The sequence below is a fragment of the Staurois parvus genome, unplaced genomic scaffold (genome assembly GCF_062004578.1).
Source record: "Staurois parvus isolate SC_StPar_1 unplaced genomic scaffold, SC_StPar_1.0 ptg000046l, whole genome shotgun sequence".
In the NCBI taxonomy this organism is placed as follows: domain Eukaryota; kingdom Metazoa; phylum Chordata; class Amphibia; order Anura; family Ranidae; genus Staurois; species Staurois parvus.
The window spans coordinates 38,893-110,981 of record NW_028317842.1 but is presented as its reverse complement, the minus strand read 5'-3'; the positions used below and the strand labels follow the sequence as shown (position 1 = coordinate 110,981).

The window sequence follows — 72,089 nt, the reverse complement described above, 5'->3', positions numbered from 1 at the left end:
TCCAGATCAGGAGGAGTCCGGGGTCCTCTGTACTTACTGTATTCACACTCCTGTTCCTGCTGTGAAATCCTGTCTGCATTGTGAAGTGTCTGTGTGCACATCACCTGAGTCCACAGCAAGTCACAAGAACATGTCTTATGTGACCCCACCACTTCCTGGGAGAACAGGAAATGCTCCCTCCATAAGGAACTACTGAATTATTGCTGCACTGAGGACTCCTGTATCTGTGTCCTGCAGGCTGGATGGAGAACATCGGGGCCTCCCAGGTGGGGATTCTAGAAGAGGCCTCTGAGATACACAAACTGAAGAATGTTCTGCAGAAACTGATGAGGGGGGGGGGGGGGAGAGGAGCTCATTTTTAAAATGTGGTGTTTAGAGCCGCTGTATTGCAAAATGTACCTGTCCATAATATAGTTGTTAAACCTGCATATCTGTGTTACTTTTTTTACCTACCTACACAAACTGGTGACCTGGTCTTGATATGTAAATGGAAGACTTGCAGACTCCTGGTCCTTTTTTCTGGTTTCGGGGCCATAATCAATGTTGGGTGAAAATGAATGACTGCCCTGCACAAGGGACCATGTAACCTCTGCGCCCTCAACTGGAGGCAAAACGGCTGCACTGGAAGATGCAAGGCACAAGTTCTTATACTAAAGGTAATAAAATATAAATTAAATTTAATAAGATTATGTAAAGGATAGTGAGATCCTTTTTTAATAACTTGGAATATGATCCACCTGTCATAGGAGAAAAGCAAATAGAATGAAGAGTGTATATCGAATATATGGAAACTTAAGGGGGAAAAAATGTATTTAATTTTTTGTGTTAAAATCCATCAAAATCGGGTTGTAATGTAAAAATCTTCATCCTAAATAAAGAACTAAAATGCTATCTGACAAAAGGTTGCTGCTGCAACAGTTTGATGGCAATATGTGCTCATAGGGCCAAATATATGCAATCTTGAACATAAATGTTCTACACACATGGTTACATACTAAGGATCCAGATCAATTTTTAAGGATGGTAAAAGTGTGAACGAGTTGGGATGTCAGACAATTAAGGAAAATCAGCAGCTATAAGAGAAACTGTGCCTTCAAAATAGGAAGCATAAAATAATTGAGGGTACTGCTCCTAAGACTACCGCTGATATGGAACATGTACAACAAATAGGAATGGATGGTGTCTAAGGAGTAGGAGATCAGCAGTAGATCAGATTTTGTGAACTTCTGTATCTGAGTCCCACAGGAGCCAGACTTCCCAGGGTATGCTTCTCCCCTACATAACCTCTTGTCCCAGGGTCTAAATGGTCACTTACGGCTTCTATACCAAAGACCCTGAGGTCCAACCGACTACTGTTATGGACCTCCTTTTTTTTTTTTTTTGAAGTGGTGAGAGATGGAGTATTTTTTTTTTTTTTTTTTTTTTTTTTTTGTTTAGAAATCACACTTATGTTCACTGATCCGGCTAGATGTCTAATTGACTTGCAGCAATCATGTCCCAGAGACTGTCATTGGGTCAGACTCTGCAAATGAGAATATTTGGGTAGGAGGTTGCTCTAGCACTGTGGTTTGCTGTTAGATGATGGTTTTTCTGGTTTGGATTGTGGAGATTAATTGTTGGTTTTATCTTCCACATTGGTGATGCCCTTTCCTACCTGGTTTGAAATAGTGCTCTCAAACCGATCAGTTTTTTAATTGGCCCGAGCAAACTCCAGACTGACAGAAATTCACAAGCTCATATAGCATGCCTCAGTGCTGTTCAAGTATTTGAGGTTTTTTTTTTTTTTTTTCTTGCTGTAAACTCCCCTTCATTTTTAGCCTGTGTCCATGCACACAATTTGGACCATGTTGGGGGTAAGGAGTTGGTAATGGCGCTGGCCTTTTTTATGTGGATAAGTATTATGGTAATTTAGAAAATGGAGGGGGTTGTTGATGCATTTGTGTATATGGATGGAGCAGGGTAGTAAGTAAACCAACAAGTGAATTAAGGTTCATGACCCCAGTTCTCGTTGCCACCTTCCGAGACTCTGGGACTTCACCAGCCCCTCTAGGCTTTGAAGAAATAAGTGCCTCACTATTGTCACTTTTCAGCTTAAGTCTAATGTAATGTTTACTAGTTTATCATCTCTGCCTGAGACCTGCCCCTGTACGCCTTTTTTTTGATACCATTCTGTTGCACTTGACGGGTTGCTACTGAATGAGTGAGTGATTTCTCCCACTTCTAGGACATGTCAGGAGCATTGTGTTGGCCTTTGGTGTAATGGTTGGGTGGTTGGTGGCTATCATGTAACATGGCTGAAAGTTCAGCTTCTGCATCCTCCTTCCACTGGTTCCCAGGAGCTTTTGGGTTTTGAAATTAGATGCTTTAGAACACCTGCATTCTTTTGAACATTGTTCACACTTTCAGGTTGACTATTGCAGGCCATGGATGAGTCCAAAAAATGAAAAACTGTCTAAGACTGACAGCAATTTTTTGTTTTTGCGTTACTAAACAACCACCATGTTGGATTAGGCACTTTTTGATTGCAACATGAAAATCCCATGTCACAGCTGGCACACGAATGATTAAATGATCAGCACAAATTGTTCATTTTTAGACTCCTCTTTGGCCTACTTTATTTGTATGTATGATGAGAATAATAAAAATCAAAGTTTTTCACATGCGCATATCATCATGCTAGAGTGCTTGCTACCTGCCACTTTGAAATTTCCTCAGTTGCCTACTACTGCATATATGTAACTTTCAGACTTCTCCAATTTTTTTGTTTTCACTAAAAAAAAAAATGTATTTCCTTTCTCAGGTTTCTAGCAACTGTTCAATCCTTGGCTAGTCTACAATTTGCATTCATGGTTGGAAAGTCTACAATAAGATCTCTTGTCAGACGCTTGCTCTTATCAACTGCAGTATGATGCACAATATGGTTGGTGCAAAGCCAAATGAGTACTCTTCCATAGCCAATTTTTTTTTTTTTTTTTTTTTTTTTAATTGCGGGGCAATGCTGGCAATTTTTTTTACATTTAGCGGTCAGCGGGGAATCCCATTGACCACTAAAACATGAATGATTTAAACTACTAAAAGACAGCATGACTTCATAATATAACTGATTTTTAGTAACGGAGCAGTATCTTACCACTTTGAATTGTCCTTGTTTTTGAATGCTATCCAACTTTCATTGGGTGCAAATGTTTCCCTTATCAATATACAAAACTACAAGAACAATCACATAAAAGACCATTTAACTCTTTATATTCAAGCACCAGCAAAATGGTCTTCCACAGCCTATATATCCATCCTCCGGTTCCTGTAGGAGGGAGGTACCACACAGATCACTCATAAAAGTGGCTGACATCCCACTAGAAAATTGAGCTCATTGGCAATGTGGGTCTGGAGTTGGAAGATCCAGAACACCTCCCTCCTGCATGGCAACTGGAAGACATCAATACCTCCTTGTAGGTGCATGCACCTTGACCAGCACTGCTGACCCATTTCCTCCATGCTGGATATTAAAATTCCGAGCCACTTTTGGTTGATAAACTTTTTTTTCAATGCTACTGTGTATAAATGTTAAACTGATTCCAGAAATGCCTTGTCATCCTACCCACATACTGGGCTTGGCATAAGTGATACTCCTTGAAGACCAGAAGTACCACACTTTTTTTTTTTTTTTTTTAGTTGCCCTTTTTTAAAATGCCTCCAGTGGATTGTATACCAACCAGATTGAAAAAAGCTTGGCGATAAAGATCTGCTCAAAGTTGGCTCCCTTTTTTTAGGTACCATATTAACACTATCTCTTTAGGATCTCTGCACACATTTATTGGTTGGCTAGAATGGGCAGATATCTATTCACAATTTTCACTTTCTCAAATTCAGTACTACAGGGTGTAGAAATGGATTATTCCCACTCAATTTATATAAATGTTCTTTCCTTTCAATAAATCAGCCCTATTCTTTGGGCAATTGACAAGGCTTTCCAGCATCCATTTAGAATAACCCCAATCAAGAAATTTTTTTAGAGGTATCAATGCTTCACTGTTGGTCACTAATACAAATACTCCTAATCCACTGGAATTCCCTTGATAGTGAATAGAAATTGAGGGGTGATGGGATTGTGAATCCTGCTGCTACATCCCTTAACTGGTACTACAAGACAATCTGTTTTTTTTTATTCTGTTTGCATATAAAATCCATTAAAAACAGATGGTTCTGATCTTGTTTACACGGCTTCAATATATTAGCTCATGTTTATACTATTACATGCAGTTGTCAATTTGCTCATTTTTAATCAAATCAATAAGTTTTCACCCCCGACCCGTGAGAGACTAACTCCATTACCAATGGCTTATAACTATATTTGGACATTTTTAAACCTTGTGAAATATTTGTAAACATTTTTTTTTATACTAGTCAGTCAGTGTTGTGGTTGACCATTTGAGGCATATAAAGTTTGTGGTTTTTTTTTTTTTTTTTTTTTTTTTTTTTTTTTTTTTATTATTGCAAAATAGTTATTTTAATATAAGAATAGCCATCTGATGGAGGGGGCCAGTGAAAATGGTGATCTGAGGAGGTGGGGCTACTGCAAAAATGGCTAGACCTGTCTCTGCTGTGATGGCGAAATTGGGTAAGCCTACCCTAGAGCCGGTGAACACACCTCACTGCCATCACATGCAATACCTCCATGATGGGCAAAATGGAGGAAATCAAGGGAGACATAGGGATGGATGCTACAATTTTGGCCATATTCGATATTTAAGTATATACATATCCACAGGAAGTCATGCAAAAAGTCTACAGGAACCACACAGCGCTGGGAGACCAACATGAATATAGTATAATGTTTTTTCTTTTTTAAATGTTATACAGTGCACTTTTTTTATTTACAAGCATTTTTAGTTTTACTTGACTTTTACAATAAGTCTTATTCTGCAGCAAAAAAAAATTGCACGTCTTGAGAGCAGAATCAGAATTTATGAAGAATGTGGCAGGAATTAAATGATTATGTTTGCCTTCATAATGATTGCAGCTTAAGGCTGGACCAAGACCTCTGGTTAGCAGATTGCATAGCAGCCGACCCTTAGAGACCTAAGATGCCATTGTTTGATCCGGTGCCAACTTTAACTGAAACATCTGTTTTGGGTAGACTGACCCTTTCATTAAAAATTGAAGTTTGAAACCCTACAAAACTGCAGCTTTCTGATCTCAGCCTCAGCAATTTGTTGCAAGCGGCTATAGAAAAACAACTTGGCCTTGTCTCAGCTTAAATATATTTGTATGAAGGTTAGCTGAATGTTGTATAGAAGTGGTCAGTATTTATTGCACACTGGAATGAGAATAGACCACTCATCTTATTGGTGTATTATCTGAGATAAAGCATTCTGGCATTTTTAAAAAATAGAAAATAAATGATAAAGATGACAATGGTGTACGCCAGAAGCTATTTCATTTGTCATATTGGTCATTTACCATATTTATAAAGTGAAAAATTTCAGCATTTTTATAATGTCCTCTTAAAAAGTTGAACCACACTTTTTTCAGCTTTTTGTGCTGTGTACAACGTAGCCTGTACACATGTATGGAGTTGATAAACTAAAACATCCTATTTCAGCTGTAAATGGAGAGCAATGAATAGAAACACTATGAAGTTAGAAACTGTTCGTTCAGATTTTCCTTTTTTGTTTAATGCTCACCTATGTCACTGCATTTGGAGTTGACTAGGAAGTTTGCCTTGGCACAGAGGTACGGCTGGAAGGGTTTGCCTTGGCACAGAGGTACGGCTGGAAGGGTTTGTCTTGGCACAGAGGTACGGCTGGAAGTGTAAAGTGGGTTTCAACAGAAAATCGAGTAATGAACTAGTAACAAATGAGTGTACAGTATATTTCATGCATTCTCTGTGTTGGCTAGATATCCGGTAATTTTTGGTCCACACCAAAACTGCTTTCTTCAACCACATTTACATCACACGATTCCACAGCATTTTCAGCAGCATGAGCTAATAACATAGAGAACACGGCAAGCTTTCATTTTTCTGCATAAGGTTACTACAGCACCAGCTAGGTGTCACACCATACTTAAAAATGAATATTAAAAAAATTCTTAATTTTTCTGGTCTCTAACATTCGTAGTCCATTGATAATACTTGTAGTAAAAAAAAACACAAATGTAATGATGAAAAGTGTAAACAAAAGTTTCTCCATGGTATGCTATGAAATGTGTTGGAACTTCTCTCACAATGCATTGTTACACTTCAGGACCCTAAAACTCCTCATTTGAACTATACCTTTTTTTTTTATTTTGACCATTGTCAAATTTGCCACTATAAATATGGTGGCAAATACATTTTTGTAAAAAAACAAAAGAGAAATACAACTGAAAGTTGAGGACAAAGTGAAACATGCCATTTAAAGTGCTAAGCTGTGAATTGTCCCGAGCGAAACAAAACATTTTCTGAGTACAATGCCTATATAAAAGTATAAGCAAATTGCAAAAACACATCCCAGTGCCATGATCTTTACTGTCAATGAAAGGCTTTTCTAAATATTGCAGCTTTGCTTCTTCTAAATATGCCCTATGTAGAATGAAGACTAAAAACATTGTACAATACAAAAAGCAGAATATCAGCCCTAGATTTTGGTTTACAGTGACATCGAATATTAGAAGCTATTTTCTTACTATTTTTATAGTACCCCAGTAAAGGAAACCTTAAGCAGAACTAGTTTCGTGGTTTTTTTTTTTTTGTTTTTTTTTTTTCAGAATATGAGAAAATAAACTTATCTGGCTGCCCTGGAATTGGACTCTTCCTTGCAGCTCTGGTCATTTCTCCTAAGTTGCATTGGTTGATGGGAGACATGCAGTACAACTTCCTTTGTGTTTTTTTTTTTTTTTTTTTTTTTGTCCTTTTTTAACCAGGTGGTGATTCACTGCCTTAAAATGCAACCATGTCATAATCAGTTTGTTTGTTTGGCATTGATGGTAAGATAAGTGTCTCCATAGCTGATCTGCATTGATATTATTAAATTAGTAAACTTTGCTTGCAAATGAGAATTGACAATTTTTTTTTCCAACACTTGGATTCCCTGACAGTTTTTTTTTCTCTTTTTTTTCTTTTTGCGCTCTCATCGCTTCTTGTATTTTTTCTTTTTTCCTATTCAGGTTTAGTTACACTGTTATATGATAGCAGCGATGCTGTAGAAGGGGTGCCTTCTTTTCTGTCCATATTCCACCATTTTTCCATTTTAGTTGAAGGTTTTCTACAAACAAAACCTTGTTTTGTTAAATGGCATCTGTAGGCCTGCTTTATAACCACAGCTGATACGTCCTCCTGTTTGCCCTGAGCGTGGTGGTGATGGGCTCATAAGACACTTTTGAAAGCTACAAAGCGCTCTTCCATTTGCTGCCGCAACATATCTAGCTCCGCGCTCTCTCCAAGCACACGTTTAGTAAAGGCCAAGAGGATATCTAAACAATGGATTCTGTCACCACTCACCATAGGCAAATCCATGGCAATACGTTCAATAGTGTTTGGCTTAGGAACTCTCAATGGATGCTCCAAGGCATCGGCAAAATCTGAGAGTTTACTGAACTGGATAAATTGGGTGGCATCGGGATCAAATGTCTCCCATATTTCATAAAATGTTTCAGTCATCCTCACTTAGAGGATCTGCGCTCTCTTCTGTGGTAACACTAAAATGTTCTAGGATTATAACAATATACATGTTCTCCACTATGGGAGAGGAGATGATGATATAGCTGACAGAGATTCCTACAGAGGGGTTTCCACAATCGCCTTGCATTGGACTTCCTGGGTTCTCCTTCTTAGGATCAGTCTGGGGGGCGGTTTAAGACTGGTAATAACAAGCCATCCCAGCCAGCAGAGGTAGTGATCTGAAATAAATCATGCTATTGCCAAAAGTCTCAAAGTTGAACATGTCATCTATCCCGGCTTCTTTCTTTACGTAAGCAAAGTTGTGCCAGTTTATGAACTGGAGGCGAGGAGAGAATTTTTTTCTCATCACAGGACACACCCTTCTGCCATTCACTTTTATGGAGATGGACAGTTTATGAAGGTGAGATCTGAAGATCTCACTGACCATCTCTGTAAAATATCTCCATCCCAGATCCTCCAACCCAGAGCTGGAGAATATGGGTGAGAAGCTGCTGTGATGTGAGGAAGATGGCTTCTTCCTTCCTAATATCAGCACCAGCGGGGTTAAAGGATGAGTTCACCTTTTTGGAACACGTTCCACCTGTTTTTAGGGTGGAATATGTTACATGTTCCTATAGCTGCAGCCACGCCTGCCACCCCTCCCTTTTGCAGATTGTCCAGGGAAACTTCTCCCCGTATTATCTGTCCAATTTGAAAACAGTGCGGCCGTGCGGTGCTCCGCCCACATTGCTGCGTCATTCATGGACTTCCGTGAATAAAATGAACTACGAGGTTCTGACAGCCCTAGTGGCTGTGCGCTCGTAGTTTTTCAATGAACTACCACGGCTATGGAGCACCATGGTAGTTCATTGAAGATTGTCGGAATATCTGCTTTGCCATACACCACCCCATTCAATCCTGTACATCCCATATGGCAAGCAGATATTCTGACAAGTCTGCAGGAGACCTGCCAGGCTCCTTTTGGACAAGAACTATAAATGCATGTTAACACAACCTGTGCCAAAATGTGCATTAAAGCACTCAAATGTGTTTAAAAAAACGTCAAAATGCACATTAAGAAACCCATGCCAAAATGAGTCTTAAAATACAGCAGGTTAAAAAGCGGGAAAATGCACGTAAATGCCAAAATGCACAATAAAAAAGGAGCCAAAATACAAATGTATCCGTGTTCCTTCAGGCCGTGTTTTTTGCACGGGCGTGAGAGCCCATTAATTTGAATGGACTCCCGTGCCCGGGAAACGCAGGGTCCCTGCACTTGAAAATGCAGCCCGCACCGGAACCTCTGTCCCCAGTCAACAGTGAAGGTGTACATATGTCTGTGAATCTTCAGTGTCATTCTGAGATGACTCCCAACACTGTAGCCAGGTGATTGCAGCAGAGACTATAAATGATTTTGCAGCAGCTCTTCATATGTAGGATTCACCCCAAGCCTGGCCACATGCCCTTCAACCCACTGAGCAAGATTTGTTGGTGTGTCCCATCTCATGCCACAGATGCCTCTGGACTTGGGTCTTGGAATGGAGAGTTCTGGCCTTCACTAAATTTTTGGTCTTCGTATCCAAGAAAGTTTGGATTGTTTCCTTACCTAGGACATGAGGCTTGTAAAATTCCCGGAGTACATCCAACATGCCTGTCTCCAAACAAAAGGTGACTTTAAAGAATGTGATTTTTCCATCTCCAGCTCTGATATTGGAGTTTCTCATGATCTGGAAGACACAAGGCAGCACTTGATGACGCTATATTACATGTCAGTTTTCTGGAGGTATTTCCACTTTCCACAGCAGGTGAGCATATTTTACAATGTCCATAGCAGAGCACCTCCTTGAACATTTTGAGGTCCTATGTCTCAGAACCTGACTGGCTTCAATAGTGAATTTCCTCCACTTTCCAGATGCAAAGGTGAGATCTTTTTTCATTTACCACCAAGCAAATCGCTAGATTTTTGATCAAGTCAACAGTGTACTAAGATTTACTAAGACGTTCTTACCAACTAGGATATAGATTACCGTACTCCTAGTTAGGTTTCCTGAAAGCATTTCTGCTTTCCATGACCACTGAACGTATTTTACAATGTCCATGGCAGAGCAACTCTTGGGGGCATAGAGGACCAACATGTCCTACAACATTTGCCTGCCTGAGAGAACTTCCTTCCACTTTGTGCTAAGTTAAGATTCTTTTTGATTTGCCACCAAGCAAAGTCCCCATATACTGGAACACCATTCTGATTGTTTCCCAAGGCAGGCACCCAGGGCTAGCAGTGTACATTATGACACCAAAGGCTCACACATCAATGCTTGGGGGCAGCAGCAATTGTTCCTCATTTTCCTAAGCTGCCCAGTTCAGGAGCTGTGTATGGAGTGAACTCAAACATAGATGGTGCTTGTGGACCCTGTAGCCTTGGGAGTTCAAAATCTGCCACTTTTGATGACATTGTATTCAAAGTCCATTAGCAGAATATTGTCCAGCTTGGATGTCCTGATGGATCATTTCTATGCTCTGCATGAAGTCCATTAGCAGAATATTGTCCAGCTTGGATGTCCTGATGGATCATTTCTATGCTCTGCATGAAGTCCAATGCACTTGCTACCTGTGTGAGGCAACATTTTACCATATCTTCATTTTTAAACCTGTAGAAACCTGTGTATTTGTATTTATCTGATTTTGGAAATGTAATAAACTTGTAAGAGGGTTGCAATTTAGTTAGGTGCTGCCCCGTACCAAAGGGATAGTTAACCTTAATTTATGGGTTTTCTTCTTGGTGGGTTTCTTGGGGTCCAACGCACTAATCCTGGCGATAAAAAAGGGTCAGTGATTTGGGAAAGATTAGGGATCTCTTGTTCTCCGGCTGCCCGACACCTTGCTGCCCTTGCATTCACCAGCTGTGTACACTGACAATAACCATTGACTTTATCATTGATGGACTACACCTTTTTTTTGCAGGTATGCTAAGGCAGTACACAAGCCTGAGTTAGGACCTAGGGACAAGGTTCTCCATGCATGTGTACTTGTTTTGCACTAAAGAGTTAAACTTTGTTCCATGTCTGGTCTGAAGCTATTTAAAGGAATGCAGTTTTGGGTCACTAGATTCATTAGGATATGAAGGCATTACACTGTCATGGTGTGTAGTCACTTGAAGGGTTACCAAGTGTAACAGACGTGTACAATCACTCAGTCTTTTTGTTGGCATGTACCCGTTGGGGGTGGAATGGCCTCTAGCAGCAAGGAAGATGCTGTTGGCACTCCTTTTTTTTCACATGCGTTCTCTCGCATAACAGGAATAGATCGGCACCACAGAGGTTCCCATCCTGTACAGAAGCTCAAGGCATTTAGTTAAATGCACTGAAGAGCCCTGTTAATCTACCTGGAGAGATGGGGGGGGGGGGCGCCATGCTTAGCCTTTGTCCTCATCCACCTGTCCAGCATTTTCCATTAATTGCAAGTCAACAGTGAAGGTGTACATATATATGGGGACCTGAGGTAACTGGATGAGTTATTGTTCAAGTGTACACGGTGTAGATTCATCTGAGTGGAGGCTCCCCTTAAGGTTGAGTATTCCCCATAGCACCCTCAGTCTTGTCCCAGGGCATGGATGTAAATGGCACTAAATTTAAATGTAAAATCATCATTCAGGTAGTGTACCACTAATGTATCTATAGGTGATATTGGTAAAAGGGCAAATATCCATATCTATCTAGAGAATCTCCTTCCCCTTACACACCTCTTCCTCCTTCAGATTTGGCTTGATGTTGCATGTCATCCTGACTAATTTGCAATCCTACTACAGCTCATTTTTCGTAACTCTCAGAGTGGAGATTGGTGTTTAAACCTCAGGTCCTGCAGGACATTTGTAGTGGATGTAGCTTGCTCTGTAGATTGTCACTCGGTTTGCAGGGCAATTGTTTTGGTGACGTTGCGGTCGGATTGATGAATTGTATGAGAGTGGATGGTCCGGGGAAGTGTCACCTGGCTGTGTGGACTTTGGCTGCCTGTCCCCGTCCTATCACCCGGTGTGTCTTATACCTCCTTCATGAGCGCTGTTCAGCGGGTGAGAGTTGATAGTGGTTTCCAAGAAGAAGAAAAAATTACCCTGCAAGCCGAGGGACAATCTTCAGAGCAACCTACATCCATTACAAGGTGACCCTCAGGTGTGGCAGTGTCGTCAGGGAGTGAGATACTGTGACCAGATACATCAGATATTGGATGACCTGTGATTTCTATGATCCATGCGCATTTGATTTGCGTATCTGGTGAGTGCGCAATCATATTACTTTATATCACCTGACCCACGGTCTCCGTCATAGGACATCCTTAGATCATTTGGGATCTCATCACCACCTTTATGAACTTTTTTTTGTATTTCACATTTTCCAGCACTATTAGCCACGAATTAGTGGCCTATATATTTGCACATGTCATGTTTACTATGTCATTTGCTTATAAACTTTTTATGTGGTTTTTTTTTTTATAGATTTTAGGAGCGCTGCACCCCTCTGATATACTTGTCCTTTTTGAAAGGTCTTATATGGTGCCTTTTGGTGTACAGCTGCTGTTGGTGTTGCTTCTATTTAGCGCTCACTTATTTATCCTGTATTTACTGTTAACATTGTTAGCTAGAAGGACTTTTTTGTATTACATTTCTGATTTGTAGTTTCACTTGAATACTCCAAAGTATAAGGCTTGGCTCCACCACAGTGAGAGGAGCTAACGAGAGTTCTATCATTGGCTTACCTCTTAACTTAGATGAAATGTAAGGGAAAGACATACAGCATAAAGTATGCAAGCATAGAAATCACCCTCACCATGCTTGCAATAGTTTAGAGGTTGGATGAAAGGTTTTGTCAATGTTCTTCATAGTGAAATGGTATCTTTTTTTTTTTTTTTTTTTTTTTTTTTTGTGCTCCTTTTCCTGATTTCTCATATGAGCTGCAGAAGCAGAGCCAACTTTACTGATGTCCAAAGAATGAAATTGTTTATATATTTGATGACCTACCCAGCCCTCAGAGTGATCAATGGCAGCAAAGTCCTTGTTCACTACACTATAGTGGGCAGAGATGGTCAGTGGCAGCATGTGCCTAGTGGAGTGGGTGGTGGTGACAGTAGGTTTGATAGTAGCTGTAACTTGGAACATTGTAGATTTAGTATCTGGCTATGGGATAGTCTTAGAGATCACCTGTAAATTATGATTGTGACATATTACAGAAGTACGATAAAGCCCACTGTTGCACAATTCAGTTTGTATTTCCCCTACAGTTTTCGATGCCCCCTTTAAATTTTAATCAACTGGACATATTGCAGAAGTACTGTAGATAAACAACCACTGTTCCATAATTCGCCATGTTTGCAGATTTAGTATCTGGCTATGGGCTACAGTCTGTGGTTACATGTACATTTTTTTGATCAATGAGACCTATTGCATAAGTATTGTAGATGAACACTGACTGTTCCACATTTCCCCAAGTATGTGGATTGCCCCTACAGATTTTGATGTCTCCTATAAACTTTGATCAATGTGACGTGACATATTGCAGAAGTACTGTAGATAAACAAGGACCACTGTTCCACAATTCATTTTTTTGTTTTTTTAGATTTTGTATCTGGCTATTGGCTAGTCTTTTGAGGTCTCCTGTAAGTTTTTTGACCAAATATTGCCGAAGCACCGTAGATTAACACCAACTGGTCCACAATTTAACAGTTTGTATATTTCCCCTACAGTTTGTCCTCTATACATTTTTGCTCAATGGGACATATTCTCAGCAATGTTGTATGGATTGCTGTAATCCAGCAGTTTTTTATATGCATGATTATCCTGGGAGCATATGTAATGATACAGATGAGCGCAGACGATAAATTATCCGTGTCCCTTAGGTTGAATCACCAAAATAAAGTAATACCTGCATCCATTAAATGTATACTGTATGTACTATTGGAAGTCTCCTTGGGGGTTGATGTGAGTTTTATAAGGGGAAAGGAAAAGATCTAGTTTGGTTACGTTTTTTAAAAGGAAATTAAATAAGCTAGAAAGGTAGCAATGTTCTCTATGCTAATGAGACATTCACTCCTTTTATCTGGTGTACTAACATTTTTAACTTTCATTTTTTTTTCTTCAAAAAATGTTTTGTATAACTAAAGCCAAAGTATTGCAACTGAGACATAGAAGTAGTGTCCATATGGAGGAGACCAGGTTTACTCTTGATGGGACGCAGGTCCTCTGCTGTCGTGCAGTTGGAAGGAGTTACCACTGCCATTTGGTCCTAGGATAAAGAGTGTCCACACAACACTTAGTAAGCAAGCTGCAGGCTTCTGAATACAAGTTTATATTTGATGGGAAGACAGCATTGGCCACAACAACCAAACGTGCTTTGTTTCCCAGCTTTATCAAACTTCCTTGCCTAACAAGACCCTGCCACCAAACCATTCATTTCAACAAAAATGTTTCCATAGAATAAATTGTATGAATTGTATAAATGTATATTCAATGCATTTTATTCATGTTATTTACCTGTAAAGCCCTGGGACTGCTGCTGGGCCCTGCTATCTTGGTTGTGATGTCTACAGTCCCAGCAGACTCGGCTGTTCGAGTGGCACTCTTATAGTATTCCCCTTCACTCCTAACTGCTACATAAAAAAAGGTTATGAAGAGAGGCAAGAAAAGGCAGAGGGGCTGGGCCAGCACAGACAGCAATTAGACACCCCAACAAAGAGGAGAAGGTTGACATGCTAGGAAGGGGAGGTCTGCAATAGAAGGTTTTTTTTTTCTTTTTTTCTCCTCCTGGAGTAGTCACATTTTCTGGCTGGTTTTAATGGCACATTGCCAGTGAATAAAGACATGCATTATGGAAATGAAATTGTGCAAGTAAGATTGTTTAATTTTCTGTGGTTTTTTTTGTCTTTTTTTTTAGGACACAATTTTTAAAGAGGGCGAGAAGGTATTTTTAAAGACAATGAGACTAAGCAAAGCCAAAGGATACTTTCCCATGCTGGTGGCTGCCACAGTAGTCCTCAGCAGGCCCAGATATAGACTACTCATAATTCTATTGGTTTTTAAAAAATAATACACCAGGTGTATTATCACCTGGTATATTTTTTAAAAATAGAAAATAAATGATAAAGATGACAATGTCGTACACCAGAAGCTATTTTGTTTGTCATATTTTCCATATTTACAGGTGTCAAAATTAACTATTTTACAGCATTTATAATATCCTCAAAGTTGAACCACACTTTTCAGCTTTTTGTGCTGTTTACAACGTAGCCTGTACACATGTATGGAATTGATATGTAATACATCCTATTTCAGCTGTAAATGGAGAGAAATAAATAGAAACACGCTATGAAGTTAGAAACTGTTCCTCCAGATGTTCCTTAGTTTAATGCTCACCTATGTCACTGCATTTGGAGTTGACTAGGAAGGGTTTCTCTTGGCACGTAGGTACGGCTGGAAGGGTTTGCCTTGGCACAGAGGTACGGCTGGAAGGGTTTCTCTTGGCACGTAGGTACGGCTGGAAGGGTTTGCCTTGGCATGTAGGTACGGCTGGAAGGGTTTGCCTTGGCACAGAGGTACGGCTGGAAGGGTTTGCCTTGGCACAGAGGTACGGCTGGAAGGGTTTGCCTTGGCACAGAGGTACGGCTGGAAGGGTTTGCCTTGGCACAGAGGTACGGCTGGAAGGGTTTGCCTTGGCACAGAGGTACGGCTGGAAGGGTTTGCCTTGGCTCAGAGGTACGGCTGGAAGGGTTTGCCTTGGCTCAGAGGTACGGCTGGAAGGGTTTGCCTTGGCTCAGAGGTACGGCTGGAAGGGTTTGCCTTGGCTCAGAGGTACGGCTGGAAGGGTTTGCCTTGGCTCAGAGGTACGGCTGGAAGGGTTTGCCTTGGCTCAGAGGTACGGCTGGAAGGGTTTGCCTTGGCACAGAGGTACGGCTGGAAGGGTTTGCCTTGGCACAGAGGTACGGCTGGAAGGGTTTGCCTTGGCACAGAGGTACGGCTGGAAGGGTTTGCCTTGGCACAGAGGTACGGCTGGAAGGGTTTGTCTTGGCACAGAGGTACGGCTGGAAGGGTTTGTCTTGGCACAGAGGTACGGCTGGAAGGGTTTGTCTTGGCACAGAGGTACGGCTGGAAGGGTTTGTCTTGGCACAGAGGTACGGCTGGAAGGGTTTGTCTTGGCACAGGGGTACGGCTGGAAGGGTTTGTCTTGGCACAGAGGTACGGCTGGAAGGGTTTGTCTTGGCACAGAGGTACGGCTGGAAGGGTTTGTCTTGGCACAGAGGTACGGCTGGAAGTGTAAAGTGGGTTTTAACAGAAAATCGAGTAATGAACTAGTAACAAATGAGTGTACAGTATATTTCATGCATTCTGTGTTTTGGCTAGATATCAGGTAATTTTAAGGTCCACACGAAAAACGGCTTTCTTCTTCAACCACATTTACATCACACGATTCCATAGCATTTTGAGCAGCATGAGCTAATAACATACAGAACACGGCAAGCTTTCATTTTTCTGCATAATGTTACTGCAGCAACAGCCAGGCGTCACACCATACTTAAAAATGAATATAAAAATACACTTAATTTTCTGGTCTCTAACATTCTTAGTCATTAATACTTGTAGTAAGGAAAAAACACTAAAATGTAATTAAGAAAATGTGAAATGTTCCTCCGTGGTATATGAAATGGAACTCCTCTCACAACGCATTGTTACGTTTCAGGACCCTAAAACTCGCCATTTGAACTATACCTTTTTTATTCTGACCATTGTCAAGTTTTGCCACTATAAATATGGTGGCAAAAACATTTTTTGTAAGAAACGGAGAAATGCAACTCAAAATTGAGGACAAAGTGAAACATGCCATTTTAAAGTGCTAAGCTGTGAATTGTCCCGAGCGAAACAAAACCATAATTTTTTTCTGAGAACAATGCCTATACAAAAGTATGAGCAGATTTCAAAACACATCCCAGTGCCATGATCTTTACTGTCAATGAAAGGCTTTTCTAAATATTGCAGCTTTGCTTCTGCTAAATATATGCCGTCTGTAGAATGAAGACTAAAAACATTGTACAATACAAAGCAGAATGTCGTCAGCCTTAGATTTTGGTTTACAGTGACATAGAATATTATTAGAAGCTATTTTTTTTTCAATACTTTTATAGTACCCCAGTAAAGGAAACCTTAAAAAGGACTAGTTTTTTTTTTTTTTTTTTTTTTTTTGTTTGTAATGTGCAAGAGTGATATTTTAAAGAATCCTTAAACACACAAATCTTTGTCTTGCTTTAATCCCTAACCATGATGTGTAAAAGTGTGAAGATTTGGTAAATATCGGTGAAGGGTATATATTAAGTTGCCTCCAGATAGTGTTCAGTATTCAGTGGAGTGCCTCAAACTTACGGCTATCCCACTGCAGTGGACAGAACTGATGTTTTTTGTGTTTGTCTTCATGCATGATTCCTGATCACAGCGTGCCATCATACAAGTCATTTCTATGCATTGAACGAGCGCAATTTTTTTTTTTCTTTTTGGAATTGGCCATTCAGCCAGAAAAATAACCCAATTTTCCCATCTCCCGAATCACATGACGCCCATGTAGAAAAATTATGCAGTTATATCAAATTGTGGCATGGGCTTAATGTTTTTTTTTTTTTTTTCTTAAATTTTTCCAGATTTGTGTTTTTTTTGCTGCTTGACTAAGGTAACATTGCAAATAGTTTTTGCTTGAATAATCACATCCCTAAGTGTTTGTGTTTTTTTTCTTCTTTTTTTTTTTTTAGAATAATATGAGAAAATTAAACTCCATCTGGCTGCCCTGGAATTGGACTCTTCCTTGCAGTTCTGGTCATTTCTCCTAAATTGCATTGGTTGATGGGAGACATGCGGTACAACTTGTTGTTTTTTTTTTTTGTTTTGTTTTTGTTTTTTGTCCTTTTTTAACCAGGTGGTGGTTCACTGCCTTTAAAATGCAACCATGTCATAATAAGCAGATTGTTTGGTATTGATCTTCAGATAAATGTCTCCATAGCTGATCTGCATTGATATTATTAATTAGTAAACAATCTTTGCTTGCAAATGAGAATTAAATTTTTTTTTTTTTTCAACACTTGGATTCCCTGACCGTTTTGTCTTTTTGCGCTCATCGCTTCTTGTATTTTTTTTTTCCTTTTTTCAGGTTTAGTTACTGTTATATGATGGCAGCGATGCTGTAAACGCGGTGCCTTTTCTGTCCATATATGTTCCATTTTTCCATTTTAGTTGAAGGTTTTCTACAAACAAAACCTTTTGGTGTTAAATGACGTCTGTAGGCCTGCTGTATAACCACAGCTGATACGTCCTGTTTGCCCTGAGCGTAGTGGTGATGGGCTCATAAGACACTTATGAAAGCTACAAAGAGCTCTTCCATTTGCTGCCACAAATCTAGCTCCCCGCTCTCTCCAAGCACACGTTTAGTAAAGGCCAAGAGGATATCTAAACAATGGATTCTGTCACCACTCACCATAGGCAAATCCATGGCAATACGTTCAATAGTGTTTGGCTTAGGAAATCTCAATGGATGCCCCAAGGCATCAGCAAAATCTGAGCGTTTACTGAACTGGATAAATTGGGTGGCATCGGGATCAAATTTCTCCCATATTTCATAGAATGTTTCCAAGTCATCCTCACTTAGAGGATCTGCGCTCTCTTCTGTGGTAACTCTAAAATGTTCTAGGATTATAGCAATATACATGTTCTCCACTATGGGAGAGGAGATGATTATAGCTGACAAAGAAGATTCCTATAGATGGGTTTCCACAATCGCCTTGCATTGGACTTCCTGGGTTCTCCTTCTTAGGATCACAGTCTGGGGGGCGGTTTAAGACGGGTAATAACAAGCCATCCCAGCCAGCAGAGGTAGTGATCTGAAATAAACCGTGCTATTGCCAAAAGTCTCAAAGTCTCTCAAAGTTGAACATGTCGTCTAGCCCAGCTTCTTTCTTTTATGTAAGCAAAGTTGTGCCAGTTTATGGAGCTGAGGAGCCGAGAACATTTTCTTCACTTCTCATCACAGGACACACCCTTCTGTCATTCACTTTTACAGAGATGGCCAATTTATGAAGGTGAGATCTGAAGAGCTCACTGACCATCTCCGTAAAATATCTCCGTCCCAGAACTGGAGAATATGGGTGAGCAGCTGCTGTGATGTGAGGTAGATGGCTTCTTCCTTCCTAATATCAGCACCAGCGGGGTTAAAGGATCAGTTTACCTTTTTGGAACATGTTCCATGTTCCTCCTGTTTTTTAGGGTGGAATATGTAAAATGTTCCTATAGCTGCAGCCACCCCTGCCACCCCTCCCTTTTGCAGATTGTACAGGGAAACGTCTCCCCGTATTATCTGTCCAATTTGAAAACAGTGCAGCCGTACGGTGCTCCGCCCACATTGCCGCGTCATTCATGGACTTCCGTGAATAAAATGAACTACGAGTTCGGACAGCCCTAGTGGCTGTGCGCTCGTAGTTTTTCAATGAACTACCACGGCTCTGGAGCACCATGGTAGTTCATTGAAGCTTGTCGGAATATCTGCTTTGCCATACACCACCCCATTCAATCCTGTACATCCCATATGGCAAGCAGATATTCTGACAAGTCTGCAGGAGACCTGCCAGGCACCTTTTGGACAAGAACTATAAATGCATGTTAACACAACCTGTGCCAAAATGTGCATTAAAGCACTCAAATGTGTGTTTAAAAAAAGTGTCAAAATGCACATTAAGAAACCCATGCCAAAATGCGTCTTAAAAATAATACAGCAGGTTAAAAAGCGGGAAAATGCACGTAAATGCCAAAATGCACAATACAAAAGGAGCCAAAATACAAATGTATCTGTGTTCCTTCAGGCCGTGTTTTTTGCATGGGCGTGAGCCCATTAATTTGAATGGACTCCCGTGCCCCGGGAAACGCAGGGTCCCTGCACTTCTTTTGAAAATGCAGCCCGCACCGGAACCTCTGTTCCCAGTCAACAGTGAAGGTGTACATATGTCTGTGAATCGTCAGTCTCATTCTGAGATGACTCCCAACACTGTAGCCAGGTGATTGCAGCAAAGACTATAAATGATTTTGCAGCAGCTCTTCATATGTAGGATTTACCCCAAGCCTGACCACATGCCCTCCAACCCACTGAGCAAGATATTTCTTGGTGTGTCCCATCTCATGCCACAGATGCCTCTGGACTTGGGTCCTGGAATAAAGAGTTCTGGCCTTCACTAAATTTTTGGTCTTCGTATCCAAGAAAGTTTGGATTGTTTCCTTACCTAGGACATGAGGCTTGTAAAATTCCCGGAGTACATCCAACATGCCTGTCTCCTAACAAAAGGTGACTTTAAAGAATATTATGTGATTTTTTTTTTTTTTTTTTTTTTTTTTTTTTCCCAGCTCTGATATTGGTGTTTCTCATGATCTGGAAGAAACAAGACAGCACTTGATGAAGCTATATTACAAGTCAGTTTTCTGGAGGCATTTCTGCTTTCCACAGCAGGTGAGCATATTTTACAATGTCCATAGCAGAGCACCTCCTTGAACATTTTGAGGTCCTATGTCTCAGAACCTGACTGGCTTCAATAGTGAATTTCCTCCACTTTCCAGATGCAAAGGTGAGATCTTTTTTCATTTACCACCAAGCAAATCGCTAGATTTTTGATCAAATCCACAGTGTACTAAGATTTACTAAGACATTCTTGCCTTCAACTAGGATATAGATTACCGTACTCCTAGTTTGCTTTCCTGAAAGCATTTCTGCTTTCCATGACCACTGAACGTATTTTACAATGTCCATGGCAGAGCAACTCTTGGGGGCATAGAGGGCCAACATGTCCTACAACATTTGCCTGCCTGAGAGAACTTCCTTCCACTTTTGTGCCAAGTTAAGATCCTTTTTGATTTGCCACCAAGCCAAGTCCCCATATACTGGAACACAATTCTGATTCTTTCCAAGGCAGGCTCCCAGTGCTAGCAGTGTACATTATGACACCAAAGGCTCACACATCAATGCTTGGGGGAAGCAGCAATTGTTCCTCATTTTCCTAAGCTGCACAGTTCAGGAGCTGTGTATGGAGTGAACTCAAACATAGATGGTGCTTGAGCACCCTGAAGCCTTGGGAGTTCAAAATCTGCCACTTTTTGATGACATTGCATTCAAAGTCCATTAGCAGAATATTGTCCAGCTTGGATGTCCTGAAGGGTAATTTCTATGCTCTGCATGAAGTCCAATGCACTTGCTACCTGTGTGACGCAGCATTTTACCATATCTTCATTTTAAAACCGTAGAAACCTGTGTATTTGCATTTATCTGATTTTTGGAAATGTAATAAACTTGCAAGAGGGTTGCAATTTAGCTAGGTGCTGCCCCGTACCGAAGGGATAGTTAACCTTTTAATTTCTGGGTTTTCTTCTTGGTGGTTTTCATGGGATCCAACCCACTAATCCTGGAGATAAAAAAGGGTCAGTGATTTGGGAAAGATTATGGATCTCCTTGTTCTCTGGCTGCATGACACCTTGCTGCCCTTGCATTCACCAGCTGTGGACACTGACAATAACCATTGACTTTATCATTGATGGACTACACCTTTTTTGCAGGTATGCTAAGGCAGTACACAAGCCTGAGTTAGGGCCTAGGGACAAGGTTCTCCATGCATGTGTACTTGTTTTGCACTAAGTAAAGAGTTAAACTTTGTTCCATGTCTGGTCTGAAGCTATTTAAAGGAGTGCAGTGCAAGTAACTGGCACAATTTGTATAACTGGTTGTTTACAGTTTTGGGTCACTAGATTCATTAGGATATGAAGGCATTACACTGTCATGGTGTGTAGTCACTTGAAGGGTTACCAAGTGTAACAGACGTGTACAGTCACTCAGTCTTTTTGTTGGCATGTACCCGTTTTGGGGGTGGAATGGCCTTTAGCAGCAAGGAAGATGCTGCTGGCACTTTTTTTTTTTTTTTTTTTTTTTTCACATGCGTTCTCTCGCATAGCAACAGGAATAGATCGGCACCACAGAGGTTCCCATCCTGTACAGAAGCTCAAGGCATTAAGTTAAATGCACTGTAGAGCCCCGTTAATCTACCTGGAGAGATAGGGGAGCATGCTTAGCCTTGTCGTCATCCACCTGTCCAGCATTTTCCACTAATTGCAAGTGAACAGTGAAGGTGTACATATGTATGGGGACCTGAGTTAACTGGATGAGTTATTGTTCAAGTGTACACGGTGTAGATTCATCTGAGTGGAGGCTCCCCTTAAGGTTGAGTATTGCCCATCGTATTCTCAGTCTTGTCCCAGGGCATGGATGTAAATGGCACTAAATTTTAAATGTAAAAACATCATTCAGGTAGCGTCCCACTAATGTATCTATAGGTGATATTGGTAAAAGGGCAAATATCCATATTTGTATAGAGAATCTCCTTCCCCTTACACTCCTCTTCCTTCAGATTGGCTTGATGTTGCATGTCATCCTGACTAATTTTGCAATCCTACTACAGCTAATTTTTTGTAAATTTCAGAGTGGAGATTGGTGTTAAACCTCAGGTCCTGCAGGACATTTGGGTTTGTTTTTTTAAAGGGGTACTGTTTGATTTCTGCTGAGCCTTTCAGAGTGTCTAGCAGCTGTACACAATGACTGTTCTATCTTGTCTATGCACCATTTATTTGATCTCGATACAATCAAAATATCGGTTCACCTTTTTAAACTGATTACTTTGTGTTCCAGGGCCAAGGGATTGACAGATGTTGGCGGTGCACTGGAACACTGACAAATGTTTATGGTCCACTAAGGACACCAAAATGTTTTTGGTCAGTGGTACACTGGGACAGATGGTGCTTGGTTCAATGGAGTAGGATAGCTGCACTGTGATTTTTCTGTGTAGGTGCACAGTAAAGGCATCAGCTACACCTAGCTGATAGACTGCAGCGACCCTCCCCCCCCCCCCCCCCCCCCCCCACTGAGCTTAGGAAGAGAGCAGATAGGCACATGCTTCTGTTTACTTTGACTGTCATTGGATTCAGCCATCACATGCTAGGGAGGGCCAATCAGTGAGCCCATGATCTGTGATATCAGAGACACAGCCATCACAGGATTGCATCGCCGGCCCTAGGTTCTGGCAGTATGTACGGGTACATCCAGTCATAATGCTGCTTGCCCAACTTGGCTATTTTATGTACAGTGGCCAGGTGGGAAACTGTTACATAATGGGTGGTGCTGGAAAAGAAGTTATAGTGGACAAGCAGTCTGGGGAGCACAAGCACACGGAGGTATCGGTATTATAAATTTTAAACAGAAAATATACACTTAACTTTTGGAACTAAAAAGCTGCATAGTAGCTCAGCCCCTAGGTTCTAATAAAGGAAGGGCCAGAGCTGCCTCCACTTTTTTTGAGGCTGAAGGCTTATAAAACATTTTTCAGCATGACCCTGCAGATAGTAACAGTTTGTGGTGGGCAGTGCTGTCCTGTATGCGGTGGCACACCGGTGAAGCAGGCTTAGGGTGGCGGATGCCAACAGACTCAACAAACAAACCTAGAATATATAAATTGTGCGCTGCCACTAATATAGAAAACAAGCAAATTTGAAGCTGCTGCAAACCACCAATTTGTGTTCTTCACAAACAGCCAAAAAAAGTAGTGCTGTGCTACTGTAAAAAAAGTACTAAATTGCCAAAATATAAAATATAGTGCTGAACAAAATCACAGAATCTCTTCCATTTTTAAAGCTTAAGTTCATACAGCTGTTTTCCTGCTGAGTAAGTGAACCCACTTTCCTGGGGCTGTAAGCATTTTATAAATGTGCACCACCACACTGATATTAAAGATGGATCCTCACCTCCATGGGTTGACCCATAAATTCTAACAAGCCAAACTGCATGTTTCACCTCCTAGATGGTGAGTCCTCTCTCAGGTCTCGCTCCTCCTCCTTGTAGCAATCACTCCATAGGGGTAAATTTCACATTACCACCATAATGATTCTCTTGGTTTGACTCACAACATGTAAGGCCACCATAGTGTAGTACGTTCAAATGAGAGATTCCATTTTATTAAAATAGCACTCACATTTTACATGTAGTATCGCATTGGTAACAATTTTGGCTTGTTCTGGTGTGCACACTCTGCAATCATCTGTCACGGAGTTGAAACTCCAAACACAAAGACTGGAAGTAGTGCTTATTTTGTCCAGGAGCTGCAGATAGGTGGGGTCCTCCCCTTGACCTGCCCCTGTGTAAGCCGCGTACCGGGGTGGGCTCCCCAGGATAGTGTAGTCACGAACGAGGAAAGCAACCCCAACACCAGCTTTTGTCACAACAGAATTTTACTTAGATGTGGCAAATAAACACAACCACAACTGCTGAGAACATACAAAAAATTTACATTCACCCAAAGGCTGAGACCCTTGTGCTGCACGGCACCTCTTGATGGATGGTAGAAGGTGTATTTATCTACTGGCGGGCACAACTAAGCTGCCACACCTTACCAGTTATTACCCTAAAAGAGCAGGAATCGGTGTATGGGGGTATGGTATAGGCTAGCCCGCGGTGCAGCACAACAGCTTACAATCTTACACAAATCTACAGTATTCCCCCTCCCATAACTGATCCTGTAGTTTGTGACTGAGTATTCCTTCTGAGCAAAATGCCAGTCTGGCTTGAGTTTGTGGAATTTTTATCAGCTCTCCAATGTGAAATGTCACTAAGTTATGGAGTCCTTGCAATGATCAGTAACAACACTTGTGGTCTGACACAGAGACCCTAACTAACTATAGGCCTGGCCTCAGTCTCTAGGTGCCAACACTGAAATGAGGTGCGTGCATGATCTTACCAACCCAGGTCTGCTTTGCATCCGCGGGTGATTCTGAACAGAACAAATGTCTCTAAAATAAGCATGTGGTATTGCAGTGTATGTTGCTTTGTTCCTTTGCTCTCATCAGCATTCCTGGCAGCAATCTTCCTTTCTCTGATCAGGGTCTTGGACACTATCAGCTTCACTTAGCTGCAGCTCTGGTTACTGAGGGATGCTCACACCTGGATGCCATCAGATTCTCTGCTCACACGGCTCCTGCATTCACCATCCTCCAAACAAGGCTGCTGTCTCTCTTCTTCCTGTTCTCTAAACTCTGTGAAAACCCCACCTCTTCATGAATATAGAATTTATCTATGCTGTCTGCGGCTGTTAGGAAAACAGTGGCATCTTGTGGCTAAACAGCAGAATGTCAGTCCTGAACATTTAATTTAGTCCACACAATAATTTACTGCACACAGTGTTCAAACAATGAGAGCGGTTTCCCCATCTCACACCTGCATAGCCCACAGAGCAAGACCTCTTTTTCAAAAAGTTGATTCATTTCACATATACCCTTTTTAATGGGATGAAAAACCCTGCCTTCCACTGCAATCTCATCCCACAGCTGGTCTTTCATCCTAACCAGCATGGGATGACTTGGCCTCACTTCTTCTGCATTCCTAACACTCCAGATAATGACACCTGGGTCAGGTTCTCTGCATGGGAGAAGGCCAGAAAGCGGGGCTGCTGCACTCTGCCTTACCTCAGTAAGCCACCTTCAGGGCAGGAGTCAGAAGTAGAATGTGCAGAAGATGCAAATGTAGGTACTCCTGCTTCTGCCTGTTCTCTGGAGGAAGCATGACACCTCCTTCAAACATCTGGAGCCCCCTTACACTACAACCAGATGACATGAACACTGTGCCACCCCAGTGTCTCCCTACCCTTGAGGTTTGTACAGTTCCCAGAGTACATCCAACACGCCAGTCTCCTAATTAGGTCATAAAAAGGGGTGTTGTATGGTTTCCACCTCCGCTACAATATTGAGGCATGCTAGGTTATCATGATCTAGAAGACATGAGGCAGCACTTATAGAAACTCTACAATGGACATCTTGCATTCTGTCACACATTACTGTAATCCTTGTTTTTTGGAAGCATGTCTGCTTTTCATGGCAGGTGAACATGCTCTACAATGTCCATAGCAGAGCACCTCTTGGGAGCATTGAGGACCAATATGTTCCAGAACATCTGCCTGACTTAAGAATATTCTCCACTGTCTTGGAAATTCGCTTTAATGAATTTCTCCTTACCGTGAGTACTCGCAGCTGGATGCGCAGAAATCCACCATAAAGCTGTGCGAATCTTGCTTACCACGACTTATACTTAAATATCACAACACTTAAACCTATAATAACCCAGAAAAGTGATATACCTTCACCCTTGAAGGCCAGTAAAACCATATATGTGTAACTTTTCTATGAACAAATACATCAAATCAAACCCAAAAATTATATAAAATTAAAAATCAAATATAAAATATATAAAATGTCAAAGTCCCACCATGTCCAAAAAACAAAAATAAATAAGAATAAAAATAAAAGTAAAAACAAAACAAAAGTCCCAAAAAAAAATATATAATCCTCACAAGTGTAAACTCAAAACACTTAAACTTTTTCTTCTTCTTGCATCACCACAAACCTTCTTAATACCCGCAGATCCTGAAATTCATGCACCTCAAAAAAGAAAGAACTCGACATAGTGTCATACCTTAAATAATGTAAACACACGTGCCACTATATGTGCCGCATGCAAAATCAATGTGTATACTCCAACCAAGTGTCAAAACACATAAGAGTGAAAACACATTCCCATAGAATGTCATGTGTGAGAAACCACTTCACAGATAAACTGCCAGTGTATCACACCACACCCTATGTATATGAAAAAGTGAAAACCAACACCCAAATCTCCACTCTCAACTCTAATAAGGATGGGTAATTACCCTATAGAAGAAACAGCAGGGCAGATTAACCACTCAGGGTTACAATCTCCTCTCATTAATTTTCTCCAACGATTAGGGTCACCTCCTCCACTTTCCTCCAGAAAACCAGTCACAATAAAAAAAAAAAAAAAAAGGTATTCTTCTTTATTAACTCACATAACATTCCGTGGTAACAGCTCCTCACATAATATTCCGTGGTAACAGCTCCTCCTCACAAGCAGTGTGTACATGGACAGGTTCAGGGAAACATAAACCACATGTTCCCACTTCCAAGATGGCCGCGATCGCACTTCCGGTCAACGTCGATGCGTATGACGTCACGTGTCACTGACGCGTTTCGTCACTTCCTTTGACTTTTTCTGAAAAAGTCAAAGGAAGTGACGAAACGCGTCAGTGACACGTGACGTCATACGCATCGACGTTGACCGGAAGTGCGATCGCGGCCATCTTGGAAGTGGGAACATGTGGTTTATGTTTCCCTGAACCTGTCCATGTACACACTGCTTGTGAGGAGGAGCTGTTACCACGGAATGTTATGTGAGTTATTAATAAAGAAGAATACCTTTTTTTTTTTTTTTTTTTTTTTATTGTGACTGGTTTTCTGGAGGAAAGTGGAGGAGGTGACCCTAATCGTTGGAGAAAATTAATGAGAGGAGATTGTAACCCTGAGTGGTTAATCTGCCCTGCTGTTTCTTCTATAGGGTAATTACCCATCCTTATTAGAGTTGAGAGTGGAGATTTGGGTGTTGGTTTTCACTTTTTCATATACATAGGGTGTGGTGTGATACACTGGCAGTTTATCTGTGATGTGGTTTCTCACACATGACATATTCTATGGGAATGTGTTTTCACTCTTATGTGTTTTGACACTTGGTTGGAGTATACACATTGATTTTGCATGCGGCACATATAGTGGCACGTGTGTTTACATTATTTAGGTATGACACTATGTCGAGTTCTTTTTCTTTTTTGAGGTGCATGAATATCAGGATCTGCGGGTATTAAGAAGGTTTGTGGTGATGCAAGAAGAAGAAAAAGTTTAAGTGTTTTGAGTTTACACTTGTGAGGATTATATTTTTTTTTGGGACTTTTTTTTTGTTTTGTTTTTACTTTTATTTTTATTATTTATTTTTATTTTTTGGACACGGTGGGACTTTTGGACATTATTTTATATATTTTATATTTGATTTTTAATTTTATATTTGATTTTTAATTTTATATAATTTTTGGGTTTGATTTGATGTATTTGTTCATAGAAAAGTTACACATATATTGCTTACCACGACTGTAGCTAAACTACACGATTCCTGCCCATCCAACTACTTTTAGCTTCTGTTGAAATGTGTGGGTGATGGAGCTCCGTTACCCTAGAATGATCAAACGACACTCTTAGGATGATGGTTGAATTCACATAAGGGCCGGTTTCAGACTCAGCCCCTGGTTTTATTAAAAATACACACATGCCCCCCACATGAATAAAGTCAATCCCCTCCCACCGAACAATGCAATGGGGAGTGCCTATACACAGGATGTACATTCCGATTGGAGCATAGCCTTTCCTATTATCTATCACTGGTCCTCCCCCATGAGCCTTCTGAGGTCAGCAGACTTCCTCCCCTTCCCCCCCATGAGCCATCTGAGGTCATATTTCCTGTCCTACTAGCTCCCATTGGCATGCAAATCCTTTGTACAAGTATTCCCTAAGCTAAACACCAGTCTGTACCTGGATGGGCCCGATACGATCTTTATTAAAACACATCCATCCAAGATACAGTTTCAAGTTGGTAATGGGTTGTAAGATATGCATAAGCCTACACGTGGAGTTCACACCGCTTGGCGCCTTGCGTTATGAAGCCCATGTGGTACTATGCTGCTGATATGTGGATACAGGCCCACGGTCTACTGCCAGCGACATTCGCATCGAATGCCGTGGTGGTATACACGCCGGTCTATAAGCGCAGATCTGCCATCTCATCCATTACCAAGCTGAGTACTGTAATACATACATTGTACATGCGCATGGCCCAATTGCAGCCTTCAGAGCTTTAATTAAGCCACACGAGAGACATATGAATAACACTCATATATGACACATTTAAAGTTCGACCAACAATACAAAATTTCCATGACATCCACCTACCTGGTGCAAAGGTGAGATCCTATTTTATCTGCCGCCAAGTCCATATACATTTGCTTGTGATCTTCTGCTCCTTTCCAAGGGAAGAACCCAGTACTAGCAGTGTACACCATGACACCAAAGGCCCAAACATCAATACTTTGGGGCAGCAAAAATTGTTCACCTCCATTTTAGGTTACACTGATCAGTTGTTGTGAATGGAATGAATCAAGACTTAGATGGTGCTTGAGTACCTTTGTGGCATTCTGAGTCCAAAATCTGCCAATTTGATCACATTGCATTCAAAGTCCTTTTTTGGTAGAATATTGTTGAGATGAATGCGCCGATTGACCATTCCTTTGCTATGCATGAAGTACAATGCACTTGCTATCTGTGGAACACAATTTAATCCAACCTGTGAAAAAAAACGAGGAAGATATACTAAAACTGAAGCACTTTGATTCTGGTGCAGCCGTGCATAGCAACCAATCAGCTTCTTACTTCAGCTTGTTCAAATAAGCTTTGATAATAAAAGCTGGAAGTTGATTGGTTATTATGCACAACTGCACTAGATTCTGCATGCACCAGTGTTTGGTATATCCCCCCAGTGACAAGACATTAATATGGTACTCGACATAGGAAAAAAAAAGCATGATTACTGCTGAATAAAGTAGGAAGATTGTTCAAGGATAAAAACATATAAAGTAAGCGAGCGCCTTCCAGTCTATCAATTCCCAGATTACAGCAGCTGTACACAAGGCACCATATAAGACCTCTAAAACAGATAAAAAAACATGCAGCGCTGTTAAAACCAAAAAATAAATACATATATAAACATGTAAGAGTGCACACAAATATATAAAGTGACACTGTGCATCTATGTATGTGCCACTAGAATATGTGGCCAACATAAACGTGAAAAAACACTGTCTAAAACATGTCCAGAGTGCAGGCGTGAACGAGATCTCAAATGATCTTCTGGTATCCGTGAGACAAAGTGTAGATTGCGCACTCACCAGATACGCAACCTTTTTTGCACATTTGTATGATATATTAAAGACATCGGACATCTCATCAAAAAGGTCTGGTCAGATCTAGTCAATGCCTCCTTCGCTATCCCACGGTTTGCACTTAGCCTTCCCAAATGGTAACCACTCTGCGGATGTACCTGGCTCCCACAGGAGCTCAGAAAGAAACAGAGGAGGCCAGTAGTGCAATATTGCCTTTTTAGAATGTTTGTTTTATTCCACACAATGGGTATGTATAAAGCAAGAAAGCAAATAAAATAGATTACTGACCGATTGCAAGCTGCCGCCGGGACCCCTTGTGGTGCCGGCGGTAAGGCGTCAAAACAGCTACAGCCCGACCCTGGCGTGTTTCGAGCAAGTGCTCTTAGTCATAGGGTGTCCTGGCCATTGTTCAAGGAGAACTCTCAGCATACAGAATGGGAGCTGCCATAGATGGCACAAGATATCTAACTTAACCCATCTTAATTATTGTACCCCGGCTTCCAACGGAGCAAGTCACACACCTAAAACAAGCTGCTTTCCCTATGTCCCACCAACTCAATGTACCCGGTGAACATTTTATAAAACCTCAAAGTAAAAACACGGGACAGTGAACATAACTCTAACTTAAATATTCATTGTTTGATGGCCGCTGAGGCTGATAGACATTCCAGCAAGAAGTTGTCCATTGGAGTCGTGTCTTTACTCAGCATTTTCACAGCCACTAACTGATCTCTGACACAAAGAGAAATGAGTATCATAAACTCCATGTTACAACTTGGTAAAAGCCTTCTGAAGTTTGATGAAAGCTTATGTAACTAATACTAAAGATTTATGATCGCTCAAAGTGGCAGTAAGGGGGGCATAAAGAACACGGCTCAAAGCAAGGCTATGTCTTCCTGTATACAACACTCAGGATAACATTCACAGCTACAATTATACTCTTCCTGTTTACAGAAGGCCCAAGGCCTCATGCACACTGCAACTCTTCTAAATCTGTGTTTCTAAGCGTGTTTACCTGCCCTGTGGTTTTTTGTTTTTTTTTTTTTCCCCCCCTGATCGATCTATAAATGTCTGAAAATGCCTATATGTGCACGGACACATCAGCTAACATGGAAGGGCATCTAAAGGCAGAAAATTAAGCCGGCTGCCCTGAAAAGTGGTGTTTCTGATGCCTAGTGTGCGTGAGGTTATCCTGCTGATTTGTATGCTGCTGAGCTATTCTGTTGATTCTCAGGTCCTGGATATCACGCTCCTGTCTCATCAGGCCTGTTATACCTAAATAGTTTCCATTTCTTGGTGACCCAATAATTTGATTCTCTGCAAAATGGTGAATCACAGAAACTGTTAATACATTTCTGCCAGCACTCCTGTTCTGAGTGATATTCAAGTAAGAATCTTTACTCCTATGGTGCATCAAATATCTCCTCAGGCATTTCTCATGTTTGTTTTTTCTTTCAGTTTTTTCATGTTCTGCTACAGCTTTAAGTCCTGTGCTTCCAGTCATTAATAAGAGGCCATTTCAAAATGTGCTGCACTTTCAAAAATATCAGAAGTGTTATTTCTATGTCCCCGGGTCATAGAATGCTAGAGACAAAATGTACAGAAGGCAGGACTTTTGAGAAACCACAAATATCAGGTGTTTTCAAACCTTTTTTTAAATAAAGGGCTAGTTTACTGTTCAGACATCAAAGGGGGCTGGACTGGCCATTGAGAGAAGAAAATGTCCCAGCATCAATTGGAATAAACATTTTGCTTATCTTTGGTGTCAGTGAAAGGAATTGGGCCCAATTTGTTTGTCATCGGGAGGAATTGGGCCCCATTTGTTTGTCATCGGGAGGAATTGGGCCCCATTTGTTTGTCATCGGGAGGAATTGTGCTCCATTTGTTTGTCATCGGGAGGAATTGGGCCCCATTTGTTTGTCATCGGGAGGAATTGTGCTCCATTTGTTTGTCATCGGGAGGAATTGGGCCCCATTTGTTTGTCATCGGGAGGAATTGGGCCCCATTTGTTTGTCATCGGGAGGAATTGGGCCCCATTTGTCATTGGGAGGAATTGGGCCCCATTGTGTGTCATTGGGAGGACCTGTCACTAGTGTCAGTGAATGAAATGGTGCCCAAAGGGCCAGATAAAAGCAAGCAAAAGGCCACATCCGGCTCCTGAGCCACCGTTTGCAAATTTGTTTTAATCCAACAGTTTGGAAATCCACAAACTACACATTTTCTATCACCCACTAAACTGGAGCACTAATATGTACAAAATATAGAAATATGAGGGAAAGACACCTCCCAATAGCAAAACTTTTATAAACCCCTATAGTGTGTTTGACCGATATTGTCTGCTCAATGTATTTCCCGAATTTTGAACATTCTGCTTCATCAGGGGCTTAGGTTTCCTTTTCTCTGTTAGATATTTGGACATTTTAATTTTTGATTTGCTTATTGTGAAACAATACATCTCCCTCACCTAAAACTACACATCCGAGGGTGTCAGGGACTCCCTGTAGGTGTAGGATGAGATACAGTAAATGCAGAGAAAGGAGAGGAAAATCACCACCTTGACATAATACATAGAGGACCTCCGAGTTTTCTGGACTTGTATAATCCTTCCTTTTTAACAAGTAACCTTTGATATTCTGAGGGGTAATAAAAAGGCCACCAAGTAAATGGCCCTGAAACTATTACAATATCATGTATAAATTGCATTTACCTTAATTATATTAGACATTGAAAACTTTTTTCTTTTTTTCCCCTTTTACTCCATGCTGGATTAAATTTGAGCAAAACTTCCTCCTCTGTGTGCGGTCAGAGGCCTTAGATCAGATCAGTCACACTCCTTACCATCATAGATTCAGCTGATTCCTCTTGTGGAATGTCATCAGGAAGTTTTTTTTTTTTTTTTTTTCTCTGCTGGAACTGGAGGAATGGGTGAAGGAGTAGATGTGAAAGTAGATTAAGGATTTGAGGAATCGGTACCAATGGTTATGACATGGAATCTGATTTCAGCCAAGATGTTAGTTTTGGAAGCTTGCTGACTTTCTCCTTCTCCACAGCTTTTTTTGTTTTTTTAAACCTTTAATTTCTGCTCCAGTTATTAACCTAAAAAAATCTACAAATAGCATAGCATTCGAAAATCTTGTGTGCACATCCAGAAATATATATATTTTCTAAGACATTTTTGGTAACACAAATAGAATCCTAATATTAAAATAATGAAAGGGTAGGTACAGACCTGTTAATGTCAGTCCTTGGTCATGGACCAGTAAAATTCCTGATCCAAAATCAGCTTTTATTGTCTCTTCTCTGTACAATCGGGATAATCAGTGACCTTCTGTTATCTTTTGAAGTTTTCAGGACTTTATTCTGTGCAGATCCCAGGTTACAACCTAGATAATCCAGGTAATCATTCTTGAGACAGCCGGATCCTGTAATTGGTGATGTTGGATATGAGAACCAGATCTGAAGACATTTGGACGATGACCAAACATTGGGGGGAACACTGACCTATTTTTTTTTTCATACAATTTATGCTTCAACCCCCCCCCCCCCCCCACCTTCCCTGACCTGAGATAATTAGCTCCAGCACTTCTAACATTTTAAAGCATTCATGTTCCAGGACTATAACCAACATTATTACCTCCTCCACGCTGGGCGCACACATCTCCACAAGAGACTCCATTGCTACTTTTGAGCTACAACAAAATGGCCACACTCTCGTCTGTTGGGAACATTTTTCCCCTCTCACACATCAGATTACTGCTCCTTTTTATTGGTTTTGGCTCCATACTAAAATGTATCGCTCCTCTCACTGTCTGGCCTCCTGAAGATTTTCCAGGTAGATAAGATGAGATTTATTGTCATTGTGAATAATGTCCAATTACAGAGAATTAACTCCCACACATTTTAAAATCAATACTTGACTCACATTCATAAATACTTGCATAATAACTAAACATCCTGTTTTTATAATGGCAATATCCAATTGTCCCCAACTATAGGCTAAATAGTTAAAATCCCATTCACTGCCTTTATTGTCTGTGGGGAAAAAAATGCCATCCATGTATCTCCTCGTGGCCTTGATATTCCTCTAACGCAGTGGTTCTTAACCTTGTTGGAGGTACTGAACCCCACCAGTTTCATATGCGCGTTCACCGAACCCTTTTTAATTGGAAAAATAAAATATGATTTTTAAAATTCAAAACATAGGTATATATTTATACATAGGTGCACAAAATGAACAAAACCATTAAAACATGATTTTCACACAAAAACATAATATTTACTGCACGAATCATATGAGTCGGGTGTGGGTCTTCACCTCCGCCGAACCCGCAAGACTGACTCACTGAACCCCTGGGGTTCGATCGAACCCAGGTTAAGAACCAGTTTTTTATAGTAATTCATCCCCCATAGAGTAATTCATCCCCCATAGAGTAATTCATCCCCCATAGAGTAATTCATCCCCCATAGAGTAATTCATCCCCCATAGAGTAATTCATCCCCCATAGAGTAGTAGTAAGTAAGTAGCAAGTAGTAAGCCAAGTCCCCCCTGTGTCAATTCACTTACCTTTGCTCCGCGTTTCTCTCGCCGTATTCCCGCGCCGTTCCGGTCTTCAGGGCGGACTGTGAGAGGAGTCTAGCTCCTCTCACGTTCGTCACGCTGCCCCGCCTACACACATCCTGACAGCCAATCACTGGCTATCAGGATGTGAGTGGCAGCGAGACTGGCCAATCATTGCATTTGAGCGCGCTGCCCTGGCTGGTTTTTTTTTTTGTTTTTTTTTTTTTGGATCACGCTGCAGAGTCCCTGCCGCCCGAGAGGAGGGAGGGGAGCGGGCACCTGGCACACAAGAGCCGCATTAAAGCGTGTAAAGAGCCGCGGCTTGCCGACCACTGGGCTAAGCGATGTTGCGTGACCACCTGCAGCCAATGATGGACAAGCAGGGCATGTCATCACGAATCATATGAGTCGGGTGTGGGTCTTCACCTCCGCCGAACCCGTGAGACTGACTCACAGAACCCCTGGAGTTCGATCAAACCCAGGTTAAGAACCACTGCCCTAACGTCTACCAGAAGGCAGCACTTGAACTGATAACCGGGATGGAATGAAGGACTCCTGATCCTCTCCACTTTGCCCAGGCAGTGGAAATCATACATTTTTTTCTAAAGATGCAAGTTACATAGTTTGGCTGAAACAAGACAAAGTCCATCCCAGTTACACAATTTGAAAAAAATTATATCCTACACCCACAGTTGATCCAGAGGAAGGCAAAAAACCCAGCAAAGCACAATCCAATTTGCTCCTGCATGGAAAAAATTTCCTTCCTGATCCCCCGAGAGCCAATCGGATATTCCCTGGATCAACTTTACCTATAAAAGGTTATATTGTGTGTCCAGGACTTTATTTTTTTTTTTTTTCATTTAAGCAATCCACTGAACTGGCCAGAACTAACTTTTTGAGGGAGTCTATTCCACATTTTCACAGCTCTCTCACTGTGAAGAAACCTTTCCGTGTTTTTGTAGATTAATGTCTGGAGGAAAATACATGAAAATAGCGCCCCCATATTCTGTGATGACCTTGGGGTGAATAACTCTACACCGAGATCACTATATGGACCACCGATGTATTATACATGGTGATCATATCCCCCCCTTATGTATTATACATGGAGATCATACCCCCCCCCTTATGTATTATACATGGAGATCATACCCCCCCCTTATGTATTATACATGGAGATCATACCCCCCCCTTATGTATTATACATGGAGATCATACCCCCCCCTTGTGTATTATACATGGAGATCATACCCCCCCCTTGTGTATTATACATGGAGATCATACCCCCCCCTTGTGTATTATACATGGAGATCATACCCCCCCATATGTATTATACATGGAGATCATACCCCCCCATATGTATTATACATGGAGATCATATCCCCCCCCCCCCCCCCCTTATGTATTATACATGGAGATCATATCTCCCCCCCCCCCCCCCTTATGTATTATACATGGAGATCATATCTCCCCCCCCCCCCCCTTATGTATTATAAGACAATACATTTCAGTACAGAAGGAATAGGAGGGCCCGACTCATGGAACTTATTTACAATCAGTCCTGTGTTCTCTCCTCTTCTCCAGAAACCTCTCCTTGTTCCTTTCCAATCAGTCCTGTCATCTCCAGAACCATGTTCTTCTATGACGTCATTATTGGTACCGGGATCTGTTAGGTCACAGTCATCATTAGCACATATGATGGGACTTTCCGTAGGAGATGCTGGCAAAGATAAAACTTGATGCAGCACAAGGCGATGAGCAGAACCACCTTCATTCTGATGGCAAGCTGTACGGTTTTAGGTCAGAAGTATGGTGATCATATCCCCCCCCCCCCCCCCTTTATGTATTATACATGGTGATCGCACCCCCCCCCTTTATGTATTATACATGGAGATCATATCCCCCCCTTATGTATTATACATGGAGATCATATCCCCCCCTTATATCCCCCCTTTTTGTATTATACATGATCGCACCCCCCCTTATGAATTATATATGGAGATCATATCCCCCCTTGTGTATTATACATGCTGATTGCACCCCCCTTATGGATTATGCATGATCGCATCCCCCCTTATGGATTATACATGGTGATCACACCCCCCCTTATGTATTATACATGGAGATCGTATCCCCCCTTATGTATTATACATGGAGATCATACCCCCCCTTATGTATTATACATAGAGATCATATCCCCCCTTATGTATTATACATGGAGATCGTATCCCCCCTTATGTATTATACATGGAGATCGTATCCCCCCTTATGTATTATACATGGAGATCGTATCCCCCCTTATGTATTACACATGGAGAGATCGTATCCCCCCTTATGTATTACACATGAAGAGATCGTATCCCCCCTTATGTGTTGTACATGGAGATCGTATCCCCCCCCTTATGTGTTGTACATGGAGATCGTATCCCCCCCCCCTTATGTGTTGTACATGGAGATTGCGTATCCCCCCCCCCTTATGTGTTGTACATGGAGATTGCATATCCCCCCCCCCTTATGTGTTGTACATGGAGATTGCATATCCCCCCCCCTTATGTGTTGTACATGGAGATTGCATATCCCCCCCCCCCCTTATGTGTTGTACATGGAGATTGCATATCCCCCCCCCCCTTATGTATTATACATGGAGATCGTATCCCCCCCCCTTATGTATTATACATGGAGATCGCATCCCCCTTAATCTCCTGTTCTCGAGATAATAAATGAAGTTTCGCTAATCATTCCTCATAGCTGATCTCCTCCATGCCTCTTATCAGTTTGGTTGCCCTTCTCTGTACTTTCTCCAGTTCCCCAATGTTCTTTTTGTGAATTGGTGCCCAAAACTTTACTGCATATTCCAGATGAGGTCTTACTAATTTGTACTGGGGGGGGAATGATACCTCACAGTCTGGAGTCTATACCTCTCCTAATACAAGAGGATTGTGCAAGCTTTAGAACTGCAGCTTGGCATTGCACTTGGAGGTAAAAAGATTCAGCCAAAGGCCAATGTGTTTTTAGAGTCCCTATTATTGATCAGGTAGAGTGCTAGTTTCCATCTGTAAGATTATTATGGAGTCATCATGTACCTGGTAGCAGAGCCTGATAGGAGGAAAGCCACTCGTACACGTCTGACTTGGGGCCTCTGGTAGTGTAAAGAGAAGGCTCAGGAGTACAGAGTGGCACAAGTGTTTGCAAGTCTTGCTAGCAGCAGAGCAGGTGTCCATGCTGGAGCCTTCTGTAAGGAAGGAAGCTAGGCAGCAGACTGAATCAGACTGGTGATGGCAACAGCAGTTGCTGGCAGCAGCCTGTATATAGACTGGAACAGGGGGGTGGTAATTTGGTATCAGCAACAGAGCACACAAAGTAGAAGAGATGGACAGGCCAGATCGGGTTTAGGGGAAAAGGCAGACGCGTGATCAAGATACAAGCAAGATCTGGAACTGATCAGTGAAGTAAAGGCCAATGGAGCAGACAGGAGCCGAGGTCAGTGGGTAGTCGGGACAAGCCGGGTTAGCAACTGGAATTGGGATACAGGATCACAGGACGTTTGAAGATAAAGTAGCACTGAACATGAGTACTGGCTCAATTTAAATAGCCCGTTTGGTGCCACAATCTGCCAGGGGTGCACATGAGCACGCTGCGGCACACAAGTATCAATCAGCACTTGTCTGATCTACTTCTACAAGAAGGAATGTGGATTATCCTGTGAAGATGCACGAGTCCACCCAGAGGAGCCGTCTTGTCCCTGCATGGCCATCCTGACAGGGACCTAAAATGCCTGTAAGCCTCATGCCCCAGATGCTGAAATGGACTGGAACAAAGGTTTTAAGTGTTTTCTATTGATAGAATGTATTAACTGTCATTGGATCATATTGTTTCTCTTCACTAAGAGTACTGAATGGGGATTCTACTCTACAGTTCCTTTTTTAGAGTGAGTCTACAGTTTGTGACCTCTTGAAAGTCTGTCTTGCAGATCACATTTCTCTGAACATACATAAATATTTGTAGAGGATATTGAAATGGTGGTTAGATTAATTCAGACTTTTTTTTTTTTTTTTTTTCGGTCATACTTTTCCAAATCCACCTTCTTTCCTAGTTCCTTCACAAGGAGTATGTACTGCTGTAGTGCTTGAGAAAATGAGACCATTCTATCCAGAGGATGTTCCACATCATGAGCCATGGAGGCCATAGTGTCCTGGAGAGAAGGAAAAAAAACAAACATTACATTGGGCAGAAAAATCTCTAAAGAGAAACTATAGACCTTTTTATCAAATATGAATTCCGTTACCCTCAGTTATATAGCTAGAAATCTGAAATGCTCACTAGATCTTCACATCTACATGTACATGACTCGGGAATAAGGTTTGGACACTATAGACTTTGAACACCACAGAAATGTATGGAGCTCCGTTATAATAATCTAAGGCCCCATGTACACGGGACACTTCTGAACGATGGAAACTGACTGCTGGAAAACGTAGGTTAAAAAAACTAGTTTTAGCTGCGTTTGCATACCGCGTTTATGAACGTTTGCGTTAAGAAGTGTTTTTTTTAAAGATAACCTCAGGAGACATTCCAAAATGCCCAGAATGCACTGAAACTGTAAAAAATAACTATTTTAGACATTTCGAGAGAGCAATATTTTAACATGGGCTGTCCTCTTCTTCTTCCTTTTTTTTTTTTTTTTTTTTTGTTTTAGATGTGTTCCAGTTTATTTCTGTGCAGAAATTATTGCAGCAATGTCTAACATTTTTTCTTTCCTGCGGAACCTCAAAGTTTGGTTTACCGGGTCCGTTTGAGTAGCGGGAAAACACTTTGCGTGCATATTTCATGATGAAAAAAGGCTCTGGACAGAATCTGGAAATGGAAGAGTTGAGAATTTTCCAAATGCTTATAAACACGGTTAGCTGCATTTACACTCATTTGGCGTTTGAAACGCTGATAAATCTACTCCTGAATGCAGGTTTGGTGCATTCAAAAAAACTACTGTAAACTCAACTGCCTGTAAATGACGATGTGTACACGGACACATAGGAAAACATTAGGGAGGGTTCAGGGGCTGCTGAAAAAATGCAGAAAAGCTCCTAAACGTTTACATTTATCAGCTGTAGTGTACATGGAACCCAAGTATGAAAAACCTGCAATCTATAAACAAGAAAATTATCAACAAATGGAAAAGCGAAGACACATAGCAATACACAAGTGCCGGGATATATCCAATAGTTACCAGTTCATTTGTGGTGGTGGGGGCTCTCAGTAGCTGGTGATGAAGACTCATTTTGATCAATAGTCTTTGGGTAAGAAATTTTAATTTTAAAGGATAAGTTCACCTTTTGGACAAAACTAAAGCCAATTCTTTTGCAGGTAAAATCTGCTTTTATTTTGTCTACAGGAAGCATTGCCCCGGCTATCAGTAGATCACTGATGCCATGCAAGTCTTCATGGAAAACTGTGAATGATGTGGATTTGTGGCTGGAGCCGCACATAGCTGCTCTGTTTTCAAATTTGACAGTACGGGGAGAAATTTCCTTGTACTAGGGGCCGAGGGGCTTGCGGTGGCTGGAACATGCTACATGTGCTATATTAAAAACGGGTTGAACATGAAACATGTTCCCAAAGGTGAACGTCTCCTTTTTAAGCATTGCCCAGTATTGATGGAAAGGCATATCTGCTGCCAGAACCATCTTGGTGATACTTCCATGAAAAGACTAAACATACCAGAAGGATGAACTACAAGAAATACTCTGCCAACCAGCTATGCCGACTTTCCAGTTTCATTATATAAAGTCAGGAGGATGAACACAGCTCAGCCGGCTAAGATGTGTAATTTTTAATCGGATCTATAATTTTAAAATATAGAAAATGGTTGCTTTACCTTTTTTGTATCAAATACAAGACGGCAGAGGCCATGGTGAAGGCCATCAGAAGAATATCCGTAACACTTCCATAAAACGGTCCCAGAATGAACCACAATAACCATGAATGATGTATTAATATCCAAATCTCAATAGTCACATCCTTTTTCAGGCACTTTTTTTTTTTTTTTTTTTTTAAATCAAATATTTTCAATGCATTTTTCCTGCTCAATGTCATCTTTATGTTCTCAGGAAGACCTCATAGCATCACTGACAGATTTTGTAATTCCTATTATTGTATTTGTTGTGGTATGTTGTGTGGTCCATATGGCTTTACCTCATTTAACACACAAACCCAATGTAATACTTTTTTCCCATAAGCCACCCAGAGGGCATTTGATCATTCTCAAACTTCTGAAAGAGCCCACTGTGGTGAAGGATGGAGGTGTGGTAACATGATTCTGGGAAACCTGGTTTTTGCTCTTTTATGTGCTGACTGGCGTCGCACACTAATTGAACATTGAGTGAGTGGTACTTCTTGTGCTTCCTGAAGCTCACTTCCTTGTGCCTAGGGGGCCAGATTGCAATATGGATGCAATCAATTGAACCAACAATATTTGGGAAGTGAGCACCCCAGTAGAAATCCACCTTTACTGTCCTCTACTCTACAGCATATTATGAAAAGTGGATATATTGTGGCACAAGGTGAATGGTATTAATGACCTGCTCATAATCCTTCTCATAAAACTGGAAGTCTGCTTCTGCCATTATGGCTCAATAAATATTTGCATGTGGTGCCATTAGCGAATGAGCACCTAATCTGCCATAAAAGCCCAACAGATAAAGTTGCCAGTCTGTTTAGTGAGCTATCAGTGACTGTCCTGTTTAGTGTACTGGATTGTGATCTTGTGCTTCTGATATCTCGGTTTACATTTCTTGCCCCTCTTGGTAAGACCAACATCTTCATGTTGCTTTATATCTGCAATAAGAGGCTGAGATAAAATCCAAAACTCTCACAGCAAATACTTGTTTTTGTTTCACAGTTTATAAAATTTAGCGGAGACCCCTCTCTATCTTCTTGAAAAGGCCACCTCCTTCAAAATTTTGCTTGTCCATCTCTCCTCTGTTTCCTAACAGTCCTCTGCTTCTACTTCCCAAGTTCACCCCACCACTTCTATCCAGTCCAACATTCCTTCACATCTGTCTTTCCAACTCCAACCTAAAGCTCCAGCCTCTAGGCAGCCCAACATCCTTTCCTATGCCCCACCTTCACATTCCTGAGCCCAGCCCCCTTAAGCAGCCCAACATCCCTTTCTACGCCCCACCTTCATGTTCCTTTTTTTACAGCTCCAACATCCCTTCCCATGCTACACCTTTCCATACCTGCTATAGGAAAAGACAATAGCTTCCTGCATGTCCATAAACCCTCACTTCAGCACTCCCACTGCCCATCACACCAATACCCTAACTGCCCATCCAATTCTTGGTTTCATGTTTTAATTTTGTAAACAAGTCCACATTTTTGAAAGAATGTGAATGTTGTGTTTTGTTGCAATCTATTCTTGTACTTTGTTTTTGACTTTTGCTTTTTTAGGGGCTTCAGCATTTAGAACAGACGTTTATAGGAGGCTGAGCATTAACTTCAATATTAGAGGACCATGACATTTGCCAAGCAATTTTGTAGGAAAAACAAAAGCTTATCACTACTAAAAGCAAAGGTTAATGCAATCCATTGCAGCTGAAGGCTTGGTTAACGCCTATGCTTTTTTGCTTTGATCACTTTCAATGATTTTTGCATTTTTACATGCTTTGTTTTTTACTGCAGTTTTTTTTTGGTTAAAGGTAAACATTTTTGGTTGGGCAGAAAAAAAAAAATGCAAAACACGGCACAGACTACATGTTTCAGTAACTTCTCCATTGAACAACCAAACAAATGCATCCTCCATATGTATTCTAATTGTGAAGCTTCTTATTTTGCTTTTAAGCCAACTTTCCTCATTTGAAAAAGGCTACGTCCAGCTTGGCCAGCATGTTGCATGTTCACCCTATAATACTGCTGAAGCATTTTGTAACATGATTCTTAACGTGTGCCCTTGGGAAGTTGTGACCACAATACATCCTCAAACTCCATTACATCCTCCCTCATCCGCCAATGTGGCCGTGACACCGACAGCTGCATGACCAAGGAGTTTCTGAATAGTGGTGGCCGGACACGGATTCTTTCCTGAGACAACTCTTAACCATTATCCCTTCACTTTAACCTGACAGTGTGGAGAAGTGTCTGTGACTGGCTGTTAGTCCTTCCAATAGCAGTTGTAGATTCTGTAACCCAAAATAAGGTGACCTGATGGGGATCCAGCTTCCCCAGTTCCCCATCAGTCTTCCCTGGCCCAGTCTGACATTTTCCAGACATATGGTGGAGTCAGCACCATATCACTTTTAACAAAGCCCTGTACACTTCTCTAGCCACTCTTACCTAGCCATGTATTTAGATTTTACAAAGCAGATGATCTCTCCAAACTACAAAAATGAGCTGTTCTAGTGTTCCTCCACCCTATCAATCCCACTAAATGTCAGTGATAATGGATCACATTTGTGGGATTCCCTAAAGGTGCCTGGACAGACTATGATCTTTCTTTCCTTAATATTCGCATCATGTTCCCTTAGTCTCTTGAACAATGGTCTAGTTCACCCCACATATTGGAATTTACATGAACACTCCAATAGGTCGGTTACATAAGAGGCAGTGCATGTTATTGCTCAATGTTATATTCCTTAATAGTCACTTGTGACTTAAAACTTTCTATTCTTATCCCTGTAGTTCTACAAATATTGCATTTCCTACATGGGAAGAAACCTTTCAGGTCGAACATTCTATTTTTGTTCTTCAAAGGAGAGATACTTTCTTCTTAGGAACTGTCCCTTGGGTATGTTTGCCAAACATAACGGATAGTGGCAACTTCCTAATGGGATAAAGCTACTCGGTCAGTTTTCTTAAAGTAAGATTTAGTGATTTTCCCGTTGTGGTTTATCAGCGTGAGATCCAAGAAATTGATCTCCTTGGTGCTATAAGTATAGGAGAGGTCAATATTCAATTTGTCATTCAAAGTGTTAAAAAAACTTTTAGCGCTTGTTCCATTCCGTGAAAGAGACATCATCTATATATCTCTTATAAAAAATTTTAGTTCTGGCCAATCTCTAGCAAAAATTAAAAATTCTTCCCAGTATGCCATAAATAAGTTAGCGAGGCTGGGGACAAATTTAGCCCCCATAGCCACGCCTTTTTATCTGTAAATATTTCTGGTCAAACCAGAAGTAATTCTTGCTCATGGCAAAATCCAATAGCTATACAATTTTAATCTGGGGTAGTGGTAAAGCGCTATGTGTGCTTAAATAAAATTATGCTGCTTCCATTCCGTCTTTGTGGGCAATGTTGCTATAAAGCAAAGCAACGTCTGCCATAACTAAAAAGGTGTTAAATTGTGAAAATATCTTTTTAATATCATTCAAAATATGTTTGGTGTCACGCAAGAAAGCTGGAGTTTGTACCACCAGTGGTTGAAAACAATGTATTATCCCACCTTAGAACAAAGGGAACCTATACCTCTTACTATACAGTAAGGCTTCCAGGTGGTTTCAATGGATCTTTGTGGATTTTGGGTAAAATGCAAAGAACCGGTAGTTTAAGAGCCGAGGGACATAAAAAAAATTCCCTCTCCTCCTTTTTAGTGATCACTCCATCTTTAAAATCATTTTTGATAATCTTTAAGGTTCGTTTTATATGTTAAAATGGGATCTTTGGTTAAAAGTGCATAGGTATTGGCATCATTAAGTATATTAAAGTAAAACTAATTTGTGTCCTGGAAGGGAGACAGACCATCTCTCAGGAGACTTGGGTGTCAACTAAGTCCATGAGTGAGTCATGCAGAGCGAGGAAACAAATTGTTTTTGAGGTGAGCATATACTACAGTGGGATATGTTTAGAAAAAATTAAGTTTAAGGCTTCCTAACACTGTTTTTCTATTTGGGGAAAAACATTTTTGGGGGTTATGTGGACAATTTAGACCACATATTGCTGCAGGTGTGTATTTTAGTGCAGATGTAAGGTGGCATCTCCACAACCCAGGATGAGGCAATTGGATGCAAGTATGGGAGGGGGTGAAAAAACAAGAAGTTAATGTATAATAAGAAATTCTATATACTCACCAGCGGGGATTCTGGCTCCACACCTGATGATGGTGTTGGTCCTCCCCCAAAATGTCCTAAACCAGCCTCCAGGACACCTGTATGACTAGAGATGTAAGAACAAAGCAAGTGAGCCTTGACATGGGTGAAGGAGGCTTGGTTGTTGGCCATAGCCGCCATATCTATGAAAAATTAAGTTTATATTGGTTCTTTAAGTGACCCCCTTCAGTGTAAGGACATTGAGTTCTCTAAAGTGATCAATATTATACTTGGAAATCATGCAGCTTCAACTACAATAAACCAAGGAGAGCACATCTAAAAGTGTAGATGAAACAAACATTTATTGTACACAATTAAAAACCACTTGCAGGAAAGCAGGTGAAATATGGCATCTAGTCCATTGGGGATAAACCACCTCAGTGTGTGAAGGTCCTGTCATCGCAATGTGTAGTAACCAGATCCTCCCGATCACTATTCCAGGCTGATCCGGCAAGATGGTGGTGCCCGGAAGTGAGGGCTGGAGCTCACATTGGTGTAATGACATGAGAGCGTCGTTATGCGTTTCACGAGCATGTGTACTGTAGGTCTCGTCACAGGCACGCTCCTTTGTCAAGCTGACGGAGGAGGAATATTTTCGGCTATTGACACAAGATGTGAAGTCAGCTGAAGGCTGCCATTCTTAAAGGCACAGGGACTATATGCAATATACTTCATAATAAAGGATTACAAGAGAGCAGTGCAAATAAACCATGATAAATTGTATAAATTGTGCAAATTGCATAAGTAAAAATGGGCTAAGCCATGGCAACAACCATCATAGAAGGTTCCCCCATCCTCTGGAACTCACTACCCCAATCCATCAGACTGTCACCTTCCCTCCTCACCTTCAGGCGCTCCCTGAAAACCCACCTCTTCAGGGAAGCCTACCCCACCCTCACCTAACTGCTGCTCGCCTTCATTCCTCCTACCACTCCATCCCCCACAGCCACTTCCTCCTGTACCACTACCCCCTCCCTCCTAGATTGTAAGCTCGAAAGAGTAGGGCCCTATAACCCCTCGTGTGCTGTTTGTAGTTGCTGTAATGTTTCATGTATTGTCCCCCCCTCTATTGTACAGCGCTGAGCAAACCCTTTGGCGCTATATAAAAACTCAATGTAATGTAATAAATGTAATAGAAGGTGTAAATTGTACAACCCAAAAATAAATGCATATGCTGTTAGATAAGTTACGAGACTCTGAGCATATATAAAATCAGGACACTTCCTAAGCCTTAATAGAGGTGAGACAACTAATATAATATAAAAACATAAGATTAAACTGTATCCTGCTAATCCTAATATACTCACTGGTATGTCGTGGAAGTCACCCCAATTGGACCATCCACCCCCATATTTTCCCAGAAATTTCCAAATTCAATTTTCATGTAAATGGAAAAAAAATTTATGTATAGTAGGTAAAAATATATTAAACTACATGATGGTGGAAATTTCCAATTCTTCATTCAAACCTCTTGGTGAGAGAGTATGCAGGGAGTAAATCCAAAAGGTTTCTCTGACACACAACCTATGGAATTGCTCAGCCTCTGGCAATGTTTTGGGGATGTGATCTAACACCCAGACTTGAAGTCCAATGGTTGATTGGTGATGCTATTCTGCAAAGTGTACAGGAGCACTGGTTGTCTTGTCTTTCCCCTCCTCTATTAGCCGTCCATAGCGTATGGTTCGGCCCACATAAAATTAAGCGCATGGGCAAGATAGGCAGTATACTAGATAAAATCAGAAGCAATTATAGAAATTGTCAAATTTGGAGGTCTTACCATTTTTTTTTTTTTTTTTTTTTTTAAGGACTGGAGCCCTCTGGTAGGTGACTTTGTTTATTAGGGAGTGGGGTCTTAAGGTGTAGATCTTCTAGTAGGATATTCCAATGCTTAGTACCCTTTCCATCTTAACATGCTGATTGTGAAATGTGGTAATGAAACAAGTAGAATGGTCGCTGTTCTTGGTATTTTTTCTTTTCAGGTTTACGGTTTAAATATCAATTGTAGGCTTTTTTTTCCTATTGATTCAGTTGGCTAACCCTCATCTGAAACCGTGTGGTTTTTTTTTTTTTTTGTTAGGGTTATGCTTTGTTCAATGTAATCAATGACAACCAACAGAACTGTCCCTTTTTAGGGATGTTAATCCATTTGAGGAAATGGAAGCTGTCATAGTGTGTATATAGGAATGCCCACTGTGGGCTTTGAAGTTTCTGGCCTGTATTACCCCACTATTGTGACTAACTTCAAGATCGATCTAGAAAGGCCAAACTATTGGGGTCAGAAACATATGTGAAGCAAAGGTCATGAGGGTTGCTGTTGCAATGTTCCACAAATAGGTTTATTAATGTAGCTGCACCATCCCAGATGACAAGAATGTCATCTATATATCTCCCAAAAGAAATTTGCAGCCAACCTGTTTTTCCATATATAGTTTCTTTCCAGAGGCCCATCGCCCAGTTTGCATACAAGGGAGCAAAATTGGCTCCCATAGCTGTGCCTTGGATTTGTATATAGAATTCACCATTATAACAAAAATAATTATGGATTAAGCAGACTTGTGTAACTTCTATGATGACGGTAGCTTGTTTGGGGTCTAATAATGGGAAATCTTGTAATGCCTTAAGGTGAGGGATAGACAAAGTGATTCATGTCAAGTGAGACCCACAAATAGGGATTGTAAAATGCAGGATTTATGTATTTACCAGTGGGAGCCCAACTGAGTGGGTAATTTTGCAAATAACCTCCTTTTTAATTGGATAATAGCCTTTAGCTCACCTTTTTGGTTGTGTTAAACATAGTTGATCTGCATGAGAGAGAGAATATATATTGTGACATAATGAAAGGTGAGGTGATTGGATGCTGAGGCCCTGATTTACTAATGTATCTAGACGGCGCCTAGGTACATTTCCGTGGGCTAATGTCTGCTTTTCATTAGAGTCCATCTACTTTTAGACGGCAAAGACACTTATAAAGAAAGCGTCTAACAAGTAGACGAGAAAGCGAATTTACTAACTAGGCACAATACAGGAATCCATCTAAGAAAGCAGATGTGCTAGAAGCACGTCTAACACAATGAAAAATCACTGCAGAAACATGTTCACATTGAAATTTGCTTTCACAAGTATTGGGACTTAATTTTAAACAAATATATTACATTTAAAAAAAAAATTAAATGGGTAAATAGCTTTTTAAAGGAATACATGACAGTCAAGAACTAGACGCTTCTCCAGCATGTATGCACGGATATAAATGAGCATGTGCAGGACACAATTTAGTCTGCCGTGGGCGCTTTCTTTTCAGATGCTGTTTTAATAGTAACGCTGTGTGGAGTCGTCTGCAATCGATCGTGTCTACGGTGTGTGACAATCAGCACTAAGTGTAGCTAGGCATATCTTTTATGTAAAACAATTACAGAAATAATTATAAGGGATAAGAAACAAAAATAGAATCACTAGAATTAAAATCAAATTGTTAATGGCCAGGAACTTCTTCTTTAGGGTGGCCATGGGCTCTGCTGGGCCAGGGATAAGGTCCATATTGTGTACCGGCTCCAGGGTTTTGCAAGAAGCCACTGATTTAGTGCTACCCTGGAACTGGTTTGCCTTCCTCTTGAAATGGTCCAGTTCCAATACTGCATCACATGACTGGTATTAGTGTGTGCCTTGACCAGTAAAACTGTGTAGTCTTCCATTCAGCTGACACTGTAAAGATCACCGAGGTATCTGTATTGCTTCTCAGTGTAAGAGAGCTCATGAGGGTTGGCGGCTATGGTAGCATAAACTTCAATGTTGGGTAGATGATTTTCATAGAGCCAGATTCACAGGTCTCGATGTATAGAACAATCTTTTTGTACATCTTGTTATCGTACATATATTTGACTGGCTTGTTCAGTTCTTCGATGTGGAGGTCATCACTTGGAAAGGATAGCAGATCCGGAGCTCCATGATCAATGAGGCTGATTAAGAGTGGACCTACCGACCATATCTTTATCACCTTTCCAGATCCTTCTTTTTTTTTTTTCCCTTCACCGCCTCTGCATCGCCTCTTTTGTGTAGACCTTAAGAACTCTAACATACACATATATACTGTTGGGCCCATTTTTAATGATTCCCTTGGTTGGATTCTCTTCATTATCTGCAATATCATCATACATAATCACCATGATCTACTTGATTTGATAAGCTTGGCACTGATGTCTGTAGTTGTAGCAGCCATTGGAGCAAGCCACCAGGACCACCCACTGCTTCTATCCAACCTCTGGGTCATCCATGGGCATGGATGTGGCTAGGACAGTAAGGCTGAGGATTATTGTTACAGGAAGCATCTTACATTTAGTAACAGGACCCTGCTCCCCTGCAGCGGTCTGCACTCTGGGTGTTATCACAGCAATGAGATCAGATTGTGACATCTCAATAAAATAAAAATGGAGGCCTGAATATATATTGAGTATTAAAAATGAATTGGGCTGTGTTTTAATTGTGGTGCTTTGATGCAGGGAAGATGCGCTTTAAGCAGGCCACAGATGAGCTGAAAAGCAAATTAACATTCATGTTGATAGTTGGATCATTCGTTTTTCGCATCATTAGTGTGTCAACGACATGCATTTCGGACCATAGCTGAAAGTGTCTTATCCTGCATGTTGGGTATCGGGACAGAATTTCGAACAGTTGATGGGGATTCATATGAAAAAAAGACTGAAAAATGAACTGTGCATGAGCTAGGAGGGGAGGGGGTGAAAAACCACAAGTTAATGTATAATCAGAAATCCTATATACTCACCAGCGGGGATCCTGGCTCCACACCTGATGGTGTTGGTCCTCCCCCAAATGTCCTAAACCAGCCACCGGGACACCAGTATGACTAGAAATGTAAGAACAAAGAAAGTGAGCCTTGACATGGGTGAAGGAGGCTTGGTTGTTGGCCATAGCCGCCATATCTATGAAAAACACGTTATATTGGTTCTTTAACTGACCCCCTTCAGTGTAAGGACATTGAGTTGTCTAAAGTGATCTATATTATACTTGGAAATCATGCAGCTTCAACTACAATAAACCAAAGAGCGCATCTAAGTGTAGATGAAACAAACATTTATTGTACACAATTAACCACTTGCAGGAAAGCAGGTGAAATATGGCATCTAGTCCATTAAGGATAAACCGCCTCAGTGTGATGGTCCTGTCATCGCAATGTGTAGTAACCAGATCCTCCCTAACTGTCAGGCTCCGCCCAACGGGATCTCTAGTGGTCCACGGCACGGGGTTTCCCAGGACGCGGAGTCTAAGTCTCAGTCTGCCTTTTCACCAGGGCCCCTGATGGTGGGGATGGACTTGGTGCAAGACTGAAACCAGGTCGCGTCCCTGGGCACCCCCGGCGGTGGCAGAGGGGTCCCGCTGAGGGTATGTGCCCGGGTAGAGCCTGCTGTGAAGGGGATGACAGATCCCGATCCGAGCGGGACGGATGGGATGACAGATCCCGATCCGAGCGGGATGGATGGGCAGCTATCAGGAGTAGGCGAGGTCAGACTAGCCGGGTCGGTATTGTGCGGGCAGCGTGGTACGGGGGGAGTAAGCGGAGAATGGTCGGGGTCACAAGCCAGGTTCAGCAGGTAGCGGGCAGCGCGGTGCAGGAGGTCAGGCAGAAGGATGGTCAGGGACGAGCCGGGGTCAGAGCAGGAGAAGGTCAGCATAAACAGGACAGGCAGAGTTTGGCAACAAGGAGCGTACTTACAGGAACAGGAACGAGACCTTGCGGCAATTTGGAGATGCACAGGCAGCTTTAAATAGGGCGCCCTGCTCTCCCATTGGTGCGGCCGCGATCGCTACTGCGCATGCGCGGCCGCCGCGATCGCCGAGGATTCTGCGCTCGCTGGCTGGGACGGATCGGCGGTCTGCGCATGCGCGCGCTGCCGAGGACCCGGGATCCCTGACACTCACTATTCCAGGCTGATCTGGCAAGATGGTGGTGCCCGGAAGTGAGGGCTGGAGCTCACATGTGAAGTCGAAGGCTGCCATTCTTAAAGGGGCAAGGACTATTTGCAATATACGTCATAATAAAGGATTACAAGAGAGCAGTGCAAATAAACCATAATAAATTGTATAAATTGTGCAAATTACATAAATAAAATTGGGCTAAGCCATGGCAACAACCATCATAGAAGGTGTAAATTGTACAACCCAAAAATAAATGCATATGCTGTTGGATAAGTTACGAGACTCTGAGCATATATAAAATCAGGACACTTCCTAAGCCTTAATAGAGGTGAGACAACTAATATAATATAAAAACATAAGATATAATAAAACTGCATCATGCTAATCCTAATATACTCACTGGTATGTCGAGGAAAGAAAGTCACTCCAATTGAACCAGCCACCCCCATATTTTCCCAGAAATTTCTAAATTCAATTTTCATGTAAATGGAGAAAAAAAATTTATGTATAGTAGGTAAAAATATATTAAACTACATGATGGTGGAAATTTCCAATTCTTCATTCAATCCTCTTGGTGAGAGAGTATGCAGGGAGTAAATCCAAAAGGTTTATCTGACACACAACCTATGGAATCGCTCAGCCTCTGGCAATGTTTTGGGGATGTGATCTAACACCCAGACTTGACATCCGATGGTTGATTTGTGGTGATATTCTGCAAAGTGTACGGGAACACTGGTTGTCTTGTCTTTCCCCTCCTCTATTAGCCGTCCATAGCGTATGGTTCGGCCAACATAAAATTTAGCGCATGGGCAAGATAGGCAGTATACTAGATAAAATCAGAGGAGCAACTATAGAAATTGTCAAATTTGGAGGTCTTACCATTTTTTTTTTTTTTTTTATAGTAAATTCTTCTGTCCATGGGTGACAAAGGAACAGGTCTTGCACAGAGCCTTACGGTATTGATACATGCCTGTAAGGGGGATAAGGCAAGTGGACTGAGTTGGACACAGTGGGAGGAAGTTTACTGTGGACTATTTGTTTTTTTTTTTTTTTTTTTTTGTTAAGGTCTGGAGCCCTCCGGTAGGTGACTTTGTTTTATTAGGGAGTGGGGTCTTAAGGTGTAGATCTTCTAGTAGGATAATCCAATGCTTAGTACCCTTTCCATCTTAACATGCTGATTGTGAAATGTGGTAATGAAACAAGTAGAATGGTCGCTGTTCTTGGTATTTTTTTCTTTTCAGATTTACGGTTTAAATATCAATTGTAGGCTTTTCTATTGATTCAGTTGGCTAACCCTCATCTGAAAACATGTTTTTTTTTTTTTTTTTTTTTTAGGGTTATGCTTTGTTCAATGTAATCAATGACAACCAACAGAACTGTCCCTTTTTAGGGATGTTAATCCATTTGAGGAAATGGAAGCTGTCATAGTGTATATAGGAATTGCCCACTGTGGGCTTTGAAGTTTCTGGCCTGTATTACCCCACTATTGTGACTAACTTCAAGATCGATCTAGAAAGGCCAAACTATTGGGGGCAGAAACATATGTGAAGCAAAGGTCACGAGGGTTGCTGTTGCAATGCTCCACAAATAGGTTTATTAATGTAGCTGCACCATCCCAGATGACAAGAATGTCATCTATATATCTCCCAAAAACAATTTGCAGCCAACCTGTTTTTCCATATATAGTTTCTTTCCAGAGGCCCATCGCCCAGTTTGCATACAAGGGAGCAAAATTGGCTCCCATAGCTGTGCCTTGGATTTGTATATAGAATTCCCCATTATAACTAAAATAATTATGGATTAAGCAGACTTGTGTAACTTCTATGATGACGGTAGCTTGTCTGGGGTCTAATAATGGGAAATATTGTAATGCTTTAAGGCCAAATTGGTGAGGGATAGACCAAGTGAATTCATATCAAGTGAGACCCACGAATAGGGATTGTAAAATGCAGGATTTATGTATTTACCAGTGGGAGCCCAACTGAGTGGGTAATTTTGCAAATAACCTCCTTTTTAATTAGATAGCAGCCTTTTTAGCTCACCTTTTTGGTTGTGTTAAACATAGTTGATCTGCATGAGAGAGAATATATATTGTGACATAATGAAAGGTGAGGTGATTGGATGCTGAGGCCCTGATTTACTAATGTATCCAGACAGCGTCTAGGTACATTTCCGTGGGCTAATGTCTACTTTTCATCAGAGTCCATCTACTTTTAGACGGCAAAGACATTTTACTAAAGAAAGCGTCTAACAAGTAGACGTGAAAGCGAATTTACGAACTAGGCACAATACAGGAATCCATCTAAGAAAGCAGATGTGCTAGAAGCACGTCTAACACAACGAAAAATCACTGCAGAAACATGTTCACATTGAAATTTGCTTTCACAAGTATTGGGACTTAATTTTAAACAAATATATTACATTTCAAAAAAAATTAAATGGGTAAATAGCTTTTTAAAGGATTACATGACAGTCAAGAACTAGACTCTTCTCCAGCATGTATGCACGGATATAAATGAGCATGTGCAGGACACAAGTTAGCTGTCTGCCGTGGGCGCTTTCTTTTCAGATGCTGTTTTTAATAGTAACGCTGTGTGGAGTCCTCTGCAATCAATCGTGTCTACGGTGTGTGACAACCAGCACTAAGTGTAGCTAGGCATATCTTTTATGTAAAACATTACAGAAATAATTATAAGTGATAAGAAACAAAAATAGAATCACTAGAATTAAAATCAAATTGTTAATGGCCAGGAACTTCTTCTTTAGGGTGGCCATGGGCTCTGCTGGGCCAGGGATAAGGTCCATATTGTGTACAGGCTCCAGGGTTTTGCAAGAAGCCACGGATTTAGCGCTACCCTGGAACTGGTTTGCCTTCATCTTGAAATGGTCCAGTTCCAATACTGCATCACATGACTGGTATTAGTGTCTGCCTTGACCAGTAAAACTGTGTAGTCTTCCATCCAGCTGACCTGTAAAGATCACCGAGGTATCGGTCTTGCTTCTCATTGTAAGAGGACTCATGAGGGTTGGCGGCTATGGTAGCATAAACTTCAATGTTGGGTAGATGATTTTCATGGAGCCAGATTCACAGGTCTCGATGTATAGAACAATCTTTTTGTACATCTTGTTATCGTACATATATTTAACTGGTTTGTTCAGTTCTTCGATGTGGAGGTCATCACTTGGAAAGGATAGCAGACCCGGAGCTCCATGATCAATGAGGCTGATTAAGAGTGGACCTAACGACCATATCTTTATCACCTTCCCAGATCCTTTTTTTCCTTCACCGCCTCTGTATCGCCTTTTGTGTAGTCCTTAAGCACTCACATACACATGTATACTGTTGGGCTCATTTTTAATTCCCTTGGTTGGATTCTCTTCATTATCTGCAATATCATCATACATCATCACCATGATCTACTTGATTTGATAAGCTCGGCACTGATGTCTGTAGCTGTAGCAGCCATTGGAGCAAGCCACCAGAACCACCCACTGCTTCTATCCAACCTCTGGGTCATCCATGGGCATGGATGTGGCTAGGACAGTAAGGCTGAGAATTATTGTTACTGGACGCATCTTACATTTAGTAACAGGACCCTGCTCCCCTGCAGCGGTCTGCACTCTGGGTGTTATCACAGCAATGAGATCAGATTGTGACATCTCAACAAAATAAAATAAAAATGGAGGCCTGGATAGATATTGAGTATTAAAAATGAATTGGGTTGTGTTTTTTTTAATTGTGGTGCTTTGATGCAGGGAAGATGCGCTTTAAGCAGACCACAGATGAGCTGAAAAGCAAATTAACATTCATGTTGATAGTTGGATCATTCGTTTTTCGCATCATTAGTGTGTCGGCAACGACATGTAATTTTTGGACCATAGCTGAAAGTGCCTTATCATGCATGTTGGGAATCGGGACCGAATTTCGAACAGTTGATGGGGATTCATATGAAAAAACAGACTGAAAATAAACTGTGCATGAGCTAGGAGGGGAGGGGGTGAAAAACAACAAGAAGTTAATGTATAATAAGAAATCCTACAGACTCACCAGTGGGGATCCTGGATCCACACCTGATGGTGTTGGTCCTCCCCCAAATGTCCTAAACCAGCCTCCGGGATACCAGTATGACTAGAAATGTAAGAACAAAGCAAGTGAGCCTTGACATGGGTGAAGGAGGCTTGGTTGTTGGCCATAGCCGCCATATCTATGAAAAACAAGTTATATTGATTCTTTAATTGACCCCCTTCAGTGTAAGGACATTGAGTTCTCTAAAGTGATCAATATTATACTTGGAAATCATGCAGCTTCAACTACAACAAACCAAAGAAGAGAGCGCATCTAAGTGTAGATGAAACAAACATTTATTGTACACAATTAAAAACCACTTACAGGAAAGCAGGTGAAATATGGCATCTAGTCCATCGGGGATAAACCGCCTCAGTGAGAAGGTCCTGTCATCACAATGTGTAGTAACCAGATCCTCCCTATCACTATTCCAGGCTGATCCGGCAAGATGGTGGTGCCCGGAAGTGAGGGCTGGAGCTCACATTGGTGTAATGACATCAGAGCGTAGTTATGCGTTTCACAAGCATGTGCACTGTAGGTCTCGTCACAGGCACGCTTTGTCAAGCTGACAGAGGAGGAATATTTTTGGCTATTTACACAAGATGTGAAGTCAGTTGAAGGCTGTCATTCTTAAAGGGACAGGGACTATATGCAATATACTTCATAATAAAGGATTACAAGAGAGCAGTGCAAATAAACCATGATAAATTGTATAAATTGTGCAAATTGCATAATAAAAATAGGCTAAGCCATGGCAACAACCATCATAGAAGGTGTAAATTGTACAACCCAAAAATAAATGCATATGCTGTTAGATAAGTTACAAGACTCTGAGCATATATAAAATCAGGACACTTCCTAAGCCTTATAAAAGAAAAATAAGAAAGTGAGCGCTCTCACAACAGCAGCCAATGCACCCAAGGCAATCACAGCAAAACCTTCAAAAATACACAGAAAATATAAAAAAGGTGCGGCGCTGATAGATATGACATACGATCTATAAACCCATATATGTCTCAGATGATCTGAAAACACACTGTGATGTATAACAGAAATAAGGACCAATACTTAAGATAAATAGGTAATAATGTCCAGGCCTCCCCTCTGATGTGCTGGAGCACGAAAGGCCTTAGGAGGAGCCAGCAGAGCGTGACATCTTAGCCGCCCGGAGCCACGAGGAGGCCCAGCGGCCATATTACTTTTGGTCCGTCACACAACTTTTATCATTCACTAGTTCAGTGTTTTCTGCCCTGTTTTATACTATTTTGGAATAAATGTTCTTGATTTTACTCACTTACTACACTATGAGGTTTTTTTGGCTCCTACCTGGAGCTAACTAATTTTTAGGACATCTGACCTATTTTGGCCACCGGAGGGAGTTCCTCGCTCATTACTCACCTTGTCTAAAGAGGATCTCTGGATCTGGATGCTGTCCATTTTACCAAGATCGCCTGCTCCCGGATACCCACTGTACCCGCTTGATGAGTGATTTCCAGGGGTCATACTACATATGTGCTTTTATATAGCGCGTCCGGTGAGTGCGCAATTTTACCGTTTTGATCCTGGGCTTACTAGTTTCTATGCAAGATCCTGCGTTTATTCGCCTGGACATTATTACCTATTTATCTTTATCTTAAGTATTGGTCCTTATTTCTGTTATACATCAGTGTGTTTTCAGATCATCTGAGACATATATGGGTTTATAGATCTTATGTCATATCTATCAGCACCGCACCTTTTTTATTTTCTGTGTTATTCTTCCTAAGCCTTAATAGAGGTGAGAACTAATATAATATAAAAACATAAGATATAATAAAACTGTATCCTGCTAATCCTAATATACTCACTGGTATGTGTATAGTAATTCAGTGAGCGCTCTATAAGCAGCAGCTAGTACACTAAAGGAAATATCACGAACCTTAGAGTACTAATGGGAAGGTAAAGTGCAGTGCTAAGAGGATAAAATAAGGTATCTATGCACATAAAAAGTTTGGTCAATATATAAAATCGTCCAATAGACTGTATGTGGTATAAGGCACCAAAATAATTCCCACACAAGCGGGTAATTCCAAAGCCTGTGACAAGGAATAATATGACAAATGCGCACTCACCGACTGCACATAGAATATGCGCATGTAAATATACGATTCTCCATCTGTTGGGGTATGAGCAATAGGCAGGTGGTGGGCTTCCCTCAAGAGCAGGAGGTCATCAGACTTGGGTGTAGTGCTCCGCTGTGTCCAGAGGTTTCCTTATGCTGTCTGGATGTAAATTATGGACAAAGGGCTCCCTCTTCTGGATTTAAGATGGCACCAGAAATGGCTCTATGGATGCTAAAAGCTCCTCCAAAGGGAGCCAAAAGAAAAGAGGGAGTGCCAATAGTGTAGTATCCCTTGAAATTTTATTGGATAAAATAACCAAGTGGAGAAATAAAGTGGAGGTACAGTATATGAAAAATGCAGAGTACTGCAGCACTGACCCTTACATATGATGGCCGCCGGACCTCCTCGTGGTCCTGGCGGCAATGGCGTCACACGCTGTCAGCTCCTCCTGAGGCCTTTCGTGCTAAGGCACATCATCAGAGGGGAAAGCTAACAGCCGTGTGACTGATGTCCAAAACTTAAATAGCGGAGATTGCGCATTACCGTGCCGCCATTTTTGGACAACTGCGCATGCGCGCTTCCAGAGACGCCATTTTGCCATGGATTAGTGCGATCGTAAGACACAGTAAAGAGTGGTGTCAAGATGCCAGTAGCCAGAAGCTGTCAGTGGTGCAGTTCCCAAGGGGATCTGTAGCAGTTATTAGTGTACAGATCCAGAAGGCATGTGTAAAACAAGGGGGAAGAAGCACTTAGACAAACTTCCCTTATTAAAAATATATAAAAATAAAGAACCCTTAAGGTGAAAATCATATGATTTATGTAAAGAGAAAAAAAAACTTAACTTAAAAAAAGGGATAAACATCCACGGCATAGAGGCTCAGGATGGCTATTTGCATTATCGCTCCGCCATCATATCAAAGAACTCAAATATGCGCAGAAGTGCATTAAGACAGTTATCAGAGTAATATTATAGATGCCATCAGCTTAGAGCAAAGGATGGCTAAGTGTCCCAGGGGAAATATAACTGATACTACATATAGAACAATGCCAGAGAGGAGAACATACATGTGAAGTTCCCCTAACTGTATATAACCCCAGGGATGAAGATCATATTATGATCTAAAATTAGTAATAGTCAAAATTAGCATCCACGGCATATAAAAGGCTCCCAATCTTAATATTATCAATCACATTAGCTGATATAAATATGTAAATCTGCACAATAATTAGTCAGATGCATACAAAATGTTATATCAAATTCCATTGTATAAACCTAGAAAACAAAGGTATAATACGTAAAATTCATAAAAATCAATATTCTATAGCCAAATAAAGTAAAACAAACGGTCATAAAACGATATACAAAAAATATTAAAATATATCCTCTGAATCAAGCAAAAACGGGTATGTATGAGCAAATATGTAATGTTTAATATAAGACAGGGTAAAGTTAGTTGTCAATAAAACAACCTCGATCTCAATGTTATGTCCTCGTGGGTGTAAAGTATCCAACTCATACACCCATCTAGTCTCGGCCTGTGATACAGCCCTCATTTTATTCATGCCCCTCCAGTGGGTAGAGATGCAGTCAATACCCACAAACTTGAGGGATGTAGGGTCCATGTTGTGAAACAACCGATAGTGGTTAGAGGGAATGTTCTCTATATCCCTTCTTAATATTAGTTACGTGTTCTCGTAAGCGGTCACATAATTTCCTTATGCGGCCTATGTACTGTTTCTGACCAGGGCATTGTAACAGGTACACAACATATCTGCTTTCACATGAGATGAACTGTTTGATATTTGTATGATTTACCTGTGATAAATGATTCAAAGGTATCTAACCGATGTTTTGTAATGCCATTGCATTTGCAAATGACACATCTATTGCAAGGGTGAAATCCCTTAAGGTCATTGAACAGGGAAATGCTTCTTGGGGGATCTACCACATTTGGTGCAATCTGATGTCTGAGTGCTGTTGCTTTTCGAAAAATGATTTCCGGTCTATTGGGTAAGGCCTTTCCCAAAATAGGATCCATTTTTTTAAAAATATTCCAATTATTATGAATAATCTTACTGATGTGTCTAAATTGGGTTGAGAATGTAGTCACAAAGGGACAGATTTTTTTCTTGTATCTGTTTGGATTTGTTTTTGTAGCATATTGTTCCTATCCAATTGGGCAACCTCTCGAATGGTATTATGAAGAGTGGATTCCTCGTAACCTTTTTCTAAGAATCTATTTATTTATTTTTCAAGATTTCTGCTTGGGAGTAATAGGTATCAATATCTGTGCAATTGTGTCTTATGCGCATGAATTGACCCTTTGGGATGTTGCCTAGCCAGTTGGGATGATGGCAACTTCTGGTTGGAATATAACTGTTCCAGTCAGTTGTCTTAAATGATTTGGTCACAATTTTGCCATTTTATAGTTTAATAGTGAGATCCAAGAAGTTTTTATTTCTTGTTGGCTGTATACATAGGTGAGGTTGATGTTAAGGTGGTGGTGGTTCAAGGTGGAAAAGAAATTGACAAGCGAATTCCTCCTCCCCATTCCAAAGGAAGAGGATATTGTCAATATACCTTTTTTGTACATCACCAGTTCTGGCCAGTCCCTTGCATATATTAAATCCTCCTCCCATCGGGACATGAATAAGTTGGCCAGACTGGGAGCAAATTTAGCCCCCATTGCAATGCCCTTAACTTGTAGATAGTATGACTTATTGAACCAGAAGTAGTTGTGGTTCATCGCGAAATCTAACAGAACTAAGATGTGTCTGTATGGTAGGTAAAGTACTGTAATTTGTTAAGTAGAAGTCTGCTGCTTCCATTCCATCTGCATGTTTAATACTTGTGTAAAGGGAAGCCACGTCCGCTGTTACTAAGAGTCTTGAAGCATTTTTCATATTGCTGACTTCATTAAGCACTTGCTTTGTGTCACGTAAGTAAGATAGTGTTTACGTGACTAGAGGTTGGAGAAAAAAATCAATATTCTCCAATTTTTGAACTGAGGGATCTGATTCCACTTATTGGTCGTCCAGGTGGTTGGACAGGATCCTTGTGTATCTTAGGAAGAATATATAGAACAGGAAGTTTTGGAACTATGGGGCATAAAAAGGCTTTTTCTTTATTTAAAATTTGGTTGTTATAACCCCTGTTAATTATGGCCTTGAGTGACTTCTTATAGCCTGACATAGGGTCCTTAGATAAAGGGGTATATGTAGTGGTGTCACTAAGGATCTTATGGACCTCCATTATGTAGTCATTTTTGTTTAAGATCACCACCCCTCCTCCCTTGTCAGCCGGCCTAATCACCAAGTCTTTTCTTTCAAGCAACAACTTGGTGGCCTTTACATCCCCAGAACCATCATAAATGCGTTTTTTAGCAGGTATATTCCTTAGGTCTTTCAAAACCTTTTCTTTGAAGAGGTTAACATAGGACTGTGATTGCGGAGGTGGGTTATACGTAGTTGCATTGCGCAAATTAGAATGTGTAAACCCATCGGGGATGGTGCTATTAGTAATGGGATTATTAATGAAATACCTTTTTTGAGGGATAGTCGTCTGGCAAATTTATGTATATCTATATAAGTGTTGAACTTATTAATTTTATTAGCAGGTGCGTATTTAAGGCCCTTATCAAGAGTGTAATTCATCATTGGTTAACTCGATATTGCTAAGGTTAAAAATGCCATGGCCAACTACACCCTTCTTTTTTTGGGGGGTGTCCATTTGCCCTCCTTCCTCCTCTCATTCCTCTCCCTTAGCTCTTTTTGCGTGTCTGGCCTACTCCTAAAAAAGGCTGTCTATGATGGTTGGACTGATATGTATTATTCTGTGCAGGATTTTGGGAGTTTTTATTCCCGTTTTTTGGTAATTGCGATTGTTAGTGTGTCTGCCATTGGGAGTTAGTACTATTAAATGAATAATGGGTTCTTCCATTTTTCAATTTGTTATTTTTGTTGGTCTTGTGTTGTCGTGGGGATTGGTAATACATGTTATAGGATTGGTTTGGATATTTAGAGCTAGAAACCTGGGTGTTAGGTCAAGAGTCAGAAAACCCCCTGGGGGGAGTGTTCTAATTAGTAAACAGCCCATTTCCTGTATTACCTGGGGTGTAATTATTAGGGTGCCAACGGTAATCCCTGGAACCGATTGTTATCCTGGAGAGGTTCAAATCTATTAGAGGTAGAGACATTATAATGTTGGTAATCATAGGCATTAGTATTAGTTACCTCTGTGGGGCCTACCCTTAAAGTTCACCTTATGATCCTTCCCCTTAGATTTGGATTTAAAGCCTGACTTTGGGGGTTTGAAGTCAGGAATAGTGGAGGTAGGTTCCTTAATCTTCTGCCAATCAAAAACTATGTGATCTGAGTAGTCTTTGAAATCCCTGTGGTATTTTTTCTCTACAATGGAATTTTATATAACATTTTGTATGTATCTGACTCTGTAGTAATTGTGGGGATTTACATATTTATATCAGATAATGTGTTTTAATATTGAAATTGGGTGCCTTTTTTATATGCCGTGGACGCTAATTTTGACCATTACTAATTTTAGATCACAATATGATCTTCATCCCTGGGGTTATTTACATTTAGGGGAACTTCACATGTATGTTCTCTCTGGCATTGCTCTATATGTATTATCAGTTATTATAGATTTCCCCTGGGACACTTCGCCATCCTTTGCTCTAAGCTGATGGCATCTATAATATTACTCTAACTGTCTTAATGCACGTCTGCGCATATTTGAGTTCTTTGATATGATGGCGGAGCGGTAATGCAAATAGCCATCCTGAGCGTCTTCTATGCCATGGATGTGTTTTATCTATGTTTATCCCTTTTTTTTTTTTTTAAAGTTTTTAATAAGTTTTTTTTTCTGTTTACATAAATCATAATATTTTCACCTTTTTTAGGGGTTCTTTATTTTTATTTTTATTCAGGAAAGTTTGTCTAAGTGCCTCTTCCCCCTTGTTTTACACATGCCTTCTGGTTCTGTACACTAGTAACTGCTACATATCATCCCCCTGGGAACTGCGCCACTGACAGCTTCTGGCTACTGGGAGTAGATCTACAAATGCAGTGAGCGCTCTCAATAATTAGCAGCTGAGCATTCAAGGAAAAACATAAGTCCCAAAGAAAATATATTATATATTAATATAATATATATATATATACTGTGTGTATGTATGTATGTATGTCAGCGCTATCTGGTGTTACGCTATATGCAATTAAATGCAAATGGATATATGAAATAAAATAAATTATATCAAATCAGTCCAAAAGAACAAGTGCTTGTTGATTCCCAGTGCAGATGGTAGGAATGCACACTAACCAGAAGTGTATTGGTAGTACGCATATGTGTAAAATATCCTGAAGATTCCCCTCCTTTTCTGGTCTGGTCATGGGCAGAAGCTGGAAAATTTATGAAGATGAAGCGCCCTCGTGTGGAGAAGATGAAGTCCAGAAGGTCAGAAATCTTTACCAAGATGTAGTCCCCCCTTCTCCCAGGAGCTGGTACAGAGCTCACTCTGGGGCTGCAAAAATTGAAAAGGCTCCTCGCAGGAGACAGAAGGAGGAACTCATAGTGTAGTAGATAATAGACTTTATTTGAAAAGCAAGGATATGTATTCAAAACCGCCGTGGTGCCAAATCTGAATGAACAAACTGACCCTTTAAATATAAAGATGGCCCCCTGGGCCTTCACGTGGCACCGGCGGCGTAGTGTCAAGGCTTCCTGGGCTCCACCAGCTACTGGCATCTTGACACCATTCTCTTTACTGTGTCTTACGATTGCACTAATCCACAGCAAAATGGCGTCTCTGGAAGCGCGCATGAGCAGTTCTCCGAAAATGGTGGGGCGGTAATGCGCATGCGCCATCTCCGCTATTTAAGTTTTGGACGTCAGTCACACGGCTGTTTAGCTTTCCCCTCTGATGTGCCTTAGCACGAAAGGCCTCAGGAGGAGCTGACAGCGTGTGATGTCATTGCCACCAGGACCACAAGGAGGTCCAGCGGCCATCATATGTAAGGGTCAGTGCTGCAGTACTCTTCATATACTGTACTGTACCTCCACTTGATGTTTTTGTTTTATTCAATAAATTTCAAGGAATACTACACTATTGGCACTTTTTTTTTTTTTTTTTTTTGCTCCCTTTTTGGAGGAGCTTTTAGCATCCATAGAGCTATTTCTGGTTCCATCTTACATCCAGAAGAGGGAGCCCTTTGTCCATAATTTACATCCAGACAGCATAAGGAAACCTCTGGACACAGCGGAGCACTACACCCAAGTCAGATGACCTCCTGCTCTTGAGGGAAGCCCACCACCTGCCTATTGCTTATACCCCACCAGATGGAGAATCGTATATTTACATGAGCATATTCTATGTGCAGTCGGTGAGTGCGCATTTTTTCCATATTATTCCTTGTCACAGGCTTTGGAATTACCCGCTGGTGTGGGAATTATTTTGGTGCCGAATACCACATACAGCCTATTGGACGATTTTATATATTGATCAAACTTTATATTGATCGAACTTTTTATGTGCATATATACCTTATTTTATACTCACTGGTATGTCGAGGAAAAAAATCACTATTTGGACCAGCTAACCCCATATTTTCCCAGAAATTTCTAAATTCAATTTTCATGTAAACAGAAATAAATTTGTGTATAGTAGGTTGAAATATATGTATCAAACTACATGATGGTGGAAATTTCCAATTCTTCATTCATACCCCTTGGGGGGAGAGTATGCAGGGAGTAAATTTTAAAAGATTTCTCTGACGCAACCTATGGAATCGCTCAGCCTCTGGCAATGTTTTGGGGATGTGATCTAACACCCAGACTTCATGTCCAATGGTTGATTTGTGGTGATATTCTGCAAAGTGTACGGGAACACTGGTTGTCTTGTCTTTCCCCTCCTCTATTAGCTGTCCATGGCGTATGGTTCGGCCCACATAAAATTTAGCGCATGGGCAAGATAGGCAGTATACTAGATAAAATCAGAGGAGCAATTATAGGAATTGCAAATTTGGAGGTCTTACTGTTTTTATAGTAAATTCTTCTGTCCATGGGTGACAAAGGAACAGGTCTTGCACAGAGCCTTACGGTATTGATACATGCCGGTAAGGGGGATAAGGCAAGTGGACTGAGTTGGACACAGTGGGAGGAAGTTTACTGTGGGCTGTTTTTTTGGTTTTTAAGGTTTGGAGCCCTCCGGTAGGTGACTTGTGAAATGTGGTAATGAAAATAAGTAGAATGGTCGCTGTTCTTGGTATTTTTTCTTTTCAGGTTTACTGTTTAAATATCAGTTGTAGGCTTTCTATTGGTTCAGTTGACTAACCCTCATCTGAAAACTTGTTTTTTTTTGTGTTTTTTTTTTTGTGTTTTTTTTTTTGTGTTTTTTTTTTTGTGTTTTTTTTTTTGTGTTTTTTTTTTTGTGTTTTTTGTTTGTGTTTTTTGTTTGTGTTTTTTGTTTGTGTGTTTTTTGTTTGTGTGTTTTTTGTTTGTGTGTTTTTTGTTTGTGTGTTTTTTGTTTGTGTGTTTTTTGTTTGTGTGTTTTTTGTTTGTGTGTTTTTTGTTTGTGTGTTTTTTGTTTGTGTGTTTTTTTGTTTGTGTGTTTTTTTGTTTGTGTGTTTTTTTGTTTGTGTGTTTTTTTGTTTGTGTGTTTTTTTGTTTGTGTGTTTTTTTGTTTGTGTGTTTTTTTGTTTGTGTGTTTTTTTGTTTGTGTGTTTTTTTGTTTGTGTGTTTTTTTGTTTGTGTGTTTTTTTGTTTGTGTGTTTTTTTGTTTGTGTGTTTTTTTGTTTGTGTGTTTTTTGTTTGTGTGTTTTGTTTTTTTTTTTTTTAGGGCTATGCTTTTGTTCAATGTAATCAATGTACAACCAACAGAACTGCCCCTTTTTTTAGGGATGTTAATCCATTTGGGGAAATGGCAGCTGTCGGTGTATATAGGAATGCCCACTGTGGGCTTTGAAGTTTCTGGCCTGTATTACCCCACTATTGTGACTAACTTCAAGATCGATCTAGGAAGGCCAAACTATTGGGGTCAGAAACATATGCGAAGCAAAGGTCATGAGGGTTGCTGTTGCAATGCTCCACAAATAGGTTTATTAATGTAGCTGGGCCATCCCAGATGACAAGAATGTCATCTATATATCTCCCAAATAAAAATTGCAGCAAAGCTGTTTTTCCATATATAGTTTTTCTTTCCAGAGGCCCATCGCCCAGTTTTCATACAAGGGAGCAAAATTGGCTCCCATAGCTGTGCCTTGGATTTGTATATAGAATTCACCATTATAACTAAAATAATTATGGATTAAGCGGACTTGTGTAACGTCTATGATGACAGTAGCTTGTTTGGGGTCTAATAATGGGAAATATTGTAATGCCTTAAGGCCAAATTAGTGATGGATAGACAAAGTGAATTCATGTCAAGTGAGACCCACAAATAGGGATTGTAAAATGCAGGATTTATGTATTTACCAGTGGGAGCCCAACTGAGTGGGTAATTTTTTGCAAATAACCTCATTTTTAATTGGATATCAGCCTTTTGGCTCACCATTTTGGTTGTGTTAAACATAGTTGATCTGCATGAGAGAGAGAATATATATTGTGACATCATGAAAGGTGAGGTGATTGGATGCTGAGGCCCTGATTTACTAATGTATCTAGACGGCGCCTAGGTACATTTCCGTGGGCTAATGTCTACTTTTCATTAGAGTCCGTCTACTTTTAGACGGCAAAGACATTTTACTAAAGAAAGCGTCTAACAAGTAGACGTGAAAGCGAATTTACTAACTAGGCACAATACAGGAATCCATCTAAGAAAGCAGATGTGCTAGAAGCACGTCTAACACAACGAAAAATCACTGCAGAAACATGTTCACATTGAAATTTGCTTTCACAAGTATTGGGACTTAATTTTAAACAAATATATTACATACAAAAAAAATTAAATGGATAAATAGCTTTTTAAAGGATTACATGACAGTCAAGAACTAGATGCTTCTCCAGCATGTATGCACGGATATAAATGCGCATGTGCAGGACACAATTTAGCTGTCTGCCGTGGGCGCTTTCTTTTCAGACGCTGTTTTAATAGTAACGCTGTGTGGAGTCGTCTGCAATCGATCGTGTCTACTGTGTGTGACAACCAGCACTAAGTGTGGCTAGGCATATCTTTTATGTAAAACAATTACAGAAATAATTATAAGGGATAAGAAACAAAAATAGAATCACTAGAATTAAAATCAAATTGTTAATGGCCAGGAACTTCTTCTTTAGGGTGGCCATGGGCTCTGCTGGGCCAGGGATAAGGTCCATATTGTGTACCGGCTCCAAGGTTTTGCAAGAAGCCACTGATTTAGCGCTACCCTGGAACTGGTTTACCTTCATCTTGAAATGGTCCAGTTCCAATACTGCATCACATGACTGGTATTAGTGTGTGCCTTGACCAGTAAAACTGTGTAGTCTTCCTTCCAGCTGACACTGTAAAGATCACCGAGGTATCGGTCTTGCTTCTCAGTGTAAGAGGACTCATGAGGGTTGGCGGCTATGGTAGCATAAACTTCAATGTTGGGTAGATGATTTTCATGGAGCCAGATTTACAGATCTATGTATAGAACAATCTTTTTGTACATCTTGTTATCATACATATATTTGACTGGCCTGTTCAGTTCTTCGATGTGGAGGTCATCACTTGGAAAGGATAGCAGATCCGGAGCTCCATGATCAATGAGGCTGATTAAGAGAGTGGACCTAACGACCATATCTTTATCGCCTTCCCAGATCCTTTTTTTTTTTTTTTTTTTTTTTTTTTTTTCCCCTTCACCGCCTCTTGTGTTAGAGTTCTTAAGGTCTACACAAACACATGTATACTGTTGGGCCCATTTTTAATGATTCCCTTGGTTGGATTCTCTTCATTATCTGCAATATCATCGTACATAATCACCATGATCTACTTGATTTGATAAGCTTGGCACTGATGTCTGTAGTTGTAGGAGCCATTGGAGCAAGCCACCAGGACCAACCACTTCTTTTATCCAACCTCTGGGTCATCCATGGGCATGGATGTGGCTAGGACAGTAAGGCTGAGGATTATTGTTACTGGAAGCATCTTACATTTAGTAACAGGACCCTGCTCCCCTGCAGCGGTCTGTACTCTGGGTGTTATCACAGCAATGAGATCAGATTGTGACATCTCAACAAAATAAAATAAAAATGGAGGCCTGGATAGATATTGAGTATTAAAAATGAATTGGGTTGTGTTTTAATTGTGGTGCTTTGATGCAGGGAAGATGGGCTTTAAGCAGGCCACAGATGAGGTGAAAAGCAAATTAACATTCATGTTGATAGTTGGATCATTTGTTTTTCGCATCATTAGTGTGTCGGCAATGACATGCATTTCGGACCATAGCTGAAAGTGTCTTATCCTGCATGTTGGGTATCGGACAGAATTTTGAACAGTTGATGGGGATTCCTATGAAAAACAGACTGAAAATGAACTGTGCATGAGCTAGGAGGGGAAGGGGTGAAAAACCACAAGTTAATGTATAATCAGAAATCCTATATACTCACCAGCGGGGATTCTGGCTCCACACCTGATGGTGTTGGTCCTCCCCCAAATGTCCTAAACCAGCCACCGGGACACCTGTATGACTAGAAATGTAAGAACAAAGCAAGTGAGCCTTGACATGGGTGAAGGAGGCTTGGTTGTTGGCCATAGCCGCCAGATCTATGAAAAACACGTTATATTGGTTCTTTAACTGACACCCTTCAGTGTAAGGACATTGAGTTCTCTAAAGTGATCAATATTATACTTGGAAATCATGCAGCTTTAACTACAATAAACCAAAGAGAGAGCGCATCTAAGTGTAGATTAAACAAACATTTATTGTACACAATTAAAACCCACTTGAAGGAAAGCAGGTGAAATATGGCATCTAGTCCATCGGGGATAAACCGCCTCAGTGTGGTGGTCCTGTCATCACAATGTGTAGTAACCAGATCCTCCCTATCACTATTCCATGCTGATCCGGCAAGATGGTGGTGCCCGGAAGTGAGGGCTGGAGCTCACGTTGGTGTAATGACATCACAGAACGTCGTTATGCGTTTCGCGAGCATGTGTACTGTAGGTCTCGTCACAGGCACGCTCTTTTTTGTCAAGCTGACGGAGGAGGAATATTTTCGGTTATTCACACAAGATGTGAAGTCAGTTGAAGGCTGCCATTCTTAAAGGGACAGGGACTATATGCAATATACTTCATAATAAAGGATTACAAGAGCAGTGCAAATAAACCATGATAAATTGTATAAATTGTGCAAATTACATAAATAAAATTGGGCTAAGCCATGGCAACAACCATCATAGAAGGTGTAAATTGTACAACCCAAAAATAAATGCATATGCTGTTAGATAAGTTACGAGACTCTGAGCATATATAAAATCAGGACACTTCCTAAGCCTTAATAGAGGAGACAACTAATATAATATAAAAACATAAGATATAATAAAACTGTATCATGCTAATCCTACTATACTCACTGGTATGTCATGGAAAAAAGTCAACCCAATTGGACCATCCACCCCCATATTTTCCCAGAAATTTCTAAATTCAATTTTCATATAAATGGAATAAATAAATTTATGTATAGTAGGTTAAAATATATATCAAACTACATGATGGTGTACATTTCCAATTCTTCATACAAACAAACCTCTTGGTGAGAGAGTATGCAGGGAGTAAATCCAAAAGGTTTCTCTGACGCACAACCTATGGCATCGCTCAGCATCTGGCAAGGTTTTGGGGATGTGATCTAACACCCAGACTTGAAGTCCAATGGTTGATTTGTGATGCTATTCTGCAAAGTGTATGGGAGCACTGGTTGTCTTGTCTTTCCCCTCCTCTATTAGCCGTCCATAGCGTATGGTTCGGCCAACATAAAATTTAGTGCATGGGCAAGATAGGCAGTATACTAGATAAAATCAGAGGAGCAATTATAGAAATTGTCAAATTTGGAGGTCTTACCATTTTTTTTTTTTTTATAGTAAATTCTTCTGTCCATGAGTGACAAAGGAACAGGTCTTGCACAGAGCCTTGCGGTATTGATACATGCCGGTAAGGGGGATAAGGCAAGTGGACTGAGTTGGACACAGTGGGAGGAAGTTTACTGGGGGCTATGTTTTTTGTTTTTAAGGTTTGGAGCCCTCTGGTAGGTGACTTTGTTTATTAGGTAGTAGTGTCTAAAGGTGTAGATCTTCTAGAAGCAAAGGTCATGAGGGTTGCTGTTGCAATGCTCCACAAATAGGTTTATTAATGTAGCTGTGCCATCCCAGATGACAATGTCATCTATATATCTCCCAAAAAAATTTGCAGAAAACCTGTTTTTTTTTCCATATATATTTTTTCTTTCCATCGCCCAGTTTTCATACAAGGGAGCAAAATTGGTTCCCATAGCTGTGCCTTGGATTTTTATATAGAATTCACCATTATAACTAAAATTATGGATTAAGCAGACTTGTGTAACTTCTATGATGAATGTAGCTTGTTTGGCGTCTAATAATGGGAAATATTGTAATGCCTTAAGGCCAAATTGGTGAGGGATAGACATATAAAGTGAATTCATGTCACGTGAGACCCACAAATAATTAGGCTCCCACTGGTAAATCTGCATTTTACTATCCCTGAGTAGGTAATTTTTGCAAATAACCTTTAATTGGATAGCAGCCTTTAGCTCGCCTTTTGGTTGTGTTAAACATAGGAGGGGGAGGGAGGGGGAGAGGGGGAGGGGGAGGACATTATGTGAGGTGATTGGATGCTGAGGCTCTGTCAGGGCTGGAGCGGTGGTAAGGTCACACACTGACTGGCAACAGCTTCTGGTGACCCACAGACCGGAGTCCCTCAGGGCGCGGAGTATAAGCCCCAGGCTGCCCTTCACCAGGGCCCCAGATGGTGGGGATGGACTTGACGTAGCCTGAGACCAGGTCCCGAGCCCCGAGTAACCCCAGCTGCGGTACGGCTGCCGCCAATGGCGTATAGCGGGTAGTTGCTAGATGGAGAGACGTATAGCGTGGTCGGACAGGCTGGGTCGATAACAGCGGAACAGACAGTACAAGAGGGTAGGCAAGAATACTCAGGTCATGGGCCGGGTTCAGCAGCGGGAGGTCAGGTAATGGAATAAAGCAGAGAATGGTCAGAACGGGCCGAGGGTCAGAGCAAGAGGAGTCTTTGTCAAAGCTGAGTCGGTGTCCAGGAGAACAAGAGCTGAACAAGAGCTTGCTTCAATGCAATGTACAGGACACAAATGCAAAGAACGGCTGCAACCGACAGACTTAAATGTGATTAAACCGCACCATCCTGGGAGGAGCTGCAGAGGAATGAGAGCATAAAGGATCCCACAATGCTTAGCAGACACCCAAGATGGATGCCAGCACATAGAGCTGCACAAATCCTGAGGAACGGTAGGAACTTGAAAGTAACTCCTCCTCAAGGGCCCCTCCCCCTCAGCTGCTCAACATAAGGCTTCTGAGGAAAGTGGGCGTGAAAAGCGCGGAGGAGGGCAGGAGCATGAACATCCGCGGAAGGAACCCAGGAACGCTCCTCGGGACCATAACCACGCCAATGGACCAGGAACTGCACCCGACCGCGGACCAATCGAGAGTCCAGGATGTGGCTCACCTCATACTCCTCATGCCCGTCAACCCAGGTAGGACAGGGCCGAGGCAGAGAGGCAATAAAGCGATTACAAACTAGAGGCTTCAACAGGGATACATGGAAGACTTTATAGATACACATCCCAGGAGGAAGAGCAAGGGCATAGGCAACTGGGTTTACCCTACGGAGGATGCGGAAAGGACCAACAAAACAGGGGGCCAGTTTGGGTGCGGGCACCCGAAGATTGAGGTTGCGAGTGGACAACCACACCCTATCTCCGACCTGGTATGAAGGAGCAGGCAACCGTCTACGGTCGGCCTGGAACTTCTGACGCTGTGCTGAGTCCTTCAAGGACCTCTGGATCTGCCCCCACGAAGAATGCAGGGCAGCAAGATGGTTATCCACAGCCGGAATGTCCTGTGGTGAGAACTCTGGCAATACCGCAGGTTGGAACCCATAGTTGGCCATGAAGGGAGACATCCCGGAGGAGGAGTTGACAGCTGAGTTTCTGGCAAACTCCGCCCATGGCAGAAGATCGGCCCAATTGTCCTGATGGTCTGAGATATAGCCGCGAAGGAATTGTTCCAGGGCCTGGTTGGAATGCTCCGCAGCCCCATTGGACTGCGGGTGGTAGGCCGAAGAGAAGGAGAGCTTGATACCCAACTGGGAGCAGAAGGCGCACCAGAACCTGGACACAAACTGACTTCCACGGTCCGAGACAATCACCTTAAGCAACCCATGCAAGCGAAAGATCTCCCTGGCAAAAACCGTGGCCAGTTCTTGCGCAGTTGGCAATTTCCTGAGCGGAACACAATGGCACATCTTGGAAAAAAACGATTGATAACCATGAGAATGACCATATGGCCTTGAGACGCAGGGAGGTCTACAATAAAATCCATGCCCAGGTGTGACCAGAGACGCTCCCCATTGGGAACGGGTTGCAGAAGGCCCGGTGGAAGATGCCGAGGAGATTTTTTCTCCACAGACAGAACATGCCGCAACATATGAGGTGATGTCGGAACGGAGAGATGGCCACCAGAATGACCGAGAGATGACCCAGGACAACTGGTTCCTACCTGGATGGCTGGCAGCCTTGGAATTATGGTAGGCACGTAGCAAGCGGGTGCGCAATCCCTCAGGTGCGAAACATCTACCATCCGGTCTCTCAGGAGGAGCATCAGTTTGAGCCGCCAAAATCTGCTCCCCAAGGGGAGAAGTCGGGCTGGTACGAATGGCAAAATGAAAATGTAATTGGCGCAAGAGAAATTTTGGTGGATATAAAGTTTACTCAGAAAATCTTAAGCATCATAAAAATAGTCCAGTTTTAGAACGAACAAAAACGGAAATTGAGGTATATAATTATATATGGTAGTAATGGGAGTACAACAAGTAAATAATGCAGCTTCAGTGGTAAGGAAGCGGGGGGGGGGGGGGTGGGAGGGAGGAGAAGAAAGACTTGTAGTGCAAACAGTACTGGATTGGGATAGATGGTGTGTATACATATATATACAAAGCTGCAATGTAGACACCGTCGTGAGGCTGGCACTCTCTAGAGTAAACCAGATTCTGTAGTAAAAAAAGAAAAGAGAAGTGCGCCAGACTAAGTGCAGTAGGATTATAACAATTTATTGCACACAAGATTTTAAAAACTCACAAAACGTGGGTAGATATCAGGCATCAAATATGAGGACGTCATCTGTGCTGCACCTCACAGGTGGATGGCTGCAGTGCCAAGGTATTACATGGCTGGCACTCTAGGCGGGTCCCACAGGAGGAAGCGAGGATGGCAGGCGCAGTAACCGGGAGTCACGGCGCAGAGAGGAACCGAGATTCAGGGCGGGCGCTGCTGATCTCACGTCAGCGTGGGTAATGGAGCCAGCTTGAGGTGCATCCAAGATTGCCACCGAGCGGAAGTGATGTCAAGACATTGCTGGGAATCGTCCAAGGGGGCGGTGACACGTTTCAAGGCAACCTGCCTTTTCTGGTACGAATGGCAGCCAGGATCTGATCCGGAGGTATGACCGAGGTCGGCTCAGAGTATTGCTGCGAAAATGCATCAGCCCTGACATTCTTGCAGCCAGGCAAAAAGGAGACCGCATAGTTAAAACGCGACAAGAACAGGGCCCATCTGGCCTGAAGGGGC

At 41.3% G+C, this 72,089-nt stretch overlaps 5 pseudogenes; all 5 read right to left on the bottom strand.

The window, feature by feature from the left end:
- Positions 1–7,345: 7,345 nt before the first annotated feature.
- Positions 7,346–8,087, bottom strand: LOC149470415 (sodium channel protein type 8 subunit alpha pseudogene; annotated as a pseudogene).
- A 7,380-nt stretch (positions 8,088–15,467) lies between these two features.
- LOC149470414 (sodium channel protein type 8 subunit alpha pseudogene) lies at positions 15,468–44,332 on the bottom strand (annotated as a pseudogene).
- A 3,252-nt stretch (positions 44,333–47,584) lies between these two features.
- LOC149470413 (legumain pseudogene) lies at positions 47,585–48,513 on the bottom strand (annotated as a pseudogene).
- Positions 48,514–48,638: 125 nt separating this feature from the next.
- On the bottom strand, positions 48,639–53,695 carry LOC149470412 (legumain pseudogene; annotated as a pseudogene).
- Positions 53,696–57,540: 3,845 nt separating this feature from the next.
- LOC149470411 (legumain pseudogene) lies at positions 57,541–66,492 on the bottom strand (annotated as a pseudogene).
- Positions 66,493–72,089: the final 5,597 nt, after the last annotated feature.